The sequence below is a fragment of the Chenopodium quinoa genome, unplaced genomic scaffold, assembly GCF_001683475.1.
Source record: "Chenopodium quinoa cultivar QQ74 unplaced genomic scaffold, ASM168347v1, whole genome shotgun sequence".
NCBI classification, from domain to species: Eukaryota; Viridiplantae; Streptophyta; class Magnoliopsida; order Caryophyllales; family Amaranthaceae; genus Chenopodium; species Chenopodium quinoa.
Window position 1 is genome coordinate 2,036,253 of NW_018742980.1, and position 60,948 is coordinate 2,097,200.

The 60,948-nt window shown below is 39.4% G+C and overlaps 4 protein-coding genes and 1 pseudogene across 4 annotated transcripts; 3 read left to right on the plus strand and 2 right to left on the minus strand.

Annotated features, from left to right (window-relative positions):
• The first annotated feature begins 2,962 nt into the window (after positions 1-2,962).
• LOC110729427 lies at positions 2,963-23,627 on the plus strand. The gene is made up of 3 exons (XM_021909164.1): positions 2,963-3,202; positions 22,041-23,017; positions 23,156-23,627. Exons 1-3 carry the CDS (start codon positions 2,963-2,965, stop codon positions 23,625-23,627), a joined length of 1,689 nt encoding a protein of 562 aa, XP_021764856.1.
• A 7,279-nt stretch (positions 23,628-30,906) lies between these two features.
• On the minus strand, positions 30,907-32,610 carry LOC110729428 (zinc finger MYM-type protein 1-like). Its single transcript, XM_021909165.1, has one exon. The coding sequence runs from the start codon at positions 32,608-32,610 to the stop codon at positions 30,907-30,909; it is 1,704 nt and encodes a 567-aa protein (XP_021764857.1).
• A 2,115-nt stretch (positions 32,611-34,725) lies between these two features.
• LOC110729429 lies at positions 34,726-39,347 on the plus strand (annotated as a pseudogene).
• On the plus strand, positions 38,986-40,956 carry LOC110729377 (RNA polymerase II C-terminal domain phosphatase-like 4). Its single transcript, XM_021909110.1, has 2 exons — positions 38,986-39,167; positions 39,254-40,956. The coding sequence occupies exon 2, from the start codon at positions 39,687-39,689 to the stop codon at positions 40,530-40,532; it is 846 nt and encodes a 281-aa protein (XP_021764802.1). The 5' UTR covers positions 38,986-39,167; positions 39,254-39,686; the 3' UTR covers positions 40,533-40,956.
• Positions 40,957-57,749: 16,793 nt separating this feature from the next.
• Positions 57,750-59,207, minus strand: LOC110729430 (PAN domain-containing protein At5g03700-like). Its single transcript, XM_021909166.1, has one exon. The coding sequence runs from the start codon at positions 59,205-59,207 to the stop codon at positions 57,750-57,752; it is 1,458 nt and encodes a 485-aa protein (XP_021764858.1).
• Positions 59,208-60,948: the final 1,741 nt, after the last annotated feature.

The window sequence follows — 60,948 nt, forward strand, 5'->3', positions numbered from 1 at the left end:
GGTTACCTAAATACAAATTACAAATAAAAAAAGTTTTTATAAGTTGTTTGGGTCCAATCCAGTCACAATGATTGGGCCAGTCCAATTGATTCAATTAAAAGCCCAAAGCAAGGTTCAACCTTCCAAAATATGCTAAAGTCAACAAAAGTCCAGTCAACATTTCAGGCCCACTTGACTTCAAGGGCCTAAGCCTCCTCATTCAAATAAAGGTACAAAAGCCATCAATTGTCTCATTTATGGGGACATGCAACAAAAGTCTCAAGCACAAAATCTCTTGCATATCTTTCTCTCTCAATTGAACTGACTTTAGCATCGGAGGGGCCTTCCTCGACAACCTCCCTCAGGCTAGTTTACGTGTTCTTTGTTGTGCAGGAAATCCTCGGCTCCAATGTTCTTTGGACGAGATCAGTCCACCTCTTTAAAAGGGATCTGATGAAGGTCCCATTGTTTCCACCCGGAACAATTTGGCGCCGTCTGTGGGGAAAATATAAAAAGTTAAGCCAAAAAATCTAACCAGTTTTAGTAAAAAATGACTAAGAGTGGCAAGAGCACCAAGAGTGCTAAGAAGAATGGTCAGGCCTCTGTGAAGAGGAATAGAGACCTGATCACGGTAAGGGAAAATCGACCGATTTTTCCATCACCAGAAACAGTTTCATCTTATTCTTAGGCTCCCCATTCATCGGAGGGGGACGCTTCGGAGGGTTCTCCGTCCCACCATTCTCGCCAGCCGACAAGTTCACCTAAGCCAAGTGGGTCAAATGCAAGAAGTCCTCCACCGCAAAGTCTACACTCGCGGTCACAGCCGAAAGAAACCCCTCCATCGGGGCCCTCTACGAAGGAAGTGGCAAGGGCCGTGGAAGTCTGTATGGAGTTCCTCAAAGCCCAAGGGGGTCAACTCCCACTAACACCCCCCGAGTCTTCACCTCTTCAGCCAAGACACCTGAGAAGGAGAATCGGTCAAGAGGAAAGTGGACAAGTTCCACCCTACAAGGAGCTCTGGGAGAAGTGGCAAGAAGACACATGGAAAACCGAGAGGAAAAGGAAGAAGAACCCTCACTTCTTTCACCACTCTGAAACTCGGGTCTCCATGAGTTTCCAAAGCAGCAACACCACCACTGAGTGCAAAGAGTTTGCTCGCCGAAGCGTCCATGAACGCTTAGGCTCAAGAGAGGTAGACGTGCGCAACCGTCTCACCTTCCCCGAGGGAACCAAGCCCTACCCTGAATTGTCTCGGCCAGGGACGAAAACCACTTCCAGCTCTTTAAGAGGGAGAATCGAGGTCCCTTCGGCCAAGCAAAAAGGGAAAGTCGTGATGGTCCCTACAAGCTCGCCCTTCCAAAGTTGGATATTGGAAGAGCATGTGCCGACGGTAAAAATACCATCGCACATTACTTACGATGGTACCTTAGACCCGAAAGAGCACATTGCCTCTTACGAGGGGCACATGTATCTTAATCCCAGGTCCGAGGCTACCTGGTGCAAATATTTTCCAACCACCATCAAAGGTGTTGCACAATCGTGGATCTCCAAGGGGGTGAAAGAAGGCTTTATAACAGGTTGGAGTGACCTTGCCAACAAGTTCAATAGCAAGTTTTCTACGGCGAATCGCCGAGAGAAAATGACTGCAGAGCTGATGAGTCTGCAGTAAGCGGAGGACGAAAGACTCCGAGACTATCTGACTCGCTTCAGCAATGAGTCATCCAGAATAACGAGTCTAGACCAGGGCCTTGCCGTATTCGCACTACGAAATGGCTTACAAGCTGGAAAGTTCCTTGACTTCATGGTCATGCATCCTCCGCAGACCTTGAAGGAAGCTTTGGACGCCTCGGATAAGTTCATCCGAGCCGAAGAATGAAACAAGACAAAATCTCAGTCCCAACCTAGGGTCGAGAAAGCTAAGGGACAACTGTCCGAAGGCCAGGGGCCGAGGAAAGGGAAGGCGAAATCCTCAGAACCTTCCACGGCACCTGAGCCGAAGAAAGACAGGACCCCCTATACGGGGAGGTTTGAGTCTTACACTCCCCTTGCTCTTCCACGTGCTAAAATTTTCAGCACGACCAAGGATGAGGGGAGATTCAAGAAACCGAGACCACTTCCTTCGTGGCATCAGAAAAAGGGGAAGGACCAATGGTGCGAGTTCCACGAATCCCCTGGACACCGCACCGAGGACTGCCTCCAGTTGAAAGACCAAATCGAGGATTTGGTCCATAAAGGCTACTTGAAAAAATATGTCGCGGAGCGCCGCGAAGAGAAGAAAGCTGAGAGAGATTCTCAGCAGGATTTGGACTTTCTCCGGAAAAGGGACAAGCATAATGATAGGGAAAACCTTGACATTCTCACTATTTCCAGGGAATACGCTAAAACGCCGCTTGAGGGGCTTGACCCATCAAGTACATAATGCTGAGTTCCGAGCACCTCAGTCTCTGATGCCGAACATGATGTTAACAGCCGAAGACTGTAGGGGGGTGGTGTACCCCCATGATGACCCGTTAGTGATCATGACGGGCATTGCAAACCACAATGTCTACCGAATCCTCGTGGACGGTGGCAGCGGGGCGAATATCCTCTTTCGAAGGACGTTCGACCAGCTGAAGTTGGAGAGAAAACACCTAACTCCAGTGCCCTTCCCGGTAACTGGATCCAATGGCTCTTCATCATACCCAAATGGGAAGATTCTTTTTTCTAATTCCCTAGGTCAAGACCTGGCGCAGCGAAGCACTATGGACGAGTTTTTGGTCGTTGATGTTCCGTCTGTATACAACGTGATCATGGGAGACCCCTCATTCAGATATTCAAGGATTCGTCTCGATGTACCATCAAGCAATGATTTACGTTTCGGACAAGGGAAGCTCCGAAAAAATCTTGGGCAGTCAAAAGGAGGCCCGAAGATGCAACCACCTCAAACCATCCAAGAGTCGCCGCAGCGACAAGGATGATGAGGAGGAAAAACAAAGACTGAGGAATGAAAAGGCCCAAGGGCTTAAGTGCCTCGGCTCAAGGATCCTCAGCAAATAATACATCTTTGGGAAAAGAAAAGGCTAGTTCTTCTTCTGAGCCGAAAGACTCAGGAAGTCAGCCGAAGTCTGGGAAGCCCGCTGATATTGACAATAGGCCTGAATCCGAAGAATCCAGTGCCAGAGCAATGGAACTGGATAATCAGACAGAATCAATATCGTTGACCGAAGGAGATGATGAAAAATGTGTTAGCATCGAACAAGGACTAGATTTGAGCTTCCGTGTTGAATTAATCTAACTCCTTCGAGACAACAGAGATGTGTTTGCTTTCTCGGCATCAGACATGCCCGGGATTGACCCGAACCTCATCTCCCAAAAGCTTAATGTTGACCCCACATGTCGACCCATTAATTAAAAGAAGCGGAACTACTCCGCTCAAAAGAACCAAGACATCGCATCCGAAGTAAAAAAACTTCTGGACGCAAGGTTCATCGAGCCTTGTCAATATCCGGTTTGGCTGGCTAATGTGGTGATGGTTCAGAAGGTAAATGGTGTTTCGGGGTTTTCTGATGTCCTGCGGGAGAGTTACAATTCCGAGACTGGAACCGGACGCCTGTACCTGCAAAATAACGGAGACTCCTGAGAGCTCCGCCTCCAACGGTCAAGTTAGTACCTGATTAAGGAGTAATTAATACGGAAATTAAAGTAATAAGATCTCTCTAGGTGAGAGTGCTTAGTGTTGGTAATCTGCGTCGTTAGCGAGATTAGCCGGTTGTTGGTGTTCCGTAATATCTCTGTTCTTCTCTGCTTGATTTCTTGATTCCTTAACTAATGAGGATTAATTAAGTATTTATAGCCTTGAGAAGCGTGCCACTCTCTAGGTTTAAGGTAAACCTAGGGCTGACCGGGCCTCTAGACTGGATTGGGCCTTGATGGCCGGTTTTCCCATTTGGCATGGGTGGACACGTGGCGTGCCTCGATTGGTCCGTAGAGGACGTATCTGTGACTGACACGTGGCAGGCTCCTATTGGCCTTCGTGAAGGACCCGTGGCGGAACCTGGTTGGTCCACTTGTCAGACGGTGATTGGTGGATAAAAATCCCCTAATCATTTGCCCCTCACAGGTGGCACGTGACAGGTCACGTGTCGCCTGTGACAGGTGTCGCACGGTGACAGGCGACGGCCTGCTACAGGTGTCACCTTGCAAACGGCCGAGAGATTTTCCCGCCCAAATTTTGAATTTGGAAGCGACCTTTCGCCTTCTCACTTTGCCTATAAAAGGAAGTGCTGACTTCGGTCATTTTCACATTTGAGAACTTTGCGAGAACATTCGGACCCCTGAACTTGCTCTGACATTTCGGACCTTTTCTGCCTACCGCCTGTTCTGACAAGCCGACTGCACCGGACTTCCAGGACTTCATCAACCGTCACTCGTTCAGGTAACTCAGTTCTCTTACTCTTAATTTTCTTTTTATTTTTTGAAATGGCACCACGGAAGCACACGACACGACCTAAGTTAGTGATCAGCCGGTCACCGGGGACGGCTGAATCTAGGACTAGGAGTGCCGCCTGCCCTTTTCTGGACCCATCTTTGCCCTTTATACAAAGTCCGACTGTATCTGTGTCTATGCAGAACGTGATGGCCAGAACGAAACAGACTGCTATGATATCAAACTCAGACGGCTCCTCCCAAAGGGTGCTCCTTAGTGAAACATCTGACCAGGCGCCAGATGTAGAATTGAAACGAGGCGACTGCCAAGCCGACAGTTCTGAGAGAGGGGCCAAGGTGGTCCCTTCCCATCTTACCGTTGACATGTCTAATTTTCCTCCTGCTCCTTCTAAGGAAGAGGAGGCGGGCCCCTCTGGGAGAGGGGAGGAGTCGTCCTCTTCGGACTCGTCAGAGGACGAGTCCGAGTCCAGCTCTTCTGGCCACAGTTCTCCTGGCTCAGAAGAAAGACATAGCCGCCTACAAGAGGCGAGACTTTCTCATGCAGTTGAGAAGGGGGACAATTGGGCGGAGCCGTCCGCCTCTTACAGAGAGGAAAACGCCCCCTACTACTGCATGGTACCCCGGGGCCGGATCGCAACCATGCAAGACAACGTGGCGAGCTTTATTGCCAACCACAGAATGGGCCCGGAATTTTTACTGTTCGTGCCGGATCCAGAAGACACTGTCGTCTGGCCGGCTGGTACCAGCTATGGTGACGGCTGCTTTGGCTGCTATGTGGCGGCCATCAAAGCTGGACTGCGCTTCCCATTACATCCGGCTGTTCAGCGGATTTTAGATGGGTATGATCTGGGGTTATGGCAGTTAGCCCCCAACTCTTGGGTAAACGTACTCGGCTATGTGGCCGGGTGCGAAATGTACGGGGTGGAGCCAAGCTTTGAGGCTTTCGCCCACATGAATTATCTCAGCCGGACCCCTAAGTCGGGAGGTACCGGCTGGTACCAATTAACAAGCCATAGGGGTTACCTCATGACGAGAGGTAAGGCGAACAAATGGAAGGATTGGCGGAACACCTTCCTTATCATTGAGGGTTCAGACACGGAGCTGAACCAACGTTTTAACAAGTGGAATAGGGATCCGCCTCTTCTCGCAGGCGGCCGCAGCATGCCGCCTGTTCCCCCAAAGGCTAAAAGAGAGATCCTAGACAGAGGACTCTTCAAAGTAGAGACTAGGGTGAACTCTACTTCAGGGGTACGAGAGCAAGTACCCCTAAACTGCGTCCCGAGCTTCAAGTGGCTCTATGACGAGTACTTTTTGGCCGCCTGTGGCCTCAGCAGTCGGTGCTCTAGAGGTAGCCGGCCTGACAAATACTCTGTTTTTTCACGCCTTGTTTACTTGGGATTTTTACTAACTTTGCTGTTTATTTCTTGCAGCTGACGCCATGAGTAAAATAACAGCATCCAAGACTGCGGCGGCCATGTTGCGGGCCTCGCTCATGAAACAGTCTTATGCCGACTCCCCCAACAAGGGGGCACCCTTGGTAAGCTTCGAAAACTCTTCCTCTTTTAGTTATCTTATGCATATACTAACTCTTTTTGTTTTCAGTCTGGCACTCCAAGGGCTTCTTCCTCGCAACAGCCGGACCCCAAGGCCCGGAGGACGACTGTTGCAAGCTCTCCTGGGTCTTCCAGGAAAACAGTGGCGGCTGAGAAGCAGCCGACCACTTCTTCTAAAACCCCGGCGGGGCCGCCTAGAAGTATGGACACACTTGTAAAAACTCACACTTGCTTCCTTCTTGACTAGGTCTAACTTGTTTTTTCATTTCGCTTAATGCAGCCGACCCTCAGGGGCTTGACTTGGTTGAGGTAGCCAAGTCCATGGTTAAAGTAGTTCCTCCATCTGAAAGGGAGGCGGTCAGGGGTGCCGGCACCCTTGACCTTGATGGGATTTCAGGGGTCCTTGCTGAGGTATACTTAGCATATTTTTGAGTTTTTGAGTTCCAGGACGCCTGTTATCTTTTTTGTTTGGAAGCTGACGCCTGTTTTTCTTTGTACTTAGGCCCTGCTCCGAGTCAACAGCCTTCGCAAGCCGATTGATCGGAAAAACAAAGAGGTAAAGGCCGCAAAAGCTATGGCCGCCTCCAGCTGTGATAAGGCAATGTTTCAAATTGCCCAAAATGAAGTACTGACCATTGATCTTCTTTATTATCAGGCGCAGGCTACCGCCGCTGTTCGGACTCAGTTAGAGGCGGCCCAAAAGAAGGTTGACGAGCTGGAGGCGACCGTCACCAACCTTAAGGCCGAGCTGAAACCTCTTCGCCAAAAAATGCACTCTTACGAAGCCATGGAGAAATCTTTGGCCAACGTAAAAGAACGCCTGGTGAACCAAGAGAAGAGTCTTACCCAAGAGCTCTCGGAAAAGGCCGAGCAAGAGAAGAAAGAGCTCGTCCGGGAGATGGTGGAAGACTCCGCTCAAATCCAGCGCATGACCTGGGAACGACTGTTCCCCAGTGCCGACTTTGCCTCATGGGAAAGAACGTACCGCCAGTGTTCGGAAACATATAATCAACAGATCCTGGCGGCTGCTGAAGAAGAGGCATTGGAAGGTGCGTTGGAGGAGGAAGAGCCGGTTGTGGCGCTTGTGCCACTTGGGGGTAAGGCATCAAAAGAGGGTGCAGCTAAAGCCGAGTCCAGCAAGAAGAGTGCTGACCAGGCGGCAGCTGCTGATACTGAACTGCCCCCTTAAGCTTTAAGTATTTTTTCCACGGCCTGCGTGCCGTTTGCTTTGTAATTACCCGGCCAGGGGGCCGGGGTTTTGAATATTCTGCTGGTCTTTAATGACCGGCTCATTTTTAATTAAATTTTTGTTTTGGTTCAAATTTGTCCAAGTATTCCATATCTAATATCCCATTGTTCACTAGACCGACTGTTGTGTATGGCCGAACGTTGCAGACAGGTACAAATAGTAAGTATGCCGCCTATGCCCCTGGACGACTGGTGGTCTGTTTCCAGGGTAGATGATCAGTCGGCCATTTATTCAATCGGTATTCGAACTATTTATTCAATTGGTCTGACCAAGTAAATAGTATTTCCAAGTTGCCAAGGAATTAAGTAGGAGTACAAGCGGCGGGTGCCGGTTGTTTCCCTTTATTGCCAATGTTGGCTTTTAACTCGTAATTTGTTAACCTAGCAAGAGTTTTGGTTAAGAGCCCTTGTTTATTAAAAACAGGTGGACGACTCATACCTTTTAGGCTCCATACTAAGTTTGAGTGACTATTAACCTAGGAGTTACTTAGTCTTCGTCACAATTTATATTGAGTAGTAGAGGTACCAGGCGGCGGAGGCCGGCTGATCCCCTTGATTCGCCAACGTTTGTTGGCTATTAACTCAATAGGTTACCTAGTAGGAAATAGGGGTTTGAGTGCCCCTGTTTGTTAAAAACAGCCGGACGACTCAAACCTTTTAGGTTCCATACCAAATTTGAGGGAGTGACTATGAGTTAACGTTGGAGTTACTCAGTCGCCGTCACTTTTGTTTGAGAAGTAGAGGTACCAGGCGGCGTAGGCCGGCTAGACCCCTTGATTCGCCAATGTTTGTTGGCTATTAACTCAATAGGTACCCCCTGCATTTATCCCAAGTAATACAGGCGGTCATCTGACTCAGATGTCAACTGCTACCACTGGTTTGGTTAGTGATAGAGTTATCCTTGTCTCAAAAACGGCTACGTGGTTGCCCTTGGGGACAGTCGTATAGGTGCCGTGTAATTAGTTTATAGAACAATGTTCCACCCAAAAGGGAGCTGCTCTCTGCGACGAATTTCATCCGGAGGGATGCCGTCGGACGCCTGCTATGATGTTGGGACAGGTCGTATTAGTTTTGTAGATTTGATCAGTTGGCTTGGCGCCTGGTCTGATCATTCGGCCGGTGGCCTTGGTAAGTTCTTGGTGAACGTAGGTGCTAAGTAAAAGAAGGGTAGCCGCCTGTTAGGCACAGGGTCGGCCAGGCCCTAATCTTTTTAGCTAAGTGTTGTGAGTAAAATACTCAATGGAGAGTAGCCGACTGTAAAGGAACAGACGGCATGCCCCTCAGAAGATAGAGTGAAAAACTCAATGGAGAGTAGCCGACTGTAAAGGTACAGACGGCATGCCCCTCAGAAGATAGAGTGAAAAACTCAATGGAGAGTAGCCGACTGTAAAGGTACAGACGGCATGCCCCTCGTAATACAAAATTAAATAGTAAGCGCAAACTTTATTAAGTAGCTCTTTACTTTATATCTCTCAGAAGAAATATTTTTTAAGGTTATCTACATTCCAAGTTCGAGGCAACGGTTGTCCGTCTGGTGTTTCCAGACGGTAGGTACCGTCCCTGACTTCCTCATAGATTCGGTAGGGTCCTTCCCAGTTGGGAGTTAGTTTGCCAGACTCATTAGCCCTACCTACTGCTTCCATTTTTCTAAGTACAAAGTCCCCTACTTTGAGTGGACGCCTGTGTACTTTTTTGTTGTATGATCTAGTCATTCTCAGGCGATAGATCTCATGGCGCAAAACAGCATTGCCCCTCTTTTCAGGAAGTGAGTCTAATGCCAGGCGCATGGCTTCCCAGTTTGCCTCTTCGTTATACAGCATTACTCGAAGAGTCGGCTCGTAGTGTTCTATTGGAAGAACAGCTTCTGCACCATAATTTAGGAGGAATGGAGTTTCTCCAGTCGCCCCTTTTTCAGTCGTCCTAATGGCCCAGAGAACATGTGGTAGTTCATCCGCCCATAGGCCGCCTGCTCGTTCAATCTTTTTCTTGAGACCGTCTGAGATGATTTTATTAAAGGCTTCTACCTGGCCGTTTGCTTGTGGACGACCGACAGATGCAAAGTAATGTGCAATTCCTTGGTCTCCCAACCAGCTTTTGAGAACAGGCGTCTCAAATTGGGGACCATTATCAAAAACCATAGACATGGGAACCCCGAACCGAGTGATGATGTTTTTCCAAATGAATGAAATTACATCTTTCGTCTTGATTCCCTTTACAGCCTCCGCCTCTACCCATTTAGTGAAGTAGTCAACGGCAACAAGTATATACCTTCTGCCGCCTGTAGCAGGCGTATATGGACCCAGAATGTCCATGCCCCACTTAGCAAACGGTAGTGGGCTGTGAATGGTAGTGAGGTCAGTAGCCGGACGGTGAATTAATTTGCCAAACCTTTGGCACTTGTCACATTTTTTCACCATCTCCATTGCATCTGCTTCCAAAGTAGGCCAAAAGTAGCCCTGCCGCCTTGCCCTTTGAGCAAGCATCCTACCACCTATATGGGAAGCACAGAAACCAGAGTGAAGATCATCTAGTATCTCTCGTCCCTTTTCAGGAGTAACACACTTTAAGAAGGGTTGAAGGTACCCCCTCTTGTGAAGTTCTCCCTGTATCATTTCAAAACAGGAGGCTCGTTTTTTCAGTGTTGCCGCTTGTTGAGGATCATCCGGCAGTGTACCGTTTGTCAGATATGCCCTGATTGAATCCATCCAGGTTGAGCTTCTGTCTAGGATTCCAATAGGGTTTTCCTCGATGCTTCTCTTCTCCATTACTTCCCAAAAAACAGTTCGAGGAGTATCGGAGGAGGCGGATGATGCTAATTTCGAAAGTGCATCTGCCTGGTTGTTTTCTGATCTCGGCACTTGGATCAGATGGAAATCCTCAAGGGAGCCGACTGCTTGTCGGACCGCCTGTAAATACTTGATCATGGCCGGATGGGTTGCTTCGTATTCGCCATTGTACTGACTCACTATCAATTGTGAATCAGAACAGGCGTCTATTTTTCTTGCCCCTGCCGCCTTGCACATGCGGATCCCGGCTAGTAAAGCTTCATATTCTGCCTCATTGTTTGAAGCCTGAAAACTGAAGCGTAGAGCATACTCGAACCTGTCGCCCTCTGGAGATTGACATACGACGCCTGCTCCACAACCATTTGAAGTAGAGCTTCCGTCCACATATACCTTCCAGACTTGGTCTGGAACTTGAGAGTCAGGGGGACGAGTCATCTCTACAATAAAGTCAGCAAAGGCTTGCCCCTTCACTGCTTTTCTAGGCTCGATAGTAACTTCGAGGCTCTGTATTTCTATGGCCCATTTGATCATTCGTCCTGACGACTCCATGATGGTAAGGGGCCGCTTGATTGGTTGGTCGGTATACACGACGACTGCATGTGCCAAAAAGTAGGGCTTCAATTTTTTAACAGCCATGAAGAGTGCAAGACCAAATTTCTCCACTAGGGGATACCTCAACTCGGCATTTTTCAGTACGTGACTGACAAAGTAGACCGGGAGCTGACAGCCGTCCCTTTCAGCAAGGAGCACAGCGCTTAACGCATGATCAGAGACGGCCAGGTACATGTAGAGATCTTCTTTGGGCAAAGGGCTGACCAGCCTCGGCAAGGAATGCAAGTGAACCTTTAATTTCTGGAAGGCGGCCTCAGCATCCGGCCCCCATTCAAACCTTGCCTTTTTCTTAATTGCCTGGAAGAAGTATAGGCATTTTTTCGCCTGATCGGCTTAGGAATCTCCCCAAGGCCGCCAGACAACCTGTTAACTTCTGAACCTCTCGGACGGTACGAGGCGACTGCATGTCAATGACCGCCTGTACCTTCTCAGGGTTCGCCTCTATTCCTCTCTGATTGATAAGGAATCCGAGAAATTTCCCAGACTCAACTCCAAATACACATTTCTTGGGATTGAGCATGACATGGTGCCGCCTGAGTGTGGCGAACGTTTCTCGGAGGTCCGCCAGATGATCTTTCTGAAGTTTAGTCTTGACAATCATATCATCAATATATGCCTCGACGTTTCTACCAATCTGATCAAAGAACACTGTGTTTATCATTCGTTGGAAGGTAGCCGGGGCATTCTTAAGACCAAACGGCATGACCGTGTAACAGTATAACCCCTGATCAGTGACGAAGGCCGTCTTCTCCTGATCTTTCTTCCATAAGGGAATTTGATGGAAACCAGAATAGGCGTCCATGAAACTCATCAAGGCATGGCCGGCTGTTGAGTCGACCAGGTTATCAATTTTAGGCAGAGGGTAACTGTCTTTGGGGCACGCCTTGTTTAAGTCTGTGTAGTCTACACACATTCGCCAGGTGCCATTCGGCTTTTTAACAAGCACCACATTTGCAACCCAGTCTGGGAAGTAACATTGCCGAATGAACCCTGCATCAAGTAATTTTTTGACTTCGGCGGCTGCCGCCTGACTTCTTTCTTCACCATGGTTCCGCTTCTTTTGCCGTACCGGCTTCTTTTTCGGATCCACAGCGAGTTTATGTACCGCCAGATCAGGACTAATGCCTGGCATTTCATGGACTTCAAATGCAAAGATGTCCTTGTATTCTTTCAACAGGTTGTGAAAGTCGTCACCAAGGTTTCTCAGAGCAATCGTCCCAACTTTGACTGTTCGGTCAGGACGTGAGTCGTCTAATATCAGGTCCGCATGCTCACCAGCCGGCTGAGGGCGGAACTCATCCGGCCGCTCCTCTGCCAATGATTGCTATTTTCTTGCTTTTCTTGCGGACTCTGTCTGGGACGCCTTTCTCTTTTTGTCGCCTATTTCTTGAACAGGCGCACTCTCCTTGACATTGTCAAGGTCTGTTTTTTCTCCACTTGACCCAGTGGCCATAACAGTGGGCTTGACATCCGAGAGATAGCACTCTCGGGCCATCCTCTGATCTCCCCTTAGGGAGCCGACTGTTCCATTATCCCTCTCAAACTTAAGCAGCATAAGAGACGGGATTATAACAGCCTTGGAATTATTCAGGGTTGGTCGACCCAGAATCATGTTGTAGGCCGAGAGTTCCTCTACTACTAGGAACCGGACTACCATGTGTCGTCCTTCCCCTTTTTCGCCCAGGCGAATGGGTAAATCTACTCGTCCCAGTGGGTGGACGACTCCTCCTCCAAACCCTATTAAAGGGTGGGAGGCCGGATGTATGCAGTCCGTCTGATATTTCAGTTTTGACAGACATTTGCTGCTGATGAGATCTGAGGAGCTCCCGGTATCTATGAGGATTCGGCCAACTCTCTGGTTGGCCACTTTACATTCAATAACGAGAGGGTCGTCATGCGGCCCCCTTACCCCTCCTAGATCCTCTTCAGTGATGACAATCTCAGGAAATGTATATTTGGACGGCCGTTCTTGGTGAACGGAATTTACATCTAACCGCCTTATATTATCTTTGTTGCCCCTAATAGTGGGGCCGCCTCCTTAGAAGCCGCCTGCAATGGTGTAGACGACTGCATCATCTGTATCGGAACTGTCGGCCTGTTGATTCTTTTTGGCCGACTGCTTTTTTGAGGAAGTGTTCCCCGTAGATTTGTTGACATAAGTGTCAAGATCACCTTGATCAGCCAAGCGGTCTAGGTACTGCATGAGACTGATGCAGTCATTGGTGTGATGACCAACGTCATCATGATAAGCACAGATTTTGTCTTGGTTCCGGTTGCTTGCAGAACCCTTCATGGGGAGCGGCTTCTCAATTGAGAACCGTCCCTTTATTTCTTTTAGGATAAACTGGTTATCCTTGTTAAACACATACTTTGGGGAGTATGGTTTGAATTCTTTTTTCTTTTTCTGAGCCGGCTGTTTAGAGGAATCAGCCGCCCAGACCTCTTTTCTTTTCTCATCTTTGTTGGACGACTGTTTCTGTCGTCCCTCTCTTATGTCGAACCTCTTCCCGTCCGACTGTTTTATCGTACACAGATCAGTCGCTTGTATATAGGCTTCTGCTTCAATCAAGGCCTCTTGAAGAGTCGCCACCCTTTTTCGAACTAAATCAAATTTGAAGGTAGACCCGTCTTTGAGACCTCTAAAAAAGTCAGTATAAGCTACCTCATCCGGTAACCCTTGAATCTGTATTCTCATCAGGTTGAACCGCCTGATGTAAGAACGAAGCCCCTCCTTCTCGCCCTGCTGAATTGTTCCCAAATCAAGGGTCGTTTTCTTCGCAGGGATGTTCATAGAGAAGTTGGAGGCAAATAAGTAAGCAAGCGTCCTGAAGCTGTTTACACAACCAGTCGGCAGGTTGCCGAACCATTGCTGTGCAATTCCCTTGAGAGTCGCTGGGAAACACTTGCACCAAGTGGGATCATCCAACCCTTGAAGGTACATCAGGTTGGTGAATGCCATCAGATGGTCTTCTGGGTTAGTAGTGCCATCATAGGCGCCTACTAGAACATTTTTTACTTTGGCCGGCTGAGCGGCTTCAGTAATTTCCTTGGAGAAGGCCGACGGCTGTTCACCAAGTCTAAGCAGCCGTAGCTGCCAGTCCATAGGTTGGACGTTTTTTGCTGCAGGTCCACCAAATGGAGGTGGCTGCATAAAATACTGTTGTTGCGGCACAAATGGTAAGTTTGGTACCGCCTGGGCACTATGAAAGCCGGACTGACGGGAGGTGCCGCCTGACTGACTCTCATGGTACGACTGAGTATGCCTCATCGAGGCATTTCGCAAACTGTCTTGAAAATTTGAAGTAGAAGCCGACTCTGATAATCGGTCACTCTTCTTCTGCTCTAGCAGGAGCCGAGCATCTGTGAACGTTTGCTTTGACCCGTCCACCTGAATATGACGAACCGGTTTCCTATTTCCCGTAGGATAACGGAATTTTGTGAAGTCAAGAGCAGGTGGCTCCCGCTTCTTGGATTTAGGATGAGGAGTCGCCTCTCGCCCTTGAACTGGCTTCCTCTTCAGTGAAGTGGAAGGTTTCTTGGCCGACTGCTCTTTGACTGAAGCAGGCGGTTTTTTGTTGATCAACTCTTGAATCTCTCCCTTGAAGTCCCTCATGAAGGTCATGAGTTCGTTCCTTGTGATGGGAGCAGACCCATCAGTCGGCTGTTGCCGAGCAAGCGGTGCGCCTGCTGGCTCGCTTCCTGTTTGAAGATGCTCCCGTTCCCTCCTTTCGGTATGGCGGGTACGTCGGGCCCTTAGGGTCTGATAGGCTTATCGCGTACCTAACAAAAATAACCTAACTATTCCTTCTAACTGTGTAGTAGGGCAAGTAAGGATCGAATCCCAAGAGACTATGGTTCATTCAATTAATCAGACTCAATTAATCACTAAGCACGTGACCAATCAATAATGGATGATAATAATCAACTAATTTATTAAATAACACAATTAACTAGAGGAAATATTAATCAATAAACTAAAGCATCCAAGATCAAGCATCACCACGATTATGATTGATAAACTAATAAATCTACCCCCAATATATAAATCAATTGACAAGAAGAAAAGCAATCCCTAATAATAATACCAAAGGTCTCTTCCGAGTTATCAATGGCTTCCCAAATTAACTATCAAGCCTACTTCCGTGGAATCAAGCGAATAAGGGACATTAAACACCATGCCTAGATTCCTAATTATTCAATCATCTACTTCCGTGATGATCTTCAAACCCTTAATTGAAATAACCTAATCCCGTTAATACCCAACTTCCGTTGCAATAAGAACAAAGGGATGATAACAATACTAATTATCCCTAATCTAGTATTGGCATAAACACAATCAATTAAGCATGTCAATTGGGATTATTATTGGGGAATTTAAAGATCTACTTTATACATCAATCATAATCGGGCTTAGCAAGATCCCGGATTAAGGAAACTACTCACAAATCATAATTAAATCAAAAACAAGATCTAATAGAGAACACATAATTAAAGAACTATAAAATAAATAAAAGAGATGGAAAGTAAGAAATACCAAATACTTCAATTGATGATCTTGAATTCTTGAGGAACAATTAATAAAACTAGGATTAAAGATTGAAATTGCTTAAGAAAATAAAACTAGGGTTCTTGAGAGTTTTCTAGGGCTTAAGGAGAAAACTAATGAAAAACTAACTGTCTAAAAGTTAATTACAAAAGGGTATTTATACCCCCAAAAGATAATATTTCGGAAAAATAAGAAAATACGCGTTCTTGAGCTTTGCCCGGTCTGACCGGGCGGACCTCGCCCGATCGGGCGGAGGAAGGCTGCGTAAAATACGACAGTTTTCCTTCTTTGCCCGGTCTGACCGGGCGAACCTCGCCCGGTCGGGCGCGCGTAACACGTTTCCAAAATTGCATCTCATAACTTGATTTCTTCATCGCCCGGTCTGACCGGGCGAAGCCTGCCCGATCGGGCGCGCGTTGCACCGTTCAGAATTGGGCTTCTTCCTGTGAACTCCTCATTGCCCGGTCTGCCCGGGCAAGCCATGCCCGGTCGGGCATTCCACATAAATTGCAGTTCTTGGCTATCAACTCTTCCGAATCTACTAAAAACACGTCCAATTGCCTAGAAACGCTTCATATTCCTGAAAAGCTTACTAAAACAATCGAATACACTAAAGAAGAGATTGTTAGCAAGAAATAGCTCCGTAGAGCTCAAAACCATGTAAAATCATGCAATCAAACCGGGGAAAACCATTGTATAAAACACGTATATCAAATTCCCCCAAGCTAAACCTTTGCTTGTCCCTAAGCAAAGCAATGAATAAATAAATCAATACTTCACCCCAAAAGTAACTCAAATCAATAAATACGATTAAAGGTAAACTCGACAGTTATGCATCAAAGTCAACCAATCAAATCCATCTGACTACTCATCCTGTCTGACAATAGTCACATAGAGCAAACCACAAGAGCATATAGAATTCAAGACTAGTGTTCACACACTCAACTCTCATTTATGTGGCGAGTAAAAGATATACTCGATCGCTCTCCATCCAACTCCTTTAAATGTGAACAATGCCCTCCCAAACTCACGCACTCGTGTGTTTTAAGAAAACAAGCACTCAACCTAGCAGTCGACTCGAAATATATCAAATCATTCTTTGCATTGGAAAACAACTAATTTCACATTCACACAACTCTATGCACAAAGGTCAGAAGGTCTTCAAAGCTTGTAATGTAAGGCTAGGGTAAAAGGTGGGAAATATTTGGGAAAATGTAAGAGTAAAGCTATGCTTAAGGGAGCCAAAATCCTAATAAATAAAACCAAGGTCAAAACAAATTAATGACCAAATCATCTCCAACACAACTCAGCTCTACCAAAAATTCACCAAACATCCCAATTATATTAAAAATTTCCAACACTTAAAATTTCACTCATATATACAAAATATAAAATTATAGAACTTGAGTAAACAAACAAACTTTGAACTCTCTTTTTTTTTCTTGAGCAGCCTTCAATTAGAACACTTGAACATTGAAACAATTTTTTTTTTCCTTTGCTCTTTCTTTTTCTTTTCTCTCACATTGGAATTTTTTTTTTTTTTTCTTTGCACAATAAATTTTCAATTTTTTTTTCTTTTTTTTTTCAATCCACAACAATAAGAACAAATAAGAAACTTCTCAAATCCACCCAAAATTGTGCAAATTACATGCACACTACAACTCCCTCGCCTCACTCACTATTAGCTCCCCCAAGCTAAGCTTGGGACTAGTAACCAATGGGGCTTAAATAGGCTTGTAATGTGGCAAAATAAACAATAAAAGGGCACAAGCAACAACATGGGTAGCAAGAAGGGAACAAATGTATCTAATATCGTCTGAAGGCCACCTAGAGGAACAAATGCCTTCGTCCTCCTCAATGTGCATATTAATGAGTCATGCAAACATTACTCAAAGTTATAAACCAATACTCAACTTCATTGACATACCAGGAACTAACACACATTCCTAACCAAATCAACTAGTCAAGCACTATATTCACAAGTAGTTGGGCAAAATTGACTCATGGTAAGACATCCAAGCAATCAAACATCAAATCATGGCTAACCTATCCACAATACTCGTCATCATATACCAAGAATTAAAACAATTTTCATGAATGGGGCACAGGGAAGCATGATTTATTATTCATTGGATCGTATTTTTGTATTTTTTTTTTTCTTTTTCAAAGCAATAAAATCTAACCTAGAAAGCAATAAAATCTAGACTATGAAAGAAATAAAACTAAACTGAATACGTCAAAAAACAAAAAGAGAGAGAAAAGAAAGATACCTTAATCCAAAAATCTCCCCCAAGCCAAAATCAGACAATGTCCTCATTGTCTTAAAGGGAAGCTAGTAGTCAAGGCGACTACTACTTATCATCATCACCACAACAATGTCACCAAAGCCTCGAGGATTTCAATGCATCTCTTTGGAACAAATTTGGGCAAGAATGAAACAAAGTGTTAGTGGGAAAAATATAAAAATTGAGTTATGCGTACTATTCTGATCATAACTTTTTTTGTATAAATTATAATGCAGTGATTCTAATTGTGTTGGAAAGTAGACTTGAAGAGCTTTCCAACGATAGGTCACACGCAAAAATCCGATAAGAAACGTAAAAGTTACGGCCTGTTGAACTTGAGCAGTTTTGCTGATCCGTACGCGCGCCCGATCGGGCGAGCTCTGCCCGAGCGAACCCGAGTACAATCCAGCTTTCTTCTCCTTTAAAATCGAAACCTTTCTAGATCAAAACCTACACATATAGAAACTCCCACAAGAATAAAATATCCTCTCCTTACCTCTCTAAAATAAAACAAACGAAAACACAAAAATTAGAAAAGACTAAAATAAAAATAATGAAATACGGGTTGCCTCCCGTAAAGCGCTAGTTTATCAAGGTCTTAAGCTTGACTATTCTCCTTCCATCAGAAGAACTTAACGCCTTGAGTAACTTATCATACGCTCCTGCAAACATTTCATTAAGCACTATATAGGGCTCAATTGCAAGCACAGTAATCCTTACATAGAAAAGATTAGGAGCACACAAAGAAAACTCAAGGTAAAAAGAAAAATCAAAAGAAAAAGATGAAGATACACCACAACCTTCTGCTTCCTCCGCTAAAAATTTAGAATTAATAGAACGAACATGGAGGTAGTCTTGTTCTGTATCATCACCCAATAACGACTCTATTATTTTACGCTCACGAATAAGTTCATTACCAAAGGAAAAAGAATTTTCAACCATTGGTTCTACAACCAATGACTTTTCAACCAATGGTTCTACAACTAATGATTCTTCTTCTATTGGAACCAATGATACCTCAACCACTGATTCTATAACCAATGACTCTTTAACCATCGGTTTTTCAACAAATGATTCTTCCTCCGACGTATTATACAAATTATGATAATATTCATCATGAATCCTCCAATAAATTTCATTTAGAACAAACTGTTTTTCAGAATAATCATATACGAATGGAAAGATTCTAAAATCATCCGGAGCTCGAACAAAATACTCACTATAAGGGCAATCAGGGTTTTCATGATAAAGATAATAACAAGAACAATGGCCAGATGCAAGACGTGACAATAAATCATCCATCTCCAAGGCATGTATATCATCAACTCATAAGATAAAAAGAAGTTAATAATAGCCAAAGCAACAAACCAAAAGCTTAGCAAAAAAAACGAATCACAAATAATTAGATGAAAACCGTTAGTCCCCGGCAACGGCGCCAAAATTTGATAGGCTTATCGCGTACCTAACAAAAATAACCTAACTATTCCTTCTAACTGTGTAGTAGGGCAAGTAAGGATCGAATCCCAAGAGACTATGGTTCATTCAATTAATCAGACTCAATTAATCACTAAGCACGTGACCAATCAATAATGGATGATAATAATCAACTAATTTATTAAATAACACAATTAACTAGAGGAAATATTAATCAATAAACTAAAGCATCCAAGATCAAGCATCACCACGATTATGATTGATAAACTAATAAATCTACCCCCAATATATAAATCAATTGACAAGAAGAAAAGCAATCCCTAATAATAATACCAAAGGTCTCTTCCGAGTTATCAATGGCTTCCCAAATTAACTATCAAGCCTACTTCCGTGGAATCAAGCGAATAAGGGACATTAAACACCATGCCTAGATTCCTAATTATTCAATCATCTACTTCCGTGATGATCTTCAAACCCTTAATTGAAATAACCTAATCCCGTTAATACCCAACTTCCGTTGCAATAAGAACAAAGGGATGATAACAATACTAATTATCCCTAATCTAGTATTGGCATAAACACAATCAATTAAGCATGTCAATTGGGATTATTATTGGGGAATTTAAAGATCTACTTTATACATCAATCATAATCGGGCTTAGCAAGATCCCGGATTAAGGAAACTACTCACAAATCATAATTAAATCAAAAACAAGATCTAATAGAGAACACATAATTAAAGAACTATAAAATAAATAAAAGAGATGGAAAGTAAGAAATACCAAATACTTCAATTGATGATCTTGAATTCTTGAGGAACAATTAATAAAACTAGGATTAAAGATTGAAATTGCTTAAGAAAATAAAACTAGGGTTCTTGAGAGTTTTCTAGGGCTTAAGGAGAAAACTAATGAAAAACTAACTGTCTAAAAGTTAATTACAAAAGGGTATTTATACCCCCAAAAGATAATATTTCGGAAAAATAAGAAAATACGCGTTCTTGAGCTTTGCCCGGTCTGACCGGGCGGACCTCGCCCGATCGGGCGGAGGAAGGCTGCGTAAAATACGACAGTTTTCCTTCTTTGCCCGGTCTGACCGGGCGAACCTCGCCCGGTCGGGCGCGCGTAACACGTTTCCAAAATTGCATCTCATAACTTGATTTCTTCATCGCCCGGTCTGACCGGGCGAAGCCTGACCGATCGGGCGCGCGTTGCACCGTTCAGAATTGGGCTTCTTCCTGTGAACTCCTCATTGCCCGGTCTGCCCGGGCAAGCCATGCCCGGTCGGGCATTCCACATAAATTGCAGTTCTTGGCTATCAACTCTTCCGAATCTACTAAAAACACGTCCAATTGCCTAGAAACGCTTCATATTCCTGAAAAGCTTACTAAAACAATCGAATACACTAAAGAAGAGATTGTTAGCAAGAAATAGCTCCGTAGAGCTCAAAACCATGTAAAATCATGCAATCAAACCGGGGAAAACCATTGTATAAAACACGTATATCAGGGTCCCGTCTGGAGCTGTATGAGTTTCAACTTCAAATTCACTTTCGGTATCATGGTCCGACTGAACTTGAGGGTCGTCTAGGGGACGCCTCTCTTCTGGAGTCGGTACAGACTTGGATGCCATCTCTGAAGTACTCTCCCCACAGACGGCGCCAAATGTTTCGGGGTTTTCTGATGTCCTGCGGGAGAGTTACAATTCCGAGACTGGAACCGGACGCCTGTACCTGCAAAATAACGGAGACTCCTGAGAGCTCCGCCTCCAACGGTCAAGTTAGTACCTGATTAAGGAGTAATTAATACGGAAATTAAAGTAATAAGATCTCTCTAGGTGAGAGTGCTTAGTGTTGGTAATCTACGTCGTTAGCGAGATTAGCCGGTTGTTGGTGTTCCGTAATATCTCTGTTCTTCTCTGCTTGATTTCTTGATTCCTTAACTAATGAGGATTAATTAAGTATTTATAGCCTTGAGAAGCGTGCCACTCTCTAGGTTTAAGGTAAACCTAGGGCTGACCGGGCCTCTAGACTGGATTGGGCCTTGATGGCCGGTTTTCCCATTTGGCATGGGTGGACACGTGGCGTGCCTCGATTGGTCCGTAGAGGACGTATCTGTGACTGACACGTGGCAGGCTCCTATTGGCCTTCGTGAAGGACCCGTGGCGGAACCTGGTTGGTCCACTTGTCAGACGGTGATTGGTGGATAAAAATCCCCTAATCAAATGGCACCTAGAGAATGTGCGTCGATTTCACAGACCTAAACAGAGCTTGTCCAAAGGACTTTTATCCCTTTCCGAGGATCTATCAATTAGTCGACTCGACGAGTGACCATGCTTTGCTTAGTTTCATGGACGCATTTTTTGGGTACCATCAGATCTTCATGCACCCCAATGACCGGGCAAAAACAGCATTCGTCACAAGTTTCGGGGTGTACAATTACAAAATGATTCCCTTCGGATTGAAAAATGCGGAGGCAACATAGCAGAGGTTGGTTGATCAGATCTTCGCCGAGAAAAAAGCCCGAAACATGGAAGTTTATGTTGATGAATCCATCGTCAAGAGAAAAAAAGCAGAAGACCATGTTGCGGACGTGGCCGAAACCTTCGCCACTCTTCACAAACATCGAATGAAGCCGAATCCGAAGAAGTGTGTCTTCGGCGTGAAGTCAGGCAAGTTCATCGGCTTCATGGTCAGCAAAAGAGGGATTAATGCCAATCCCGCCAAAGTACAATCAGCTCTTGATCTTCCCGAGCCGAAAACAAAGAGGGATGTTCAACGTCTCACTGGCAGAATGGCTGCCCTTTCCAGGTTCATCTCTAGAGCCTCAGACAAGGGATTGCCTTTCTTCAAAACGCTCAAACTCCTAAAATCAAAAGAGCTCATCTGGGAATACGAGTAAAAGAAAGCCTTTCAACAACTCCGTGAGCACTTGGCTTACCTCCCAACACTGGCAAGCCCAGCTGAGGGAGAAACTCTGTACTTATACGTGGTAGTGAGTCCAGCCACTATCAGCGCTGTGTTGCTAAGGGAAAAAGAGAAAATTCAGCAGCCGATCTATTTTGTCAGCCATACTCTGACAGATGCTGAGACACGCTACCCCTTACTCGAAAAGGTTGCTTAGGCAGTAGTGGTAGCAGCTCGGAAGTTAAGACCCCACTTTGATTCTCATCAGATAGTGGTCCTAACTGATCAGCCGTTGGAAAAAGTCCTTGGCAAGGTGGAAAATTCTGGTAAACTAACGAAGTGGGCTTTCGAGCTTACCGAGTTCGGTATCAGCTATCAGCCGAGGGCAGCTATCAAGGCACAGGCCTTAGCAGATTTCTTAGCCGAGTGTTTTTATCAAGAGAAACGTGACAAAGAAAAGAAGATCTGGACTGTTTTCACGGATGGATCCTCCACCGTAAATGGTTTGGGGGCAGGGGTAGTCATTACCTCTCCCGAAGGCAAATCCTTTGAGTATGCACTAAAATTCTCATTCAAGGCTTCAAACAACAAAGCTGAATATGAAGCAGCAATTGCTAGTCTAGAGTTGTGCATAGCATTGGAAGCCAAACATGTCTGTCTGAAGACAGACTCTCAGCTTGTCGCTAATCAGATCCGAGGAGAATATGAGGCCAAAGAGCCCTCAATGGTTTCTTACCTTGCAAAGATCAAGACTGTAATTGCGAAGCTGAGAACTTTTGAAGTAGAGCTGATCCCAAGAGGTCAGAATGCTCAAGTCGACGCACTCTCTAAACTTACAAGTTCATCTCTAACCGAGCTGAACCGATCTGTTTATGTGGAGGTGCGCCGAGAAAGAAGTGTTGACCAAGAACCTGAGATTTGTTGCGTCGCACATGAGCCAAGCTGGATGAATCTCATCCTTGCTTATAAACTTTGGGGAGAACTTCCCGAAGACAAGAAATTAGCCTCTAAGATGAAAAGAATCGGTTCAAGGTTCATCATCTTCAAAGGGGAACTCCTGAAGAAATCATTCTCAGCCCCGCTATTGAAATGTGTGGGTCCAACAGATGCAAATTACATCCTTCGTGAAATTCATTTCGGCATCTGCGGGAACCACATAGGGGGAAGAACCTTAGCCCATAAAGCACTAAGGGCAGTATTCTATTGGCCAACATTGGTTCAAGATGCTAAGGAGCTGGTCAAAAGGTGTGAAAAATGCTAAAAATTTGCACCAATCATCCGTTAGCCATCCCGAGATCTTCAGCCAATCCTGAATCCACTTCCATTTGCTCAATGGATATTGGACATTTTAGGACCCTTTCCTGATGCTCCATATCAAAAAAGATGGCTGATAGTTGGCATAGACTATTTCAGTAAATGGATCGAAGCCGAAGCAGATTCGAACATTACAGAGCAAATAGTCAGAAAGTTCATCTGCCAAAACATTATCACTCGCTTCGGAATTCCGAAGGTTTTTGTCTTTGATCATGGGAGGCAATTTGTGAACTTGCCGCTAAAGCGGTACACAGATCAGTTTGGCATCATATTGACATATTCTGCAGTTTGTCATCCCCAAAGTAATGGTCAAGCCGAGGCTTCAAATAAACAGATCCTTAACACTCTCAAGAAGAGGGTTGAAGATCAAAATTCCAAGTGGATAGAGGAACTCCCAGGAACTATCTGGTCACTTCGGACAACAGAAAAAGAGGCAACGGGGCATTCACCTTTTGAATTGGTGTATAGATCTGAAGCCGTCCTTCCAGTGGAAATTGGCTCAGAAAGTCTCCGAGTAAATCTCTTCTCAGCCGGAAAATGAGCAACTCATGAAAGAATCACTCGACTTCGTTGATGAGATCAGAGACTCGGCTCGAGACAAAATGGCTGCATACAATTAGAGAATCGGCAAATTTTACAATCAAAGAGTCCATGCAAGACTTCTCAAAATTGGGGATCTTATTCTTCGGAATGCCGCTGCTATACAAAAAGGCCGCATTCATGGGAAACTCTCAGCTACTTGGGAGGAACCTTATGAAATATATGATGGGCTTCAACCAGGAACATACCAACTTTGGCAGTTGGATGGAACCGAGTTGAAAAACCACTGGAATGCCGATGTACTTAAGAAATAACATGTGTAAAGCCCTTTTGGGAAGAACGATCTATGTAATTGCATCTCACTATTAATGAAAAGCCTTAGAGCCACCCTTTGTTCCAAATTCAGCAAGTTTCTATTTTTTCTGTCTTCAAATAGTTTTTGAAAATTCGAGGTTTTCGTTCGGCGTTGTCCGGAGTATTGCATAATGATGCATTGTACTTCGGCAAGTCGTAAAACCTACCAAGATGAGGATAAAAGATAAAAGCCCGTAGTATTGCATAATGATGCCTTGTACTTCGAATGAATCTGTTCCTCTGGGAAAAGGGGCCATAGGCACATCCAAGACATAGCCTGAAAAATAGGAACTGATAAAGCCCCGGAGTATTGCATAGTGATGCCTTGTACTTTGGATGAATCGGTTCCGAGTGGTGATTGTATTTATGATGTATTGCCTAATGAAGCATTGTACTTCGGATAGATCACCGCCCCGGCATTGTGTTTCAGATAGTCGTTCCCCCGTATGAATTAGAAAGGATCAAAAGAGTATTGCTTCTAAAGCCCTTGGCTTCTGAGCGAGAAATCAAGCCTTTCGAAAACAAAATAGAAGGAAAAGGAAAATGAGGGGAAACTATAAAGCCTGAAATGTTATAAAAAATTGCCAAGGTAAAATCCTCGGCTGTACCATAATAGTCGAAGCAATCACCTCAGAAACCTGAAGAACTCATCTTCAGATTTCCAAGGGGACAAAAGGCACTCAGCTAGCCAGTTCCAGGCCGAGCCGAAGCTTAGCACTTTGAAAAATTGTCAAAAGATGAAAATTGGAGTAGAAAGAGCATGGCCAAAAAGGAATGAAAGCAAAATGTGCACTCTTAGCAAATTAAAAGTCCTCAGCTAAAAATTATCTTCAAGCCGAGATTCTACACTTAGAAAAATTTTGAAAATTTGAAGGAAAGCAATTAAGTACAGAAATAAACAGGCAGTAAAAGAATAAAGCTGAGAAATACTTCAAATTCATAAAATGAGGAATTCAAGTTGTCAAAGTACAAAAAAGGAGTTTTTGTACATGTGGCAAGCTGGAACAAAAAGGAGTTTTTGTACATGTGGCAAGCCGCCCACAAGCAGAAACACAGCTGCCGAATTTAGTACAAACTACTCAAACAAAAAGTAATAAAGAGTTTTTGTACATTTGGCAAGCTGGAACAAAAGGCAAAAAGCAGATGCGGCGTTGAAGCAATTAGGAGCATGTAGACCCGCAAGATTTTGCAGACAACTGCCCGAGTTCCTATGCATCGGCATTAGCCGAATCTACATCAAGGGCCTTGGAGGTTTCAGCAACTGAAGATGAGGCAGGCTTTACTTGATCTTTTTCTTTTGGAGAAGCCCCTTCTCCTTCATCTTCATCCTCCTCGGCATCTTTCTTAGCAAGTCTCTCAAGGCAGGAAATCTCAGCCTGATGCGCAGTTAGCATGTTTGGATGGTTGTGGTCCATTGACCATTCTTCAATCGAGTCCCAATCAATGGTCTGGTCAGCGTGAAAGGCCAAACACCGAGCAACTTTGAAGCCGTTCTCAAACCCCTCGTCATATTGCTCTTGGGTATAGATACGGACCTTCAGCAAGTCCTCGGCAACTTTCAAATCTGACCTTGCTTGTGCAGCTGCATCTTTTTTAGTTTCGAGCTGATTTAAACCTCAAATAAATTGAAGTCTTTTGCCTTCATCTAATCACGGAGACTCTGAACCTCAGCCCTTAGATCATCTTGCTTCTCTTGGGCCTTTTTCTCAGCAAGGGCAGCTTTGTCCTTTAGCTCTTTCACCTCATGTTGCCGAACGTCGACCTCCTGCTTCAACTTCTCAGCGATTCGAGCCTTGAAGCTTGGAATATCATCTGCCCCATATTCTTTCATTTAGGCCTCACCTTCTTCGAGTTGGGGGAAGATAGAATGATCAATCTCATGGAAAAATTTGCGGAAGCTCGCCGCCATTTCGTTCATATGAGATTGACTCGCCGAGGCTGCATCTTCTGCCTTCTGGCATTTTTTTTCAGCCAGCTGAGCTCAACGCTAACCTCATCAACTTTTGTTTTCAGCTCTTCATTCAGACCCACGGCCACAACGTGGCTCTGAACGGCCTACAAGTTAGGAAAACAAGTTAGCCGAGGAAATGGACTTAGAGAAATTGAGCAAAATATGTGATTAAAAAGCAAATTAGAAAAAAAAAAGCAAGCTAAAATGCTTAAACAAGAAATTTTAAGTGTGGTTACCTGCATCAAGAGCTTTGATGTCTCAACAAAAGGGTCAGGCACCCTTGCAAAAGGTTCGGACGCTCCAGCAGCGGCCCGAAGAGACCAAACTCTAGCCCTCTTTGGTTCTGAAAGGCTAGACAAATTGCTGAAGAAATCAACGGCAGAGTTTCGGCTGGATATCAGGTTGTCCCGAACAGCATCTGGGACATCAACAAGAGGGGTGGTCTCAAACCCCATCTCACCGGACTGGAAGGTCCGGAAAGTGTTCCTTGCCAAATGTACATCTTGAAAGATGGGGATCTTGACTCTTTCATCAGCCTCCTTAAAGTCTTCTGGCTTCCCCTCCAGAATCATTAAATCATCCTCTTCGGTGGGCTGCGAGAAGAGGGCATCAGTTTCCTTTTGAACTTCCTAAGCAAATGAGTCAAAGACATGCAGAGGAAGTGGAGAAGTTCTCTGGTTTGGGGGAGTTTGATGTTCATCCTCCTCCTGGTTTTCAAGAGGAGGGGGAGTTTTCTCTTCGGCAGCCTCGTCCTGGTCCCCATCCAGCCGAGGTCTTTTTGGAGAAGGCTCGTCTACCGGGAATTATCCCGGATTCCAAATGGCTCACCTTCTAGTTCTGGTCATTTCTTCGTCCGAAGGAGATGAGGGTATTTGGTTAGTTTCTGCTTTATCTCCCTCTTCTTCGTCAGACTGCAGAAGAAGAGACAAGGGGGGTAAGAGAACGATGTCAGTAAAAAAAAAAAAAAGAGAACACTATGAGCCGAAGCTTAATACTTAGACAAGTTTCACAAGTTGAAAGGTCTGGGTAGACGGAATAAGGCAGCCGAAGTTCGATACATAGGAAAGTTTTGAAGAATTATTTCACAAATTGAAAGTTCAAATGAAATTCTAAGTCAAAGCTGAAAAGTTCAAATGCATTTTAAGAGCTTACCGAATTCCTTAGCAGCTCCTCTTCTGAAGCAGTGAGCACGTTCGGCCCAGCAACAGGTGTTGACTGCTCAGCGTTCTGCTCGGAGTTAACAGCAAAGACTCCGGCCTTAACTGCAGCTGCAGCGGCAACAATTTGTTCTTCGGGGTCCAATAGAAAGAATGGGTCCATCTTCAAGTACCACGACTTCTATTCGGAATATTCAGCTTGTTTAACAATTTCCAGCTGAGAAGGGTGTAGCGCGGGACCCCTAGCAGATGGGGGAGTGATCGCATGGTCGCGCCTCATCACTTTCCGAGCTGCAATAATTCCGAGCCGATAGTACTCTAAGCTGCAGTTTCCTTCGTGCAGCACTGAAAAACCATAAAGAAAACAAAGGGTTATTCTGCACGAAGAAGTAAGGCATCAAAAGAAGAAAAATAAGCTAAGTAAAGACTCTCAGCCCTAGCCGAGGATCTCACCATCTTGAAACTATCGGCTAAGGCCGACAGCTGCCAGTATCTTCTCTTTGAAGATATAATGATAGCAAGGGAGCCAGGTCTCCGACACATAGACTGTTTGACCAGCACCCCTTGCATTCAACACTTTCTTGAAGAGTTTCAGCAACTCCTCCTCTTCAGCAGAAAATTCATCAAGGCCGAGGGTGCAGCGCTCATTTTCGGATCAGGCATTCTCAAATGCCTTGGCCCTCCGTAATAGTTCAGATGGTCCTCCTCGGAAAGAGCCCGAACCCAAATCCATTGACCTCTCCAGTCCTTGTCCGAAGTATCGTTTGGCCAAGTGGTCAAATACCCTCTTCGGGTCTCTATCCTCCACCATCCAGGTCCATGGTGCTTATTGGATTGCTGGTCCGGCACCAGTTTATACAATTTTCTGAAGACCTGGATGCTTGGTTGGAATCCATAGAAGATACTGACCCACAAAAATGTCATGACTCTTCGGATGCTTACCGGGGTTAATTGGCACAGAGAAATATTGTACCCATTCAGCACCTGGATTAAAAAAGGGTGGAGAGGAAAACTAAGGCCGAATTGCAGCTGTCTGGTATACACGTCAAGGTAATTAGGTGAAGGCTTGTGAATTATGTCTTCGGCTACGGGCATTTGACACTAATACCCGTCTTCCTCCATTATGCCATAAAAATCTCTATTTTCTCGACAAAGTGATGGAGGGCATCCCCTTTGACCCACTAGTCATAGGGGGCAGCAGTCATTAACCCGCAATTTTCGAGTGGATTCTGCCATTCCTCGGCGCCTTCAGGCAAGCGCCGAGGCCCATGCCTAGAGCCGCTGGCTGAGGTTGTGGCCTCTTCCCAACCACGGTACGACACCGAAGTCAGGGGAATTACAGCAATAGGGGGCTTTTGAGAGGGAACCCTACTTTCTCTTCTTGGAAGCGGAGAGTTATGGCTGTGGCTGAGAGAGGGCATTCGCTTTAAAGGTTGACTGCGCCGTGCACCCAGCTCAGTCATCTCGAAATCTTCCTCGTCACCCAAAGGTCTCTCTCTTGAAATTTGACCTCTAACCATTTTTTGCGAAAAAGTGGAAATTGGGAAAAAGGGGGAAATGCTCAAAACCAAAAAAATCCGAACAAGTTTCAAGAAAAATTACCCTAGTTAGACTCGGAATCTGGCGATCTTTAAGTTCGTAATAACGGATTTCAGTTTCAGCAGCAGAATCGCAGAAATTAAAGGTGAAGAAAAATCGGGAATTTCAGTGGGTACAGTGAACTCGGGCGAATTAGTGTGTTTTTGTGAAAATTGATTACGGAAAAGTGGTGAGGGTGTTTTTATATGGGATTTCCAAGAATAAAAAATTCTAAAAGTCCTAAACCGCCAAAAACCCTACAAATTCCAAATTAAACACAAATCATTATACACGTTCTAAGTTAACTACCCACTAATAAACTCCTTATCTTCCCTAATTATTCTCCTTAATGGCAGTTAAACATCATTAATTGTCCAGATTCTTCCAAGATTCAAATTGCAATTATTTGTTCTCTCTATTTTGCAAATCAAAACCCAACCCGTCTTTCAGTCGAATCGGGTTTGGGGGGCAAGTTGGTTGGGTCCAATCCAGTCACAATGATTGGGTCAGTCCAAATAATTCAATTAAAAGCCCAAAGCGAGGTTCAACCTTCCAAAATATGCTAAAGTCAACAAAAGTCCAGTAAACGTGTCAGGCCCACTTGAATTCAAGGGCCCAAGCCTCCTTATTCAAGCAAAGGTACAAAAGCCATCAATTGTCTCATTTATGCGGACATGCAACAAAAGCCTCAAGCACAAAATCTCTTGCATAGCTTTCTCTCTCAATTGAACTGACTTTAGCATCGGAGGGGCCTTCCTCGGCAACCCCCAGGCTAGTTTACGTGTTCTTTGTTGTGCAGGAAATCCTCGGCTCCAGTGTTCTTTGGACCGAAATCGGTCCACCTCTTTAAAAGGGATCTGATGAAGGTCCCATTGTTTCCACCCGGAACATAAGTAATAATTAGGTGAAAGACCACCTTAGAATGCAAAGGACGAAAGGTAGAAGATCACAAAGGAAGTAGGGGAGGTTAATATAATAGAAGTTAGTAACAAATAATATATTATTTGCAGTTGAAGATATATTATTACATTGGAAGAGGGGGAACAATCTATTGGTATTCCATAGCCCAGTGGCAACGAAAGCGGACTTTTGAGTTGGTGCTACCTAAGGTGTCGCAAATGAGATTCAGCGGATCCAGTTTATTTATAGCAAGCCAGTCACAGTTCCGATCAGCTCATTCACCTTCTCCTACTAAGCTTTCATGCAAGTAAATAAGCCACTATATATCATGTCATAATAGAAAAAAAACTCACTAATATCTTTGAAACTCTCACGTAGTTCTTTCCTTTGGTATATATGATCAAGGCAGATTAAAGGAAGGAATTCATAGAGTCAGATTCATCTGCAGCTCCTTACTTATTCAAGTAAGTGAATAGGAAATAAAATACCGCTTGATATTGATGTATGTTATGTTTCCTTATTCAGATTATATGCAAGTAATTTCCATCTTAACAAATCAATAAAATGTATTTTTAGTCAAAAATTACTTACAAATTCAATCCCTTATCAATTTAATATATGAGTAATTACATACAAATTGATAAGATCAGTGGCGGATCCAGGATTTGATTAATAGGTGGTCCCATCATCGTCCATCGACCGCATAAAGTATCAAAAAAAAAGTCAAAGCTTGTATAATGAACAAAAAAAAAATTACATAAAAAAGTTCATTTCATAAAGTAATGCAAATTCGTATTACAACTAAAAAATTATTAATTTTATTACAATTGCTCTCGACGAGTTTTTATATTTTGATAACGATTTACAATATCATCCATGCTAACATTCAAAAACAAATCTCTTTCTAAATAAGTAATCAAACAATCATTCAACATTTGATCTCCCATGCTATTACGCAATTTATCTTTCACTTGCGTCATTCCGGAAAATACTCTTTCTACACTTGCCGTTGCAACAGGAAGAATCAACACTAACTTCAAAAGTAAGTAGACTCGATCATGAGTTTCAAACTTTCCCGTCTCAACAAGTTTCGTAGAAAGTTCACTTAGACTTTTCAAATTCCAAAATCTCTCATCATTTCGAACATCAACAATAAAATTTTCAAGTGAATGTTCAAAAAATAATAACTCAGAGCTTGAAAATTCATCGGGATAAAATTTGGCAAGTTGAACTAACTTTCTTTTGTCAAAAGAATGAAATCGATTTGCAGGATTAAAGCAAGACATACACACAAGTAATTCCTTACTTACCTCGGGAAATCGATTTTCAAGTTCTTGTAATTAAAGATCAATGACACTTAGAAAAACTTCAACTCTAAAATGATGAAGATTAGTCACTTGTGGACCTTCACCTCTATACATTCTTCTTCCAGGAACCACATATCGCCCCTCCATGTTTGGAACCTCAATGCCATATTTAGCCATAAAAGAAGTGACTTTTTCCATATGTGAATCCCATCCTTCATCTCTCAATTTTTGCAAATTAGTCTTGGTTACATCAACCATGACCATTGCATTTACAATATCTTGATCATGTTTTTGCAATGCCACATTCAACGCATTTGTAATTCCAAATATATCAACCATCAAGTGTGCCACAAACACAAAATCAAATGACATCAACAAGTGTGTAATAGATTGTGCTTTATTTGAATCAAGTGTATCAGATACTTCTGCAATGGAATCAAGTGACAAAACTATTGAAGGATATAAATCAAGCACATTCAAAATGGTTTTAAAGTGAGATCCCCAACGAGTATCACAAGGTCTACATAAGCCACGTTCTTGATTCAAACCAGTTCCCGATTCAATTTCACCCAAAGATAATGCTTCTACAACCCCTTGACGTTGTTTTTCTCGAAGAAATTCTTTCCTCTTAGGTGAACCTCCCACAAAGTTCAAGAGAGGTGCAAGTACATCAACAAAAAGCCAACCACAATCTGAGTTTTTCTTAGCAAGTGCAACTTGTGTCAATTGAAGTTGATGAGCAAAGCAATGAACAAAGTATGCTTGAGAACATTCATTCAAAATTAGAGTTTTAAGGCCATTGATTGAACCTTGCATATTACTTGCCCCATCATAACCTTGACCTCGAACTTGAGAGAAAGTTAAAGAGTGTTCCATGAGTAATAACTCAATAGCAGCTTTGAGAGTCAAAGAACTAGTATCAGGAACATGCACAATACCAAGAAAACGCTCACACACTTCCCCCTTTTTATTAACAAATCTCAAACAAAGTGCCATTTGTTCCTTATCGGAAACATCGGCAGATTCATCAGCAAGAATAGCAAAAAATCCACCATCAAGTTCTTCCAATATTGCTTTAGTTGTTTCTTTAGCACAAGCATTGATTATATCTTTTTGGACACTTGGAGAAGTAAGTTGACAATTACCAGGGGCCATTTTAAAAACAACTTTGGAATACTCAGGATCATGGTTTGAAAGAAGAGTTAATAACGAAAGAAAGTTACCTCTAGACAATGAACTTTCCTTTTCATCATGACCACGAAAAGGCAACCCTTGGAACAATAGCCATTTAATGGTTTCAATTGAAGCTTCTAATCTCTTACGATAGGCACTCATGGTTTCCGCTGTTTGTTTTGATAAAGCGGTGGCAATGCTACTCATTTGATTCATGAAAAAGTTCATAGCAATCACAGCATTATTGTGAGCACTCTTGTGTCCACCAACATGCTTTACAATTGTGTCTCTTCTATTCCAACGTCTGAAACCTCCATTAACAAAAGCATCCACTCCCGCTGTGTTACCATCCTTAAATAGATAGAAAATGAAACAAAAGGCAACATCTTTCTCAACACTATACTCAAGCCATGTTGGCCAAGTATCAAACCAATTAACATTTAATCGACGTTTTTTCGGCTCAAAAAGTGTTTGAGGAAACGCATGATCTTTAGGTTGACATGGCTTTCTTTGAATGTATGTTCTCCGCACTAAATCCCTATCATCGGGATGAAAATCACACATCCTTCTTCTTTTCCCGGGGTCTTGTGGAAGATTAATAATATCAAGTGCACTTAACCTTCCTTCACCAATTTGAGCACTAGGATCCGAACCACCTTGGGGAAAAGATTGCCCATCTTCATTTTGAGGGAAATTGTGAGATGGGGAAGAATGTTGTTCACTAGCATGATGTAAAGGAGAACTTGGTTCACTTTCTTGAAAGGGTAAATCATTTTGTGGAGGAGGAGTATCATTTTGTGGAGGAGGAGTATCATTTTGTGGAGGAGGAGGATTTAGAGTACGCACTTTTTTAGTAAAAAAACTTGAAATATCTTGAGTTGTTTTTCTTTTCATTCTGAAATTGAAGTTAAATGTTGAATTAGATAAATCATACAAGAAGGTAGGGTTCTCTCAAAGTTAATAAAACTAATAATATTATCAAAAGAACGCTCATTAACCTCAATTTCAATCCATCCTTCAACCCCAAATCTCCAAATTAGCAATCACCATTCTCAATAGCTAATAAGCAAGTTGGACAACTATTATCATTTATCAATTAAACAGAAATAATACTATAAAATAATAGGGCTCAAATGGTCAAATATCGGCCACAACTCACATTCACAAATCACAACATTCAACCTCTAATAAAATCATACAGATAATCAAGTGACGATAATCAAGTCTTAAGATTCAAGCTCTAATAAAGTCATACAAATAATCAAGCTCTAATAAAATCAAGAAATTTCACCAAAAAAAAAAAAAAAAAACAACTCATACAGTAAATTCGTGAATCGTGATATACATATAATCTGATAATTTTGATAATTAAACATTTAAACTGATGATTTGATATAGAATCTAATCAATTTGCAATGTAATTATGTAAATTAAAAGTTTAAAACTAACCTCAAAACAAAATTGAATTCACAGAGTACGGAATGAAGACCTCACACTCACGCCTGAGCAGAGCCTTGCTGCGGTTGCGGGACGCCGGGACAGACGACTGAAGTTGCTGGCGAGGTCGGCGACGGGGTTGCTGGCCAGTGGTTTTGCTGCGGTTGCGGGCAGTGGACTGAACTAAGTCTCACGCTGCTTTGTTCTCAGTCTTCTCACGCTACGCCTCAACGCCGCTAATAGGACGCCGCGACGGCGAGAAGGAGCAAGAAAAACGGTCGGTGAGGCGGTGAACGGCGACGGGGTTGCTGGAGTTTGGGGATTTCGATTTAGGTGAGTTTGGGACTTAGGGTTTTAATTTGGGGGAATTGGGGTTCTGACTTATGTTTTCATTCTAAAGCAAAAAAAAAAAAAAAAATTGTGAGTAATGGGATTTGAACCCACGTCTCATGAGTGGTAGGATGGGAAAAAAACCACTAGGCTGCAAGCTAAATCCTTAATACATAGTGTTTTTTTTTTTATAAAATAATAGGTGGTCCGCGGACCCACTATGACTACACGTGGGTCCGCCACTGGATAAGATACATTGTGTTTCGACAAAAAAGTGAATTCCTGGGTCTTGGCAGGCTGCTCGTGGGCTTCGGATATGGGCCTCATGTGGACTTGCAAAATGCAAGCCCACGACGGAGCCTCAGACGGTCAAGTAAGATGCTAAACAATGAATACTTGAGAGTATTTTGGGGACAGAGAAAGAGGATGGTCATCTTAGGGATATAAGAGTTTGAGGGGTATGTACAGTAGTACATACATGGATGGTTTTCGGAGCCCTAATTGTGTCTTTTATGCTTATTTGGGTCTTTTGAGACCTTTTTAGAAATTTAATTAGTGTCCTTGGACTTATACGGATAGGACAAGCTTAACTATAATGGTTACCCAAATACATTGAAAACTAATTCCTTAATTCATGTGGGATTATTAATGCAATAATGACGGTAATGTAATTTGACTAAAACACATTTATTGATGAATATAATAATTATTACTTACAAATATTAAATAGTGGGAGATAGGAAATTAAGGAAACTCATAACTATGATGAAAAGAAAAGGTGGAGTAAATTTGTGTGTTTCTCTTCATTATATGAGGATTAGGATAATGTCACTATCCTGATTAAATAGAGGGAGCATTAATAAGGTAATGGGCCGTATAGTTCTGATTTGACTATTATGTAGTGTGAATCAAACTATAGCGTCAACCTTGTTGACCTTTAGGAAGCTGCACAATTTTGATGAAAATCCCACAAATGTAGATATCAATCTACCTATTCATCTCTCTTCTGGCGAGTAGTAAGTTTACTATTACTCTCAATATGTTTTGATCTCTCGTATTATATTTTGTGTTTTATGATATACATGACCTTCAAATTTCTTTGTATTTCAGTAATATACTCCTCTTGTCTTTATTTATTTTGATGATAGCTTTGATTTCTATGCATTGTTTGGTTGGTTAAGTTTCTTCAAGTTACGAATTCTTAAGTGAAAGCATAACAAGTCCTAGCCGGGACTCTTAATAAGCTTCAGTTTGTTAGCATGATTTGAACCGAACTGAAACAGCCTGAGCAAGTGAGCATTTACAGAACAGATTGGACATAATCAAATTCATATTAATCATATGTAATTTTGATTATTTGTTTGATGTGTAACCAAAAACGTCCTTTTTTTTTTCTTTTGTTCTACTCGCTTTCCATTGTCGGATGTCCTTTTATGTTATGGCATACCTCTTTTACTATTTTATTCCTTCAACCGCACAATAATTATATATTTCCATACTCTCTCTCCCCCCTACTTTATTCACCTTTTTCTTACACAAACCCACCTTTTTAAACTTTCTCTGACTTGATCTTACACCCACTCACATTCTACAACAATTTATTAAATTGTGTATGATATCAATAGTAAGTTACATATCTAATTTTGCTGAAAGTTTTAATGGTGCATTGGCAGTATATTTTAGATAAAAGATTAATCAGGCTTAGTTATGCATAAGGGATGAAAATTTCTGGTCTATCTTCATGATAATTATGTGATGCAAAAGTATGGCAGTATGCCAACTTAAAACTCATTTTGACAAGGGCATGTACATACAGGAGTAGCTGTAAAATGGCTGCATCTCTTGTAGATTCAGCTATTCAATGGATTGGGTCCTTGCTAATCCAAGAAGCAAGCCTGTTATTTGAAGTAGAAGACCTAGTAAGAGGCCTACAACAGGACCTTGAGCTTATGCAACAATATCTACAAGATGCTGATGCAAAGCAAGAAATAAAGGAAATTCAGACTTTGATCAGGCAAATTAGGAATCTTGCTTATGATGCTGAGGATGTCATTGATACTTACATCCTTGAAGTCGCAGCAAAGTTTGGTGTCCTAGGAAATAAGGGTTGGTTCCTCAAATTTACGTGCTTCCTGCATACTGCGCCTCAGACCTACAGACTACAGTATAGGGAAGCAGATACGATTAATGCAGAGTAATGTGAAGCGTATTACTGATAGTTTAATTGATTTTGGGATAAGAAGAATCACAATGGAGGAAGGTTTAAGATCGTCAAGCAATCGTGAAAGACATTTTAAACAAAAGCCACAAAGCTACCCCTATGATGATGATGATGATGATGGTGAGTTTGTAGTTGGCTTGGAGAAAGACATGAAAATTTTGGTAGAAATGTTGATGGGAGAAGGAAAAACTCAAGTAAATTTTGTTTCCATTGTAGGTATGGGTGGCTCAGGGAAATCCACCCTTGCTAGGAAGCTCTACAACCATCCGTATACTAAAGAAAGCTTTGATTGTTGTGCTTGGGTTTATATATCCCAAGAATGGAGCACCGGACATGTTTTATCCGAAATATTGAGGAAAGTTAGTAACCCGATGGAGTTGTTCAAGTTGAATGCAAATTCAAGTGTGGATGAGCTAGTGGACAAGCTCAGAAGCATCCTAGAAAAGAAATCGTATTTGGTGGTGTTGGATGATGTGTGGAGGAAAGAAGCACTAGAGGAAATACTCCCCGCCTTCCCAAGGGTGAGAAATAATAAAGGAAGCAAAATTATTATCATAACATGAAACCAGGAAGTAGTTGGATTCCAGAACCTCCAAAGGAACTTATATGTCCATGCACCAAGGCCTCTAAGCGAGGAAGATAGTTGGGTATTGTTCTGCAAGATCGCTTTCAATTATCATACTGATTGCAATACTGAAAGTTATGAGAAACTAGGCAAGGAAATGTTAAAGAAATGTGATGGACTTCCCTTGGCTATAGTAGCATTGGCTGGGATCTTGAATACAAAAAGAAGCATTCGGGAATGGCAACAGGTAAATGAAGCTGTACGGTCAAGGGTAATGGAAGGTACATGCACACATATGTATGGTAAAGTAGGGGATATGCTCGCCCTGAGCTATGATGATCTACCGGGAAATCTCAAGCCTTGCTTTCTTTATTTGGGTGTTTTTCCGGAAGACTGCCAAATTCCAGCTGGAATGCTAACCAGAATGTGGATTGCTGAGGGATTTGTCTCTGCAAGTGAAGACATGCCCTTGAAGATGTAGCAGTGCAGCGTTTAGAAGAAATGAGTCACCGGTTCATGATTCAAGTAGCGTGGACTAACTGCAAGGGAGTCATCAAAGCAATTCACTTGCATGATCTATTGCGCGAAGTTTGTGTCAGAAAGGCCAGAGAACAATGTTTTCTTCAAGGTAATACTCATACCAATAGTTTGAGCTCCAACTGGTGAATCTCAAATAGCATTGCAGTCACGGAGAGCTGCTCTTCATTCCAGGTAACATATTTATCTACTTGGGCATATAAAAAGACCTCTCTAGAATGGAATTTATATATGTCTTATATCTTATAATCTATTTATATTACTATATTCCAACAAGGACATGTATATAAATCATGTATTAAACATATAAAAACATGGTTAATTTGCTCTTTTTCTTTACACTTTTCCATCACATGTTTTCCTACACAAGCTTCAAATTTGAGGTCACTTATACTATTGACAAGGTCTAGTGTAATGCACTCTGCCTATGGATCCAAAGAGACATTAAAATTGAATACTCTTGATCAAAAATTCCAATTGCTTAGATTGTTGAATCTTTGGGGCATTAAGACTCTTACCGGAGCTTTACCTACAGAAATCGGGAGGTTAATACACTTGAGGTATTTGGGAATTCGGGCATCTAATATCACAGACCTCCCCCCATCAATTGGGAAGTTGAGAAATTTATTGACTTTGGACTACAGGAATATTGACTGCTCTGATAAAACTGTCAAAATTCCTAATGTCTTGTGCAAGCTTATGCTACTAAGGCATCTATTTTTGCCAATTAATTGCCCTTGGACTCTTAAAGAACTACAGTTGAGTACTCTAAAAAACTTGCAAATACTCTGGGGTGTTAAATGTGGAGGGGGTGATTGGTTTTCAAGAGTGATGCTTGGACTAAACCCAAGTTTAAGTAAGCTGAAGGTGGTTGTGTCAACTGAAAAGAATTTGGAAGCCGTCTTCGATTGCCAGAGCCTTAAGTCTGATCGGCTTCATACATTCCACTGTGAATGGAGTGTTGGAGTAGCCTTAAAACATGTAAATAACGTTATCTCTCGGAATCAACACCTACGTAAATTAGTATTGGTTGTAAAAATTCAGGTACAGAAGCTGTCTCTGATATTGCCATCTAATCTTTTAGCACTGGAATTGAAGGACAGTGTTCTAAAGAATGAGGATCTTATGGTAGTTTCTGGATCATTAGCCCACCTGAAGCTCCTAAGATTGTCGAATTCTTACACAGGAACAACATTCACTTGCAACCTAGGTTCCTTTCCTCAGCTTGAGGAAATCTACCTTGACGACCTTCAGAAGTTGGTCATGTGGAAGATAAAGGAAGGGGCGATGTCTAGCCTTAAGAAGCTTGAGATCTTAAATTGTCAAAAACTACAGTTTCCTCATGGTTTGGTGTATTTCACCACCCTCCAACAACTTGAGCTTTTTGGACTGAGTAAAGAATTTTACGAACAAGCTAGCGTGTATGGGTGGTCGCAACAAAGGCTTTGGCTGCCTCATAATTTTGGAGCCATCATTCAGCATTGTGACACTCCACTTTAACATGTCTTCCATTCACAAGCTCTATGTGCAGCTCACTGCTGGGATCTTTCCGAGCAACAAAAATAAGGCAAGTTCATCGATTATTCTGAATACTAGACAGGCTTCAAACTGTCAACTCCTAAATTTTTTACTTGTTTCCCCCTTAAAATGATAGCTAACATACTTTTGTTCTGGTCCTTTCAGAATAATTGACACGTTTGACTTTTTTTCACTACTTTCACTAGTATTTTTACTAACTTAGTTATACAAAAGTGTCAATTATTCGGAAGGAGTATTTAAATTCCATCTTCATGTAGCCAACCCATCATTGAAATTAAGGTTTTCGATGGTGTATGTTTTGTTAATTCAGAGCCTGTTATTGATTGAAAAACAGAAGTTCTGGATTAAGAAGCAGAAGGACAGCCAATATAATTGCTTCATGGTGTATGTGGCAGGGCTCTCCCTAACAACAAAAGTAGATTATGATGGTTTGCCAGATTGGGATTCGGATACTTGCACGGATAACTGCGAATGGACTGAAACTGAAGACAGGTATCTATAAAAGGAAGAATTGAAGGATATTCATTGTAAGGTTGAAATCTAAAGTAACTATAACTTCTGTTGTTCTATTGCTGCAGAGATGCATTAATTAAAGTGGTGAAACCAACATCTTCAGCATCCTGGCTTCATGTGACTGGAAATTTCAGGTTGAAGACCTCTCTCCAAATGTAACGTACACATTCACTTATGTGGCCATGTTAGACAACGACTCGGGATCAGTAGACGTCCGTTCTTTACTTCTCCTTCCTAATGTCAAATTTCAAGAGTTCAAGCAAAATTTGAATGACAAACCAAGAAATGAATGGTTTAAAGTCCCTAGGTGAGTTCAAGACACAGCCAAAAGGCTCTATTGGTGTGGCAGAATGTTCTTTGCACTGTCAATGGGACACAATCAACCTTGAATTCGCGATCAAAGGTTTCATGATTGAGCCTAATCTTCAATCCTTGCAGTCACTGTACTTAACAGTGATGTGATGATAGTGGATCGCGCATTTTGGGGGAGCTTAAAGGATGGCGCTGCAACAATGTGCAACAATGTGCTCACATCCTGTTTTAATACGAAATACGTGCACTAAATGTGGCGAAGAAATCAACGGTACAATTTCTACCATACCCTTGTGGTATATTTACCCTGATTTAAATCTAAGTTTTAAAGAGATTAATTGTATTCGTGATACCAATTTGCAAAGATTATTATCCCGAAGAAAGCTTCATTTAGTTCTTGATTTGGATCATACACTTGTTCATACACGAAAGACGTACAAATTAAGTCCCGAAGATAGGAATTTCGTTCGAACAAGAAGATACGGAATTGATTATAATTTGCCAGGGAAATTAGGTACATTGTTTCAAGCTGGTGGTGGGTGGACAAAATTACGGCCGTATGTACGTGATTTTCTTAGAGAGGCGAGCACGATGTTTGACATGACGATACATACTCTAGGGTGTAAGTTTTATGCTTGGAGTATGGCGAAATTGCTCGATCCCAATGGGAGGTATTTTGAAAATTGGAGGGTAATTTCGAGGGATGATTGTGTGGCGTTAGATAAGCACAAGAAGTTTTTGGATGTTGTCTTGGAACATGAACGAGTTGTAGTGGTAATGGATGATAATGAAGACGTGTGGGAGGATCATAAGACGAATTTGTTGAAAATAACTCCGTATAATTACTTTTCTTACTTTAGTCCTGAGGATAAAGTTCATGATGCTTCCCCTCCGCGGCTGTCTTGGTCTCAGTTGAATGGGGATGAAAGCGAGGAAAATGGGGTGCTAGCTAGAGCATTGGATAAGTTAAGGCTTGTTCATGCCGCTTTCTTTGATGATTCAGCCGCGAGGATTATGGAAACCGGGATGTGAGACAAGTTCTTCAAAGGGTACTGATGAAGCAAAAATCATTGACTAAGAAGCAAAAGAAGCAGAAAGCTAAGAAGATTAGCGGTTTGTCACGAGCTTTACAAGCTTCCCATCTATGAAGAGGTGCTAGCTTAGAGTTCATAGTACTAACTATGCTACTCGGTCTCAAGTACTAGTGTTACATTTGGCCTTTTATATGAAATCATTTTCGTGTTTTTACTGCTCGTTGAAGTGTTCAGTGTACATACTCATGTAGAAGTGTCAAGGTTTTGACATGGGTTTTTAAAAATGCAATAAACTGTATGTCCAAGTAACATTGATTGTCAATTTTTTTTGTATCTGTTATGTGCCTTTTGCTTTAGTTAATGAAGCAATGGTGTGACTTATTACAGTTTGTCATATGCAAGTAGACTTTATCCAAATTTGTTGGTCTTATGCTGTTAATGATGTGGATTGAATGGTCAGGCGACTGATTCTACTAACTATATTGTGTATGTATTGTGGTGTATGCGAACACCAGATGCTGGGTCACTCGCAGGCTGGTCTTCTATACTTTAATCCATGTACGCCAATTTACTTCACTTCTTGGTTTCTGCTTAATTGTTTATGTGCTGCATAATTGTTTAGAATCTGATGCATATATGATTATATGATTACATGAACTCAAAAGTACAATGTTTGTGTCCTGCTTTTATTTTGGCTGCGTGTCTTTTAATATATCAGCTAGCTTATTTGATTATGGCAATGTCTTGATGATCTTTTCATATGATCTTTTCTGATGACAATAATTCAATGAATTATTAGATGATTTTTAGGAACATGGACTTAAAACTCTGACATTTCTTCCTCCAAAATGCCATTGGCCCATTGCTCTGTTCTTCATGTGTATGTCGGTTTACAAAACATGTCATAGGTTGCTGGCAGAATTTGTGTTATGCTTCATTTAAAGACAATAGCTCGGCTCTTTTCTAAGCATTCCTATTTCCATCAAAGCACACGGAATCTGAACCCTTGGAATTAAGAATGCATAATGTGTTTTATATGGTACATATACTCTTCATTGATCTTTATAGATATTCCTTGCTAGTTTATAATATATGCATTATTAGGCCCAAGGGTTCAGATTCTGTGTTCTTGGATATAAATACGAACAGATCTAACCCATTTTACTACAAACAAAGTATTAACACAAGTTTTGCTAGCAATCTAAGATGATGTGCCAATTCAAAGACCATTAAAAAAGAACGCAAGTGAACAGATACCAATACAATGAAAAACTGAAATTGGAAGAAAGAGCAGTAGAGGTTTTATTATGTATCCTAAATCACCCAATAATCTAGATTTAAGAATTGAACAATGTTGAATTCTGACATGAACTAAGGACAATTTTTCTGGTGTAAAGATGATAGTAGCAAGACATGAAAGATTGCTATGATTGCTCAAATAAACTAGTTGATTAATTTTTTTTTTTAAAAAAAAAAAAAAAAACATTGCATTCTAATACCAAGGGATCTTATAGTCCCAGAAACTAGTTATTCCAATATATAAGTATGTGCCCGTATTTGACTCAGGGCATCCGGGGCGGTTGCCCATGGCCCACGGAAAATAAGGCCCAAATTTTGTTAACTTCTAAGTTATTCAATAATCATATGTAGTTTTATAAAAAATTAGGTTACCCATGATAATATTATTGTGACTTTGTGAGCGTGGCTTGTTGGATCTTTTTATTTGATGAGTTACACATATCTTGCTAACTGGCAGGTCGTGATTTCAATGATACTTGGCTTCAATATTACAGGAGTATTCTTCCTAAACTAAAAGGTACTTTTTTTTCAACTCTTTCTCCTAGGACTTCTTTATTATCTTAATCAAGAAAATAATTTCTTGTTTCATTTTCTATCATATCCTTAATTTGTACAAGTATTTCACTACGTATAGTACAATACAAAGTATTACCTATCAAATTTCATTTAGTTTAATAAATCAATTTTTAATTAACTAGTGGAGAACATTTTTCATTTTCTATTATTTATTTTTAATATTGTACCCAAATTTTTTGTAATAAAGTAAAATTGCTAAGATAACGAACTGATTAGTGACCAATATCATTTGTTAAAGAGATGAGTTAGACAATTGTATCTGCATAGGTTGTCGACTACCTTTGTACGAATTAAATTTGTACATTATTTTATTTTATTAAGTCTATATTCTATAACATTTTTTAATAAATATATGCTATAATATAACAAGAAAATATTACTTTACATTTGTAGCCTATATATAGTTCAATTTTTTAATTCGATTTGTTTTTATTTTTACAACAACTAAATAAAATTCGATTATTTGTTTCAAGTAATAAAAAGAAATTTCCTCCTACATAAGAAAAAGAAATACATACTATTATTATTCAAAAAAATAAAATACAAATACATACTATTAAATTTATAAGTTCCTAATGATTGGACAAAATAAATAAATACATATAGGGCCCCCATATATTAGTTTGCCCTAAGCCTTTGAAATCTCATAAACAGCCCTAAGTGTTGTAAAACAGAGAGAATTTAGAGAGAATAGGATCAATCAATTATTATATAGATTGGGGGATATATATACATACAACATAACTAGGGTTTGCTTAGATAACAATAAACCCTAAATCTAAAATATTCCGGATCGATACAAGGAGGATAATGGATATCCACACAATATTTCATAACACTCCCCCTTGGATGTCCATTATCGAAGATTGTGCCTCGTTAAAACCTTATTAAGAAAAAACTTTTGGGATAAAAACCTAATGAAAGAAAAAGAGTACAACATTCTTTGTAATACACTCGAAATGCTGCCTCATTAAAAACCTTACCAGGAAAACCCAATGTGGGACAAAACCATGGTTAAGGGAAAACGAGTGCAGCGCGTAATTTCTCCCCCTGATAAAATACATAACTTGAGATCTTCTATTACATTGAATCTAATGTCGCTGTGTAACTTTTCATTTGTAACAGAATAATATTTCTTTATAGCTGATCCTCCCAAATTGAATTTGTATCTTCAAGTCTTCACGTGGAGCATGCAAAGTGTCTTCATTCCGCCATACTTATGATAGTAATACATGTGTTTATTTCTATATCATTTGAAATCTTTATTTAAAGTTGCCTTAAACAGTAAACTAATGCCATCTTCCGGAGGTCATATCATGTACTGTAAAAAAATTCATTAATAATAATTTGATGGCAACACGTGATTAAATTAAACACCCTCACACATAAATATCTCATTGCTATTCTTTAGACATTTCAAGACTGGTATGAGAGTGGTTGATATGAGAGTTTGCGAATACAAATGATAATCTTACTTTGACTCCCACATACTCAAACTTCAAGTTGAGATGTCAATATTTCATTTCATAAATACTCTTCAAGAGTGTGATAAAATCATCAATATTGTAATATACACAAACTTTGTAGGGCTATACATATATAAATCCACCATGTATTAGTTCTTCAAGAACTTTTCATGCATGATATCGCAGGCCATCTGTTATAATTCAGATATCTATCATGAACCATGCATGGTATTAATGTATACATTATATGTTACTCTTCAAAAAATGTCAACTGCACTTTCTTGCCATACATCAAATAAATAAATAGGAATCGATCATAAAATCTACACTTTAGGTGCAGTGATTCAAATAAAATTTAGCAAGATATAGATGTGCAACATATCTTGATATACAATTTGGCATGAAACTTTATATACCATTATAGGGAATAGGGATCAACTAATTATAATTTTGTGTAATTTTTTGCCAACTTACTCCGGTTCATCTCCCCCTAAGTTGGTAAAATATCTCAAATTTTGGGGCAATTGTTCACCAACTTAGAATATAATTTCAAGTACAACAAATTTCATCTCGTAGGATAATCATATTCAACAACTTTCCATCTCTTATGGAGAATAATGCAATTTTTTATCTCTTCTGGAGTTCAATCTTAATAGGGTGTCATGAATTGTGCAGTTGTCTCTTTTGTTATTCTATTTCTTATGTGCTGGCATATGTTAGCCCCAATCTAGAGATTGTTATTGCTAATAAAATCACTTGTATGTACTACCATTAGATGGTAATCTTCTAGTTTTTCAACGACTTTAATAGCGAGTTTCTAATTAATCAAAATCTCCACACATAAAGTTATTTTGACGAGCTTCAAGCCACCTAATGCTTGGCTATATATAAGCTATTGTGATGAAATTCTGGGCACTTATTACATGTTCACATACAAAGGTGTTCAAAACTAATATACAAATCTTTTGGAAATTTCCTCAAAACAAACTGTTAAAATCACAATCCAAACACAGTTCAATCTCAACGTTATGTCTTGCCATTTAATTCATTTCATATATCTAACATGAGATAGCTTCAGCACATCATTTCATTCATATCAAGTGAAACTTCAAGTTTCCATGCATAACGGATAATTAACAAACCCGGATGGCCTAAGTTAATTATCACATCCAATCACTTCTCTACATTTAAATACTAATCAGTTTTCTAACACTAGTGATCACTTTATTAAACTTACTTTATGCATGGCCATGAATATGATGTGATATTAGAACACCAACATATATTTCCTTATACAATTGGCAAGACAATCAACTAATCCTTGATCTAATAATAATTTATACTCTGCTAGAGCATTGATTATAATCTTAATACATGCTAATCTTGTTGGACATTTTATACTCTTCTAGAGTATTTTATATAATCATGGTACATATAAATTACTAAACATAATCTCTTCTTTGAAAATTATTGTCAATAATTGCTCCTTTCCTATTTGAAAATTCTTATCTTTGGAACTCATTGGGCTACCACGCTTCAGGCATTCTTTAGGTTCATTGGAGCATTTATAACTGTTATATAGTCAATGATATTTACTCATATCCATCTTCAAGATGGTGTCATTCTAAGCATTTAATAATTATGTGGTCATCTCTATTAAATAAAACATTGATGTTTATGCTAATGTATGTACCAAAGTGACCATCACTATATCTTATATTCATGTGTAAGGATTACATTAAATTTATGTGATAAATATTATCTCCTCCTAATCCTTACATATGGGGGAATGGAATTAATCCATCAAACGTTGAAATCCCTTGCACCTTTTAAACCATAAATTCTTTTGGCAATGTCATGTACCAAGCAAGAAAAAAAAAATTTCTTATAAAACTCTTACTTGTTCCTCTTATCTTGCCCAATTATATTAATGGAAATTGGTATTATTAATCTCAACTTTGGACCATTTACTTTTATTAATCCCAACTATGGCTTATTACAAAATAATCATAATTTTGGGGGTTATTGACTTTTATCAGGCCTTATAGATTACCAAACCTGTAATAGCAGGTCATTTGTTACGTGTCGACATTCTATTAGTTTAAAAAAAAATATCAAAAAATCAACAATTTTAAAAATAAATGAAAAAAAATCCACCACCAGCTCCCCTTCCCCCACCGAGAGATACTTCCACCTCCTTCCTTCCGCCGGAAAACGCCCCACCCCCTTCCCGCCCTTCCCCCGCCCCCGGAAAATGCCAACAACCCTGCCCCACCCTCGAAAGCCGCAAACCCATCAATTTACAACAGCAATGCATCAGACCACCGCCAACAACCACTTTCCTCTCACGTAAATGACAACAACAAATTTCCGACAACCGCAACAACAACCGCATCAATTCCACCAAGCTCAAACCTCCACAAATTCCGCCTATCAGTCACCAACCGAACCACCAAAACAAAATGCAATCTGCAATTCGCTACCCAATTTTATCAATTTGAACCGCCAATTTAAAAAAGGGCAAGGAATTAAAGGAGCGGGGGTGCTGAGGTAGAGGCGAGGGAAGCGGAGGGTAGGTTATGGGCTGGTTGTGGGTTGTATTGGTGGTGTGTTGAGGGCGGGTGCTGGTGTTGGTAGGTTGAGAAGCGTCGCTGGTGGTGGGTTGAGGGAGGTTGACTGCTCAAGTGTTGATGCCGAGAGTTATGGTGGGAAGGAAGGGGAAAGGGTTTGGTGGGATCGTCGGGGTCTGGGTCGTTTGTTGGTGGTGGGGGCTGGAGTGACTAGGCCGTCGGCCGGTGGTGGGGCTGGTGCGACTATGCTGGTTGGGAAGGGGAGTGGTTTCAGGTTTTTTTTATTATTTAATTTTTATTTTCTTTTTATTATTTGTTGGACCATTAAACGTGTGACATGTGGCAATTTAAAAAATTAAAAAAAAAATTCACCTTTTCTTCAGGTCACTGGTCATTTAGACCTATTAAAAGAAAACACTGCCCATTGGGATTATTCAAGAATAAGTCATAGTTGGGATTAATAAAAGTAAATGAGCCAAAGTTGGGATTAATAATACCAATTTTTCCTTATATTAATCTTTATGTTGAAAATTGTATAAAATATGGGCATAATAAATCCATTCCATCCTAAGTGATAGTGATAGTTACATTTTGAGTTACATTTTTACATGGCACTGATAGAAATCTATATGTTGAAGAAGGATTTTCCCGAAAGCAAAAGTAAGAACAAGTAAATTGCTCAAAATAGCATGTTTAATTACTTGAACTTATTTTACTATTTCTTGCTCAAATAGATGTTTTTATGAACTTTTCATAAATCATCAATAACATAATACTAAAAGCAAACTGGCATGACACTTGTCATGTTCTGATTAAAAAATTTCCCGCCACTGTCACTTTCCTTTTTTTTTTTTTGTTTCTTTTTTCCAATTCTTCATGCAGATATACCCTATTATATCTAACTTTCAATTTGGCAACTATATTCTAAGTATATTCTATATGCTTTCAATGAAAATATTTTAACAAATCTTTCATATACATTATAATAGGTATTTTCTATAATAAAACATATACTAGGTATGTAAGGTAATATTATTAGAATAATGTACTACTCCCATACTCTGTATCATTCTACATCATATTTTTTCATTTGAAATTTTTTTTGCTCTAACCAGGATTAACACTTTAACTTTTTTTTTTTTTTTGAAAGAAGATTAACACTTTAACTTTTATTATATATTTGTTGATTTATTTATAATAATAACACTACAATTCAATAACTAAAAAAAAAAAAAAAAAAAAAAAAACCTTGATTATTAATTGCCACAAAAAGTAAGTCACTTAAATTTGTATAAAACACTTATGCAGGTCAAACTATGCTATAAAATATTGTGGCAGTCAAAACATGCCAACAAAATAGGGGCATATGGAGTATATAAGTACATTGCACGGGTTATAAATAACATAAAATTTTATTCTTATATAAAATCCTATAATCATGAAATTTGTGTTTTCTTAAATGTTTAATGATCAATACGAGTAACTTTTGATATCAATATAACATAAAATTCAAGTTAGTTTTTCTAAAAAGAAATTCAAGTATTTGTTTCAATTAAAAATATTGTTTTTTTTTAAATTATTGTTAAATTAACATAGTAATTCATAATTAGGTTAAGTAAAAACCGTGCGTTGCACGGGACCTTAAACTAGTTATATATAATTAAGAAAACATCAAGCAAATATACTGGTTATTTCTTCAATAATTATGAGATATCTCATTCATTTCCGAGAATGAGCTAGTAAGTTAGTTAGCTATGAATCACCAATTCTTACCCGGTGTTTGGTATCAACAATATCCATTCAAAATCTTTGTATATTTCTCACATGACATATATATATATATATATAGGAACACATTAGTTTTGTAAAAGGAGAAAAATCTAGTCAACACTCTTTAGAAACTATTAGACATTTCTAGGTTGTTCTACAAGGTTTCTAACCCATTATAAATTTAAGGAACTTCGGGTCCATATGTCCGAGAGTTCTATGTTCAATTTACACATCATTTTAATAATCCATCTTCATGTATTACTATGTCCACTAAACAATTATCCCTTACTAAAAAAATATTTACAAATATGAAACCTTCACTTTAAATAAATTAAAGTAACTTAATTCAAATAAATTAATCATCCATCTACACATTTCAAAAGTAAAAGGTAATAAAAAGACATGACTTAATTAGTTCAAGTTGTACTCAAAACATACCTTAGTTGATATACTCAATTATACTGGCCAAAACAAAGCTTAGGAAACAAAAGGAGCCACATAAGCTCACAAGATTAACATGTCATATGTCAGTGAAAAATTAATAATATACTTATCTAGCAAATGTACACATTTTAAGTTCAATAAAAATGTTAAGTTAACAAGAATTAATACCAATAATGATTCTTCCTTTTAGACTCAAGCTAATAGGAATACTCATAAACTAAACTTAGCACATTCTCCATGCTCAACCAAACAGTTGCTTAGGCCTCTAGACCAAGGAAAACATTTAACACATTGAAACAATCAAAACCAAACAAACCTTCCGTGATCAAAACGAAAAATAATAAATCCATAATCAAACATGATTTAACAATGAACATAAAAGATATAAGCAGAAAGTAATGTACCTGTAACTTGCTAAGTTTGTCATAGATATATAAACTCTCATGGAGTTTTCTCCCTAATACACTTACCAAGGTGAGTTAAGCTAATTTTCTAGTTAGTCTTAAATTTAAATCAACTCACCCACATTGCTAGGCAACACATCATAATATACATGCATAATAAAGGGCAATTTATAGACATATTTGTAAATTTCGAATTTATTAACAACAACAAAATTTATAAACAACATCATAGGCAACCTGCATAATAAAGGGCACTTTATAGACATATTTGTAAGTTTTTAAATCAACTCACCCACATTGAGATGGCACTTCCCTCAACCCACTCAACATCAAAGGGTACAAGGCACATATCTTTAATTCAACATGACCTTGTAGGCACTAAATCAGTGACACAGGGAGGGAAAAAAAAAAAAAAAAAACTCAGCTTTATGATTACATCAAAGTATTTGCATCATCATTAAATCCTATTACACATATCTAACAATCAAGCTCTAGTGCTTAATTCAAGAAGGATTAGATTAACTTTTTATGTATTTCGTAGGAATTTAGCTAAATCCAAAAAAATAAATCTACAGCTATTAAAACAGTTGTCACTCAATTATGACGGTAAATCATAGATAATTGAAAGCAACATGTATATATTTGATCATCGATCATGACCAAGAATTTAAAAATTCCAAAAGGGTCAGGCCAGCAATTGCATTTATAATTAACATTATTGAATATTTAGTTCAAAATAAACATACTATGATCATCTTCATATTGTAACCGAGATTGATAATGAAACCACCAAACTGATTTCATTCCAAAAAGAATAAATATTTAAATGAGACAAAATAGCCGAAACAAATCGAATAGCCCATATCCCATATTCATTAGACTTCATACTTCATTTCAATACAAAAATATCACTGAACATGTTAATTGATAAACAAGTCTAACACCCTATAATTAATTTAATTCAAGTAGGACAATAACAATATGACAATATCAATAAAAATAAGATGAAAAAAAAATAGGGAGACCTGAATGAATGTATGATAAGGATAACAATCTGATAGGAGATTATGGCTGATTTCGTCTGCTCAATCGGTTAGGGGGATTATGGCTGATTTCGCCTGCTCAATCGGTTAGGGCTGGTGCTAATAACGTGTTGTCAAACAGAAAGAATTCATAGAGAATAGGATCAATCAATTATTCTATAGAATGGGGATATATATACATATAATATAAATAGGGTTTGCTTAGATAATAATAAACCCTAAATCTTGAATATTCCGGATCGATACAACGAGGATAATGGATATCCACACAATATTTCATAACAATAAGAAAATATTACTTTATATTTGTAGCCTATATATAGTTCAATTTTTTATATTCCATAGGATTTGTTTTTATTTTTACAACAACTAAATAAAATTCAATTATTTGTTTCAAGTAATAAAAAGAAATTTCCTCCATACATAAGAATAAAAAAAATACATACTATTATTATTCAAAAAAAATAAAATATAAATACATACTATTAAATTTATAAGACCCTAATATTTGGACAAAATAAATAAGTAAATACATATAAGGCCCCAATATATTAGTTTGCCCTGAGCCTGTGAAATCTCATAAACGGCCCTAAGTATGTGGGCTAATTGACTTGCTATTTTCCCTTGGCAAGAGTCAAGCTACATTATCACTCCATTAATTCAAATTTGTTTTACATGTATATGTTTTCGCTTTGTTTATATTTACATTATCCCTATTATTGACTCTATACTTAACATACCCCTATTACTCCTTTCAAACATCATTGCACATAATTTTATATTTTGAGCCATACAGACTATGTCACCGTAGTGTAAAACTTAACCTATTGATAATTATTTCGCCTTATAATTTCATAGTTGATTGTGGGAACAAATCTCACTAGAAGTTCTTTGGGGGTGTGAATTTCCTTAACCTTCCCTCTTTCTCTTAATGAGTTTGACTTAGATTGGATTTATTTGCTAGAGATACTCATTTTGTATACCCTGTAAATAAACTATGTCCCATGTTCCTTTCAGTTTGAGCAAAAAAATATTTCTTTTTTTTTTTTTTTTTTTTTTTTTGAGGAAACGAGGATAAGATTAAGTTAAGTTAAAGTAGTTCACAGATAGTTGTTGGATGCCCACAGGTGATCTCAAAATTACATCCTGGATACTAGTTTGTTGCCCAAAAGAAACTAAGTCTTTGGCTAAAGCATTAATATAGACAATTGGAGGAGTATCTAAATTACAAATTTGGAACATTAAATCTTGATCTCCTCTGGCATGCTTAGCAAGGATGTCAGCCACCTTGTTCTGTCCTCGATCCTCATAGATGATCTTGACATCAGTTAGAAGCTCCAGCTGCCGCCTGCAATTAAGAATGGAAGATGTTAGAAAGTTAGCACTGTGAGATTGACAAATTTCCTCCACCGTTCCCTTGTTATCTGATTGTGTAATACAGTTCGACCATCCTTTATCATGTAACCAGTTCAGAGCTAAAGATATGGCTTTAATTTCTGCTTCCCCTGGTGATGGTGTATGACCCTTCTAGAGGAAGCCACCAAACCATGTGCCTGTGTGGTCCCTGCAAACAGCTGCACACCCAGGTTCTTTTATACTATGAATGTAAAAGGCATCAACATTGATTTTTAGGAAGTTTGAGGGAGGGGGAACCCAAGCACAAGTACCAAGATTTGATTTCTAAGTGGTTTTTGAGGTTGAGAAAAACCATCCAGATGCAATGGGTTTTAGATTTTTGAGAGGAAGTGTTTTTGTTTGAGAAAATCCAGTCATTTCTTCTTCGCCATATTGCCCAAAGAGCAAAAACAAAGATGATCTTCCATGGAATTCCATTGTGGGAGGGAGCTTGATATTTCAGGTTTCTGACCAGCCATTATTGGAAAGGTTGGTTGTGCTGATGTAGGAGATGGTTTGGCAGATTAATATCTTGCCAAAATTCAGCAGCTCTAGGGCAGGTAAAGAATAGGTGCATATTATTCTCTGGGTGTTTGGGCAGAAGGGGCATGCATCTGAGAAAGCTAGGTTTCTGAGGTGGAGGTTATCCTTTGTTGGCAATCTGTTGTGAGCTGCTTGCCAAAGCATCCCAAGGGTGATCTTCTTGGTGAATTCTATGATTCCAAGGGCGTCTGTGAGAGGTAAGCCAAGCAGAAGATATACTATATTTAGATATCTCTTCTAAATCATGTTTTATCATGTTTAGATATACTATATTTATATATAATTTGTGAGTATATATTTTCCCTTTATTCTTAGTCATTTTCAAGGTATCGAACACGTGACCTTTGAAATGAAAAGTAAGAATTTAAATTCCATTCCAATATAACATCTTTAATAATATTTCAAAATGAAAATTAATACATTCCAATGAATTTTTTATGTAAAAGATTTAGACAAGTTGTTAGACCTCTAATAGTTTTACCATAATAATGGTTGTATATTATAGACATCTTATCTTAACCCAACTCATTCTTAGTTGGTAAGCTATTGATTTCATTTCTAAACTTTTAAGGTTCTAGTTTCAAACGTCAAACAATTACCTAGCACGCCATAACGTCATATTTTTCCCACTACAAAAGTTTTTGAAAAGCAAGACCCTGGAATATTGCTTGGGACACATACTAGTTATCTAAAGTTATCAATATTTTCGAAATAAAAACTTTTCATATATTTTCAATCTTCATCCTCTACTCCCTCTCTCTATCTTTACTATTTTTCTATCTCTCTCTCCAAGTTTCATCCAATATCAACCTTTTTTTTTTTTTTTTGTAAGCAAGGAGCATTAATTAAACATCAAACGAGTTTGTTACAGCATTGTTTTTAGCAAGAAGAGTTGTTACATGAGTACAGTCATCCAAAATGTTACAAACACCCAGAGTATCAGTAGCAGGCATGTCTTTTAGGATTAAGTTTTTACAGACCAAAGGAGGATTACAATAAGTTTCGGTCTTGTACAAAAGATCAATCCTTCTCCTAGCTTTCTTTGCTAGCGCATCCACCGTTCCATTAGCATTTCTTCCTTCAAACTTCAGCTCGCGCTATACATGTTAGTTGGTGCAGGAGTAGCCTGCATTTGTGAAGTAAAGTTGTTAGCGCACAAGCTGGTCTCGTGTTTTGGCATTGAATCAGATCAGGTAGCTGTTTGCAGTAAGTAAAGATGATGCAATTTTTCCAACCATGTGTTTTGATTTGCGTAGCAGCTAGCAAGATAGCCTGTAGTTCTCCTTCAAGGGCACTAGAATAGTACATTTTCGTAGCTGCTCCCTATACCCATTGTCCACGGTAGTCCCTGTATATTATAGCATAGTCGGTTTCTTGAGTATTGCAAAGGAATAAAGCATCAATATTTAGTTTTAGAACATCTTTTATGGGAGGTGTCCATTGGTCGAATAAGGGCTTTAGGGAGGTAGTAGTGGCTTTTTGTGAGTAAAACCACTTTGCCACAGCCCTGTACAGGTCATTTTTTCGGTGTGTTTGGGGTTTTTTTTTAAAAAAAATACCTAGGAGTTCCTTCTTTTCCAAATGCTCCACGGAGATAAGGCAAAAAGAATGTTATGAATAGAAATTTTAGTATTTTTTAGATTATCAATGAGCCATGAATAGGGGTGGTTATTGGGAGGGTCGGTGCAGGTCATTAGCGGGGCGGGTCATGATGAATATTTAGTGGGTCATGATGAATATTTTCTTCTCTGTTTAGAAATTTCCAGAAAATGCGACGATGACGATTCCGATTCGATTTGGCCGAGTCACATTCCGAATTCGACTATGACTCGGACTCCTTCCGCGATCGCACCAGACACCGCTGGCGAAGCAACAGCCGCCGCCGAAAACGAAGATTCCGGCGACCGGAGGAAGAAGAAGGTTTCTGAGGAAGAGATAATGGAATACCTCGCGAAGAAGGCACAGAAGAAGGCCATGATAACAAACCTTTTTGATAACAGGAAGCTCTGACTTCAACCAATAAGACAATGTATGAGGCTTCTTCTCGGAATGTTCTAGACTCTGGAGAACTCTGAGCGCGCTTCAATGGAGGAGAGAGAAAGGTGGGCGAAAGAATAGAGGAGAAGAAAGAGAAAATGGAAGTGTGAGTTGGCTGACCCTTACCATTATTATTGGGCTTTTTATTTTAATTTTTAAATTATTGGGCTATAAAATAAAACCCTATAAAAGCCCTATAAAATAAGACCATATAAAAGCCCTGTCCATCAAAAAAATCAAAGGGTCAAAACCCTTTAATATTAGGCCCGACCCTTTTGTCATTGGGTAGCCCTACCCAATAACCAGGCCTAGCCATGAGATAGAGTCGATAAAGTTATCAATTGGATAGGAATAATTTCCCATAGTTCAATAGCTTTTCGACTTTCTCTAAAAAGAGGGTTCTAGTTTCTACTTCGTTTTGGAAAAAACCACACTACATAGAGATGCTTTGGATTCGTTTATTAAGATTGACATTAGTGGGTAAACGATCCCAAGTTAATTGCCATAAAAAGAATCTCATTTTCATATGATCGGGCGCTTTTCATATTTCTTTCCAAACATCTTTGTCATTATAATTAGAAATCTTTTTCGTAAGTTATTACTTTGTGAATTTTATTTCTTTGTTTTTTCATAAAAGTGGTATTAATGTGTTTACAATTTAATTAATTTCCATTTATAAATATTGACATAAATCATTGAATATTTTTTATAGTGTTAAAAAACATTTTCGATCTTTTTTGTGGTTTCAAAACTCAAAATTTCCAAAATAATATGCAAATTTTGAGTAATCTATCAATACACATAACTATACATATATATGTGCAATATAATATACAATATATACATATAGTTTCATATAATTTGTTAAATTATAAATTATTTTAATATTATTTGTTTCATGCAATGTTTTATATTTTATTAATTAGATTTGCCCACAATAGAAGATTCTTGTTTGGCTTTATTAGTTCTTTCATCCTCTAATTTACAAATTTGTATTCTTCTAAAACTTTTCTATTCAACTCAATTCTAGAATCTATATTTGCATTTTTTCTACTCCCTTAAAATATTACTTTTCACATACATCAAAACTCAATCACTCTATACACATGCTTTTCATCATTAATCTGAACATTTAAGTCTAAGGATCTTTTGTTGATCCTTCATTACCAGAGCAATTTGATAAATAAATTTCATCAAAACATGTAGGCTCACAAAAGAAAACACATGGTTTTGTTGTTTGTCCCATAGACTTTTGATTATTTAAAAAGTCCATTATACAACTTTTTAGAATCTCAAAACTGAATTATACTAAAAACTTCTCCATAACGACTATCATACTCAATTAAATTCGCATTTAAAAATTTCAAATCAGTATAAATAGTGAAATCTTCAGTGTACCACCATTTGTTTATGCATACAGGCATACAACAAGAAAAATACAATTTTTGCTTATAAATCAAAAGATTAACCTCAATATTTTCACTAATAAAAACATTAACAATCTTGAAACAACCCTTATATTCATGTGGTTCTCCACCTAAATTTAGAATATTTCTTATCCAAATAGCATTTCCAACCCCCATTAGCCGCAAGATACCTTAAAAATATAACCAACAACCATGTATCTCCTATGAAAATCAACATCAATTTCAGAGAGTAATTGAAATTTTTTCATTACCAGAAACTGAATTAGGGTCAATTTCTTTTAGAAAAAATGAAAACTAATAATCCCACTTTTGTTCCATCTTCCAAAAATAATCACACCTTTCGATTATTCCAAAACAATCTTACCTTTCACCCTAATCTTCTTCTAACAATCCCTGGCCGGTTGGATTGTTTTGTGTAAACGGAATACACATAGGCGAAACATAAGGTGGACTAAAAGGAGTCTCGGCACTCCCTAATTTACAAATTTGAAAAATAATAAGGTAAAGATGTTTTTTTTAAAACAAATTAAAGTCTTAATTAATTTTTTAAAAGTTAAAAGAAAATTTTTGTTCTCGTAAAAAATAATTTTTTAATTCCGTCCTTGAGAATACGGACACAACACAGTCACATGTACAAATGAAGTAACATAGCTATATGCTTCATACAATTGCTTCATAGGTCTAAACTCATCACTCATAAACACTTATAGAACAAATTCATTACATTCCAAACATCCACACACATTAGCTAGCATTCATGAGTTATCCCTTTCACCAAGCAGCCACCAAATATAAGTGGGTCAGCCATTAATACAACTTCAAAACATTAATTTATGAAAGGTAAACTTCAATTCTCTTCTAGAGTTTTAGGCCAAATGTAGAAACAAGTTGCGTGGAAATTGAATATCTACTTGAAACCAACGTGAACAGAGCAGTTGGGCAGCGACTATATATCCATTTTTTTGGTTGACCCATCTATCTTATCTTTACTTTATTTTGTTAAATAATCGATCTCAATCCACTTTGCTAGACTACGAAAATGATATCGCCATTACATGCGTCATAACCGGCATGGGTGATTAACTTTACTTTTTTAAGTGCCTCTACCAATGATTATTACGAATTATATCAATTGATTGGTGTGATCTTTTTAAAACGACAAGATCCACTACTACATGACTTCCACTTCAGCTCCTTCACGAGTCACGGTCCACAATTCTTAGTGCTAAGAGATTTCGATGATCTTCACCGTATAATCGGATATACCTTGTAAATATATAAGCTATATATCAGGTAAAAAGTACAATCATTGTACTGGAGGTGATCAACATCAGTCCGGCCTATTAGTCTAATCCGATCTGGCCTAGCTTGAATATACGACGGGTTTAGACAAACTTAATCACGCATTTTTAGTTAACTGGAATCCGGTCTGAAAAAAGCCCGCAAAACTCGCTTGGGCCTGACAAACCCATACTTTTTTGCAAGTTTGGGCACAAGATATGATGTTAAGTCCTGGCCCGGCCAAGTCCGAATTTTTTATCACCTCTACATTGTACATAAATAACTTCTCTTTTATCTAAAATGTTTTGCAAGTGTTGCAATATACATGTGTTTGTTTTCCAATATGCACGACTTTAATTTGTTATTTCGTATTATTAGATTTCATTGTTTAGAATGCAGTGATGAACGAGTTTATGGCATACGTTGTGCTTATCATCATGGATTCGTTTCTCAGAATTATAAGAAATCATTTTCTTAGAAGTAAGCACGAGCTGAGGGATCAAACATGTAATCTCTAGCACATGTAGAAGAAAATCAACTAATCCATTTTTTAACCCCTATCTGTATTTAGTAGTCAGGCTTATACTGAGTATTTATTCCACATGGTATGTGTATTATTATAATGAAATCAAAGATACGGCTGAAATGTTTGAAAGATTGGAAATAAAGTCAAACATAATACACAAATATTAAAATTAGTATATAGTTGTCTCAACTTGCTACAAAGTCAAATGTAATGCATATTTTCCGAGGTCCCTGAACGGCGCAAATGCTCAATGATTCATTGTAAATAGACAATACTTTTACATTGTACTCCAATCTAAAAGTTTACCTTTAAATGAAGGAAAGCGATTCCTACACAATCTAACCATTCAAACCAAATTGACAAATAAAATTGCAAAAATATTTATCCTACAAATAGAAAGAACTAAGGAAATATGGTAAATTTAAAAGTCAGTATTATCTATTACTTAATTCAACAGATCCGAAATTAGAATACCCTAAATCTTTATATGATCCAGAAGCATTAATATTTTCATCTTCCAAAATTCGATTTTTAACTCTTTTCTTCCTCTTTGATATCTTGTAACCTCCAAACCCAACAACTAATCCAAGCACAATTATAGCTACACATAAAAGTCCAATACCAATTCCCAATCTTTGGTCCCTTTTCTTCCTTGCACCTTCCAACACCTTAAAATACCCTATCTTATTGTCATGCCCTACCTCTAGGATAGTTTGTATAGGGTAGTCCATATTGTAACAAAAACCAGAAGCATTGTTGTACAACACTCCCCAACAGGTGCAATTCACCATGCATGACTTCTCACACTCCTCAAACGACGTTGTTTTGGTGTACGCCATTAGTTCTTTGTATGGGGGCTCGACACCTGTCCTTCGTAGCTCCCGAAACTTTTTGACTTTACCATCACATAAGTCCCCAACCACTTGCTTTGGGTGACATTCCCCGGTCTGGGCCTGGGTTTGGTTGTCTAAACACGAACAACCAACCCCAGGTTTACAAAGCCCGTACAATCCACACGGACTTGGTAAATCACATGTCTTGGGTATGGCTTGATAGTCTAAAACCCAACTCGACCCAGACCAATAGTAACCTTTTAAATTCCCATCATTTTCTATCCTAACTTGCCTAGGTCCGGCTACAGATTTCTCGTAACTATTAAAAGTTTCTATATCAACAGGGGTGGACCCATTCTGATAAATCCCCATAAAACCATCCGAGCTTATCCGAACCAAAATGGGTCCCGACCCTTCAACAATACTAGCCCTAGCTTGCAAAGCACGACGCCGGTAGTACATTTGATTTGGATCCGAACTCGTAGGTTTGAACTTGGCATACAAGCCAATAAAGTTAGAACCTAAACGCATAGTATAGAGCCCATTTGAGGAAACTAATGACATGGCAGAAGTGAAATTCTGATTTTCCACAAGGGTATCAGTGGGAAAGTCAAAACTTTGCCATAAAACAAACGAAGACTTCTTCCCCTTTAAAATTCTCAAGTTAGGTGCACTACTTAGAATAACACTATCACCATCAGTGTTCGTGGACCAAAATACCCCTGAATCATGATCACTAAATACAAGGCTACCATTGAAAATGAGCTCGGTGGGTTTTCCCCATCGAGCTAACCCGGCCGAGTTTGCCTGCCAGAGGGACACACCAGACGGGACATGGACTATGGCAAGAGCTAGTTGATCTTGATTAATTCGGAGAAAACTGAGTGAGAAATTACCACTTGAATCACTCAAAAGTGGCTGGAAATTTTTTACTGTTGGATTTGGAGTTACGGTGAACCCTTTAAGTAGCTCTTGAGAAGTTGTTGCCTTTGATTCTTCAGCTAAAAGGGTAAATATTACAGCAAGAAAAGGGTAAATTATAGGAGTAAATTTCATCATTTTGTTGGTGCATTAGTGCTTAAAATGAAAAGAGAGAAAATGAAGTTGAAGATTGCGAAGAAAAATAAGCCATGTATGTGAGAAAAGATGCATAAAATTAAAACCTTTTTAAGGGCTTTAAGCACCTACAGAAGTCGGGTTTTAAAATGATGAATGTTTGGTTGGTATGTATATTTGTGTGTTTGAAGTGTGGTGAAGTTAGGCAGGTAGGATTTTAGTAATTAAATGGCCGTATCCTTGATCACTAACATGTACGAAGTACAAAGTATATGTAAGGTTTGAGATCTTTGACTTTAATTTATTCTACTAGTTGCATTTTTTGTGGGTCATATAAAATATCAATACTTTTAGATTGTGTTGTATAAGAATTGTTATTATCTGATTTTGAGATGAATTATTAGATTGTAAACATTAATGCTTGTTGATAATGATCTGATGCATCTTTTCTTATAAAACTTATTGTATTTTACCTTTTTGAAATGTGATAAAATAAATTTAATTCCAAATTACAACTAAACCATGATTATATACCTATTTATATTACAAGTAGAGTCGTATAAAACTTCCCTCAAGCAAAACTATATACTGAAATAACAATATAGTAAAAAGACTTGTTATCAAGAAGAAAAAAAAAATATGACACAAGTATATAGCAAATGTTTTGTAATTGAATTATAATGACTGTTCAAAGTTCAAATCAAAACTACACTCATAAAATGTTGATAAATTACGGAGTAATAATTATTTACTTGAATTTTATGATCATTTTATACTACTAGTTGTGGTCCCGCACGCGGTACCCCAATGGCGGTAATTATTATCGGTGAATACTGTATTCGGTGGTTCTGTTACACGGTAATTATGTTTGCGTATTGTGTGCATGTCGTAAAAATTTCAAGTATTAAAGGCAATCTAAGAGGGGAATGTTGCATTCAAAGTTATTATATGAGAAAGATGTAGCTTAAATTATGTTATTAGAAAGAAGTAATATGAATTATTATTCAAATAAATAACATCAATGTAAAGGGATCAAATCTCTACCTTCGCGTGCGGTACCCCAATGGCGTTTTTATTGTCTCTTTTCCTTCCTTCCTTCTTTCCTTTTCTCTTCTCTTTATTGTTTTTTTCGCCAAATTCTAATCCAATTTTTACGATTTATAGAGTCATTTCGTACATGATTTTGGATTTCCATCAAATGAAATACACTCTAATAATAATTCTTTCTAAGAAAGATTCGATTTCTTCTCGTCTACTTACTTTTACAATGTAATAGCATTTTTATAAAATGTCTAAACTTTTTTAAACAAATACTTACCTTACGAAGATAATATATAGTATATTACAAAATCCCTATACATTTTTTTTTATCACCATGTTTCTTAGTCATTTTAAAATGCTAAAATTATAAAGTCGATTCATGTTAGCTTTCTCTTTGTCTTGAAGTTCTTTGTATCTCGTGTTCACTCCCTCATTGTTTTTGTGTACATTTTAAAGTTAACTTTGTTGTTGTTAATATTGTTGTCGTTGCAAGTGCATTTTAAAGTTAATTTTGTTGTTGTTATTTGTGTCTAATACAAATATGTATAGCAAACACAGATACATGTACAAGAACATGAATTAAAATTGTAGCATAAGGCAGAACCCAATATATAAGCTTGAGAGAGGATAATAATAGCTATAAATAGAAACCATTATCATAACCTGATGTGATTGTAATCAGTTACTGTTCGTAAGCTACACA

Coding starts and splice junctions, on each gene's coding strand:
- LOC110729430 (XM_021909166.1), bottom strand. CDS start 59,207: ATGATGAAATTTACTCCTATAATTTACCCTTTTCTTGCTGTAATATTT.
- LOC110729377 (XM_021909110.1), top strand. CDS start 39,687: ATGGCGCTGCAACAATGTGCAACAATGTGCTCACATCCTGTTTTAATA.
- LOC110729427 (XM_021909164.1), top strand. CDS start 2,963: ATGAAAAGGCCCAAGGGCTTAAGTGCCTCGGCTCAAGGATCCTCAGCA. Junction 3,203..22,040: donor AAGGAGATGATGAAAAATGT/GTTAGCATCGAA, acceptor GATTCTCATCAG/ATAGTGGTCCTAACTGATCA. Junction 23,018..23,155: donor GCTAAGGAGCTGGTCAAAAG/GTGTGAAAAATG, acceptor ATATCAAAAAAG/ATGGCTGATAGTTGGCATAG.
- LOC110729428 (XM_021909165.1), bottom strand. CDS start 32,610: ATGTGTGATTTTCATCCCGATGATAGGGATTTAGTGCGGAGAACATAC.